The sequence below is a fragment of the Scaptodrosophila lebanonensis genome, unplaced genomic scaffold, assembly GCF_003285725.1.
Source record: "Scaptodrosophila lebanonensis strain 11010-0011.00,11010-0021.00 unplaced genomic scaffold, SlebRS2 tig00000171-arrow-arrow-pilon, whole genome shotgun sequence".
NCBI lineage: Eukaryota > Metazoa > Arthropoda > Insecta > Diptera > Drosophilidae > Scaptodrosophila > Scaptodrosophila lebanonensis.
Window position 1 is genome coordinate 889,185 of NW_022060603.1, and position 72,089 is coordinate 961,273.

General features: G+C 40.3%; 3 protein-coding genes and 1 pseudogene across 3 annotated transcripts; 1 reads left to right on the forward strand and 3 right to left on the reverse strand.

Annotated features, from left to right (window-relative positions):
• Positions 1-3,373: 3,373 nt before the first annotated feature.
• LOC115629918 lies at positions 3,374-4,504 on the reverse strand (annotated as a pseudogene).
• An 11,876-nt stretch (positions 4,505-16,380) lies between these two features.
• LOC115629919 lies at positions 16,381-29,717 on the reverse strand. Its single transcript, XM_030526523.1, has 3 exons — positions 29,136-29,717; positions 28,903-29,071; positions 16,381-16,625 (listed from the first exon to the last, which is right to left on the reverse strand). Exons 1-3 carry the CDS (start codon positions 29,715-29,717, stop codon positions 16,381-16,383), a joined length of 996 nt encoding a protein of 331 aa, XP_030382383.1.
• Positions 29,718-34,044: 4,327 nt separating this feature from the next.
• On the forward strand, positions 34,045-42,518 carry LOC115629920 (serine/arginine repetitive matrix protein 2). Its single transcript, XM_030526524.1, has 7 exons — positions 34,045-34,266; positions 34,613-34,706; positions 34,952-35,029; positions 35,204-35,394; positions 35,470-35,680; positions 35,843-35,933; positions 36,081-42,518. The coding sequence occupies exons 2-7, from the start codon at positions 34,702-34,704 to the stop codon at positions 42,360-42,362; spliced, it is 6,858 nt and encodes a 2,285-aa protein (XP_030382384.1). The 5' UTR covers positions 34,045-34,266; positions 34,613-34,701; the 3' UTR covers positions 42,363-42,518.
• Positions 42,519-46,679: 4,161 nt separating this feature from the next.
• Positions 46,680-47,076, reverse strand: LOC115629921 (transcription initiation factor IIA subunit 2-like). Its single transcript, XM_030526526.1, has 2 exons — positions 47,005-47,076; positions 46,680-46,931 (listed from the first exon to the last, which is right to left on the reverse strand). Exons 1-2 carry the CDS (start codon positions 47,074-47,076, stop codon positions 46,680-46,682), a joined length of 324 nt encoding a protein of 107 aa, XP_030382386.1.
• Between the last annotated feature and the right edge of the window lie 25,013 nt (positions 47,077-72,089).

The following is a 72,089-nucleotide window of genomic DNA, read 5'->3' on the forward strand; positions in this document are numbered from 1 at the left end:
TCAGTGTAACTAACAGTAGTAGAGGACAGACAGGAGCTCCTTTTGAAGTATCCAGAAGCCATATAGCCATAATTTGACATAAGACAATGATATTTGCTTTATTTCTATACGAATGTTATCACAATAAGATTCCACATCTGAAGTAATTGGTAAAATCCTCAATGAGCAGGCTTCACAATAACCTTCTTCGAACCCATGCAAATGCAAAAGCAAGGCGTCTGCTGAAACGGCGCATAAAAGGAGGATTTCTAATAAGAAGAAGAAGAAGGCTGAAGAGGTCACACGCTATTGACCTTGCCAATAGGTCTATATAAAATATAAATAATATGAAATGTAAATAAGACTAGACTCCTAGTTTAAGTTGTAATGGTATTTTGCTATAAGCCTAGTGTCAGTTATTCTAATATTAACAGTATAATTCGAGGGTATATATCAGGGGAAAAACAAAATAAAAATCTGAAGTAATGCATAATGAAGTATATGTGAGCATAATGTACATAAGTATTGTACTTATGTATTTATTTTGGGAAGTGCGATGGCCTAAAAGTATGCAACTGCAGGACATTGGCTTACATATAAACGGACAGCATGAAATATCAAAACATGACAAGATGGGGGCGATTCCACACACACAACACACACACACACACACACACACATGTGTTTGTAAGAAGCATGGCAACACTTTGCATCAAATAAAAAGCATGGCCAAAAGGCAGGCGTTGGCTGCTGGCTGCTGTCGCTGTGGCTGTGGCTGCTGCAGCCACCCAAAGTGGTTGAATTCAAAATCACAACAACAATTACAGTCGACAAAAAGGCGAAAATTTATTGAAGAGCAAACTCATTTGACTATAACTTATGATTGGATTATCGGTTTAGTATGGCATTTGACAGCAGCCCCAGTCAGTGAGTGTGTGTGTGTTCAGGGCATGATAAGACATATGTCTGTGCGCCTATATGCAGGCTGCAGTCTTTCTGCCTTCCTGCGCCTCTACATCTCTCTGTGTGTGTGTGTGTGTGTGTGCGAGAGTGTGGAAGTCATAAATGCGCCAACACACAAGCAGAAAGACACAGGCAAAGATGCTGACTGGCTGGCTGGCTGGTTGCTCTTTTTGGATGTTTTTCGCTCTGCCTGTCTGTCTGGCTGTCTGTATTTTAGTCTCGGCTTTCTGGGGATCTGCTTTCGGGGGTCGTTTTGGTTGCTTCATTTGGCTGGCGGCATGCAGCAAACGCGATTGCTTTATGTCTATGCTCCGACTGTCTGTGTATGAATATGTATATGTATGAGAATGTGTGTGTGTGTGTGTGTGTGTGTACGCCTGTTAGGGTCTGTTTTATTGCGCCATAAACACGCACTTAAGCACACACACACACACATACAAACACACACACATGCACACGTAACACAGCCCCACGCATTGCCAAAAGTTTGTGCAGCTTTTAGAAATGTGAAGCCAAGCGTAAAATTTTGATTTTTTCCCCTCAACAAACACAAACACTTTCACATAAAAGGGAGCAGCCGCACCACATAATTATAGTACACAGTATGTGTGTGTGTGTGTGAAATACCTAAAATATATTCATAATACTATAGTGCACAGGTATATGAAATATTAACAAAAAGTACACATGTTTTTAATTTAAAATAACAAATACAAACGAGAAAGTTTATAGTTTTCAATAAAAACACGATGGGAATATTGCAGTCCAACTAGCTTGGCAGTCAGAGCTTGTCACGAGCTGGACTGTGTCGGCGAAATTCTGGAGCATGTAGGAAGGGAATTCAGCTCGTGTTGCCTAGGAATTTGGGAAGCCTATGTAGCAAGTTTAGGTAGTATGGGTTCAGCCGTTTCTGGAATACAGGCGTTCATCTAGACTTTATACCTTATAGAGTAGAAAATGCTGCGTTCGTTCAAGCCTTGCAGAAACCCAATATATCCTTTCCAACCCTTCGGAGATTTCACTTTTATCTGATGGAGAGTTGTAATTGTACATCATTCTGAATAGGGACAGATAGCATTCTTTTGGGATATCCATACTGTAACTCTCTTAAACGCAGCGAGGAGGTTGATTGATGCTTTCACAAGTTAAAGAGAAACGACAATTGTTCTGCTAAATTCTGAAGTGTTTTTATTCTTTACTTCAGTTGCTAAACATAATTTAGTTGCAAATTTTTAAAAAAGTTGCCAAATATTTAAAAAAATACAACCCTCTAAAGATATTATACCGTAGCTAGTTTTGCAGTCCGTCTTCAATTATCACTGGACATGAAATATCTTGAACTTGCTATTCAGTTATCAGCAAGGAAATCACTCCATTAGCGCCCACATTGTGGAGAATTCAATTTTTGGATTTGAAATTGTTTTCAAAAAGTCCAGAAAGTTACCGTTCCATTGAAACTAAAATTGCTGGGGCTGAACGTTCTGTCTTGAAAAAAGTCCTTTGATAAATGTCCTGGTATTACTGCGATGCATCCAAGAGCATAGCGAGAGAATGTAAATCTTAAATCGTTTAAAAACCTTTGTGCTTACGGCTCACATCACATTGCTCGTTTCATTTCAGTATTTCTTGAGATTGGATTTCTTCAATCTGTTCCCAGGAAACTTCTCAGAAATCACTTCATATAATGAAAATAGGTGTAGAGCTCTATGATACGGTCTCTGAGCTAAGTTAATTGGATTATCTAGTGACTTGAAATAAAACAGCTCCACTGCTTAGAGAAAGTATACCGTTTTAACCAGCTTTCAGAAACAAATTTCCAGTTGCGCTCACAAAAAATGTTCTGGGAAACGTTGTATTGAAGAGCGTCCTGGATATTTAACAGGGAATTGCAACTCTGGAAGCAGTTTCTCCACGAGAATAGGAAACAGAGTTTTAAATGTGAACTGCCAGCATGCCATACAAGTACATGATATGATTTTGTTTTAAGAACACAACAACGATCTCACATTTTAAACTGATTTGTTGCCCTAAATAATTTTAAGATGGTAATTTTTTATGGCAAAACATTTCAAGCGTTTCTACCTGGTTAGGATTGGATTTATCAAAGTTAACCTTTATGACTCAGAGTTGCTCCTCGAAGATGCTAGAGTTGAGCAAACTTGCTTTTCAAATCCGAAAACGAAACCCATGTTGAAAGAATCTTTGTTTTTGTTTTAGAGAGCAACTCACAGTGATTTGAAGGGTTCAGGTCAGCTTTAACAAAAGGGGAAACTATTTAGAGATACTTTTGCGTTGCCTTTTCAAGTGCTGTGCATATCGTACTGTGTCTGCGTATCAGTTTTTGTGTTCTTTGCGGTAAGTAAACGTTTCGAAATCAGTCTAACAAAATATAAAGTGGCATAAGTCCCTGGTAAATCGAGTTTTCAGATAATCAGGCCTGGCTTTGCCCGCGTTTGCGCAACGCATTAGTCTTTGTTGCAGCCGCCTTTCGCTTCTCTTCTTCAAGCTGGTGCTCCATCTTAACCCAATCGTATTGGAAATCGAAGCTATAGCCACCATCACGAAACTCCTTGCTGCACTGTGAATAGAGTGTTAAGAAATGATGGCCAAAAGGAGCTACCCACCGGACTACCCACCGAAATAATTCACGAATGTATTCGTAGTTTGGCCTCTGGTCGAACTCGAGACTGCGGCAATACTGAAGGTAATCAAGAAACACTTCAGGCAGTCCAGCGCACAGATCATCGAGCTCGACACTTTCTTTCTTGAGCAACACCTTCTGCAGCATTTTAGCTTGATTGCTTGCCTTCATACCTTGCCACGGCAGACGTCCCTTGGCCAACTGAACGAGCACATAGCCCACTGTCTCCAAATCATCCCGACGCGACTGCTCCATGCGACGCATTGCATTGAGCGAGGCATATCGAACCGTGCCCGTCATTCGCGTCGTCTCGGTACAGGGTATGTGGCACCCATTTGGGTCCAAGTAGCGCATGGCCAGACCGAAATCGGCCAGAAATAGCCTCGATGCACGACCCGCAGAGCCCATCATCAAGTTCGAGGGCTTTATGTCGCGATGTATCAGGCCCTTGCGATGCACAAAGTGTATGCGATCCAGTATCTGATCGGCCAGCATCAGAACTGTCTTCATGCTGAAGCTCTTCTTCAACTTGCGCTGCAGATCGGTCAGCGATGGCCCCAGCAGCTCCATGGCCATTAAATGAAAGGATTGCTCTTTGCGATAGGCGTGTATGTCGGGGAAACCACAGCCCCCTCGAAGGGCTCGGTACATCTCATACTCATGCACCAAATGCTGGGGCCGACCTTCTACCTGTGGCTCCACCTTAACAGCTATTTCGCGTCCACTATACAGACTCTTGGCTAGAAAAACATCGCCGAAACAACCGTTTCCTATGGCACGAGCCAGCAGAAATGTTTGTGGAATGTGCCAGCGAACCAATTGGAGAACTCAGTACTACTCACCAATCTTATTAAGTATGTGATATTTGCGACCAATCACGACCTCGCCCTGTTCGTTTCTATGCGCCTCGAAAATGTCCATTGTAATACACTTATTGCGGAAAAAAAAAACTTGGATTGTTGTAAAAGTGAGCTGTGTTGAGTGATTGATGCGAGTGATGTGATGTGAGCGAATGGATTGAATTCTCAATGCCTAACCTATTTCACTTCAATTCGACTGACAACAAAACATTTCAATTGGAAAATGTAGATAAGTGTGTATTTGTGACTAGAATATGATCCCCAATACATTTATATAAATCAAAGAAAACCATGTCACAAATTATGGTTCAGAGTCGATGTAGATTCCAGGATTTATTATTTATTTACATTCCCAGAACCTGCGCTGAGCTACAAGCGTTATCGAACTATTGAATCTAAGGAACTTTCAAGGAACTTTTCCGTTGATCAGATGCAAAAATTATTATTTTAACGCATCATACGCTACTTGTATTTAATCAAAAATTTCCTACATCGTAAGTGGCTGTTACGGTACTTACAAGTATCGTTGCCTTACTGTTGTTCTAAGGATGGGTATGAGCTGTTTTTTTCATGGCAAGAAATCAAGGGTAATATTGAAGTAATTCTCGTACGGCATTCTTGCAAAGGAATATTAAAGATGTTTTAAACGGCACCGAACACATACGCGATGTACAAGTATTGGAATCATTGGAAATGCACGAATCGACAGATATAGTCTTAAATGATATTTTTTAAAATAAACATGCCAAAAAAAGTGATAGCATACAAAAAAAGAGAAAGCCATTTTTGTCCCGCAGCTTGATTCTGTAATATCCTTGATTTCGGAACAAAATAATGCAGCTTTCTTTAAAACTACTCTACACCCAAATCGAGCTAAAGATATTTGATTCGACATTCATTTAAGTACAACAGTCCCATTAATATATGTATATCAGTTTTTTAAGGATTTTGTATGTTGAGCGTATACACAGGCAGTTAGTTGCGAACAAAAAGGTGAAATCAAAATAAAAAATCATGGCTGATTTTCTAAAAAACGAAGAAAATAAATATTTTACAAGTAATTTCACAAATCTAAATGCACGTATAGGAATTACTTGGAAAAAAGTTGTACAGAAAATTGAGATACACAGACAGTTAGCTGCCAAAAAAAGGCGGAATTAAAAGAGTTAATCGTGGATGAGTTTTCTAAACACCTAAATTCCAAGCCCAAATGTAAATGTATGTATAGGAATAACTTATTAAATTGGAAAACATTTGTACAGAAAGTTTTAAAATGTAATGCTATAATTATACGATTCAACAATAAACGCTACCAGCTCAGTTTTAAATAATATTCACACTTTTTTCTCATAACATTCCCACGAAGGAATCTGTAAAAAGAGGGGGGGAAAGTAGTTGGTGGCTTACGATATTTTTATTCCTCAAAAATGTGACTATTTACAAAATGCTTTTATGTAGAAAACGTCGGCGCTCTTCCAGTTATGTATACTATATTAATGGATATATCTGGGGGCGTAGGAGTGGCAATGAGTGCTGTACCGTCAAGTGTCACGAAAATCTTTACATAAACCAATTATGTTTGCTTTTTTGCCGCTCAGATGAGGCAGACGAGACATCTTAAGTTCGTAGGTATATGTCTATGCATACATATAATGGATTTCCAAGACATTAACGAACCCACCAGCTCTAGACCTATCTAGGTGGCTGGCCTGAGCCATCGCTGAGATGCTGACTGACTGGCTGGCTGGCTGGCTGGCATTGGTAGTCCTCGTACGAGTATTCAACAAGTTTAGCTTCGTATGCGCCAGAATATGATTTTTCATTTTTTTTATAGCTAGCGTACGACTTGGCGCTAATCGAGTCAATCAACGTGGCTGCCTAGCCGACGCATAAGTGTTGTGTGTGTGTGTGTCTGCCAAATCGATTTTTAACGTTTTGTTTCAATAAACGAATTTCTTTTTTGAGCAATTTTGGAGTGGCGTCGTCGTCGTCGTCCTTGCTGCTTGCTCAATTTTTGTTGCTTATCTGGTTGTTGGTGGGGATTCCTTCCTATTTGTTTTCGCTGCTTTTTCATGGTATGGGCCTCTCTACACACATTATCCTGTCCTCGCTCATTATCCTGCTGTAAGTTAGTGGCTTGTATAACAGTTATGTAATGACTTACAGCGTTATCAGCTTAACAGCCACCCAACAGTGAGTCCTTCAAGGGAGCATACGCTGAGAGCACCACGAGAGCTACGCTCTTTGGCACTTCGCGTGCTCTTATGTATAACAGTTGACTGTTTCCTGTATCAGAGCAGTAGATGATGTGCTATAAATAGTATTCGTGCGGTAGGACATGTTCATGCATGCTGCCTGTTTTCCAAAATCTGTAATACCGCTGTTCGACTCGTTTGCAATGTTTTGATTTGAATTTTTAAATTCGTTATACTTTGTCTTGCTATCCTTTCGGACAGGACCAGTTATTTTAGCTTAGACACACACCACCCGTATAAGAGCTACGGCTAGATATGTTCCGTTTTATGACAGTCATAAATCACAGCGGCATTTGATTAGCGTCCATTCGCTGTAAAGCTATCATCAATTTCAATTTGCCAGTTCATTCCCAAGCTGTTGGACTCTCGCTCTCGCATCCCTCTCTCTCTCGCTCTCTCTCTCTCTCTCTCCATCTCTGTAGCGCCACTGTTTGTTGCATTGCTCTCAGTCCGGCGCAGTCGCAGTGCCATGCCTGCTGCTTGGCTCGTCTCCCCATGGCAGATGTATGTTATGGCTGCTCGTTATAGCAAATATTTATGGCATTTTTAGCGACATTTTCAAACGGACGGAAGTATTGTCGGAGTTGAGGTAAGGTCTCTGATATAATTTCATGGCACTCGATAATATCAGATGCCTAGTGCCCAAATATCGAAGAGGCGGCTTTATAATATGTAATCTACGCTCGCTCTCATGAGCTTCCATTCTCATGGGCAACGACGATGAAAATGCAGCCAGTCGTCTGCAGGACATGGAACTTGTGGTAGATGTGGGTCCTTGAGACGTGCCCGGACAACGCGTTCTATAATTTGTATTCATAATGGGCATGAAATGAAATTATCGACCACAGACGGATTTCAGACGTGGATTCAATTACCAAACACTCCAATTGGAGTCGTGGCTTATGCAACAGATACAGATATACACACATATAGCATATAGTACAGCATATACTATACTTGTAGTAGTACGCGCGTACATGTGCCACATAAATTTCAGTTTCTATGTAAATATCCGTATGTATTTACATAAATGGATGTGCATGCATCCATCCTTGTGTGGTTGGTTGTCTCTATATGGATGCTATGACATTTGCTTACGAAATGAACATCATTATCGAGATGCTTGGACCAACACACAACCACCCACCCAGCTACCTAGCCACACACCCATTTAGCCACACACGCTGGTTAATTAGCCCCAAACACACACGCATGTTTTACCTGATAGGACGTAAGCGCATTGTCATTGTGCGAATGTATTTGTGGGCGTGTGGCTACCGCACCTTACCAGTGGGTCCTCACCCCGCTCCCGCTCCCACACCCATCCCCACACCCATCCCCATCACCATTTCACTCCCAACTCATCGCATCACATCTCGTATTGCTTTGCCTCGTCGCATCGCATCGCATCGCGTCTCGGCTTTTATGTATGTATCGTAATTGGTCTGTATACAATTGTAATTATAAACCACTAATAAGATTCGAACACGGAACGATTTTCAAACAGTCATCAAATGTGAGGCATCCAAAGGGCTCCCCCGCCAACAGTCCCCGCCAACAGTCCTGGCTGGCAAAGGCGACGCGATTGTTTCGCATCGGCACATCAACAAGTTAATTTTGAATTGAGAGTGCGTGGCTCGGACATAGCCTATAGAGATGGGTGTGTCACAAAATATGTCACGAATTATGGAATTGCTGATCCAAGCGATTGATTAAATGAGCATACAATGCCATCGATCCGGAGATTTTTTGTTCAAAAATAAACGCAGTCGTGGATGTTTAATATTAACACCTAAATACTTGTCAATTCTTTATGTCATATTCCCTTTTCATAATATAGCCTCAATTTGTTATATAGCTGCTGACAAAATCATGGAATTGGTTAATTGTTGAAGAAATTAAATCAAAATGTTGTTGGTCGTGAGCACAAATTGTTTAATTTTATCTTCTTCTTCACTTATTTTCTATATAGCAGATGCAACAAGATAACAGCGCCTATAAGCCGAATTAGCTTGAAATGTTGTAAATTATTTTATAAAGATCTCACATTTTTTGCTGACGAGATGACAATTTGTTTACGCTTTAAAGAATTGCAATGGGAGGGAAGGCCCCAAACGTCTTTATTTTGAATCAAATAAGACTAAACTGCTAGCTTAAGCTGTATTTGTATTTTACTATAAGTTTAATTTTAGTTATTGTAAATAATAACAGTGTAACTAAAGTCTTTATTTTTTCCATTTCAATTCATTCACATTTCTTAAAAACATTATGAATTAACCAGTGAGGTAAGGATATCTTAATGTTAAGAGTACAGGCAGCTTAGCCTTTTCTACTTAATCAAACAAAAAAAAGAAGTAAAAATGGTTAACAACAATCGACAGTGCAAAGCGGGAAAAATTAAACCAAAAACCCATAACCCATAAAGCTTAATCACTTAACTAAAGCTTTTATAAAAAAATGGGGAAATAAATAAATAATTTTGTATCGGTACCGCATGTCCCATAATGCTTAAAGTATGGCTTCTTTACAAAGTGTTTGTTAATTCAGGAACTACAAGGGAAGATGCACCAACAACTTGACATTTTGTTGCTGGGATTTTCCAGAGCGAATGATCATTTCGAAACCGCTCTCTAGCAATAGGAATCCGACTGACCGCTAAATACTTGTAGTTTCAAAAAACAAAACGCATATCTAATGCGCAATTTTCACGTATAACAAATAACCCTCTCTATTTCAGGGTGGTGGCGGGGGGCAAGAGTGAGCGATTTTAGGAGCACATTTGGAGGAACGTGCCTGTTGTGTGGAATGGTTGGTCGCTGTAGTGACTATTTAATGCGATTACAACAGCAAGTGCGTGTGAGTCGCGACATGTGCCTCTCCAGCGATGGGTGTGAGTGTGTGTGTGTGTGTGGATACTAGTATTTGTATGCATGTTCTGAAACTAAACCCCACTTGCTAATTATATAAAGTGCATCGGTTCGGCGCGACGCTCCTACAGCTAATCAATCGTGGCGTCGACTCAAGAAACTTTAGCCCTTCAGTTCATGCACTCCAGGGGTGGGGAGGTAGTTGAAAATTAGCCATTAAGCAGATGCTGCTGCTATTGCTAAAAAGATGAACTGGGCAAGCAGTTGTGTCTATATATATATATATATATATATATATATATATATATATATATATATATATATATATATATATATATATGTGTGTGTGTGTGGGGTAGAGAGGGAGGAGGGGACAATCCTTGGCGGCTTGCAAAATGGAAATGAAATTGACAACTTTTTCTTTCCTTCATATATTTGTTTGTGGCTGACCACCAGTAGCCCAGGGACAGCTCATTCATATGTGAAATGGAAAAATATAATCCAAATAAGAGAATGCAAACCCACACACACACACACACACACAAACACCCACCCAGCTAAGAAGCAACGCCGTCGATGGAAGCGCTGACGGATGCGTTGCGTCCACAAAGTCGTCAAAATCTCGCAGTGAGAATCCAATTGAGAGAAGGTGAGAGACGAGGCATAAGCATCTGCGATGTTGCACAGTGCGCGGCACAGTGGTCATAGCTGTCTGTCTGTCCAGTTGAACGCAGGGCTGGAAATTAATCGTTACATGCACCGAGGGACAGATTGCAGGCTTAAGAGATCTGAAGCCAATGTAACGCAACTCCTTCTGCGGCACGACAGGACTCTGATCAACAGGGATCAATGAAGTCTGCGCGGTTCTTTCTTCTATTCGTCCTCATACGCGTACTTATACGGGCAGTCCTTTGAGCTTATCTTCGTTTATGATTTCATTTCTTTCGGTGTTTCGAAGCGCCGAACCGAACCGCCGCGCAGCCCTGGTTCGGTATGGCTTGAGGTGGGTGACAGGTGGGAGAGCAGAGACGGGGAGCTGGGCGGCTGACTGGCTGGCTGGCAGCTAGTGTGACAGCAACTGGCTGGTGTAGCCATTTTTGAAAATTTCTTAAAATTCAATAAATATTTATGAGTTGATAATACCGAACAGAAGACACAAGCACACATACACGCACCCACACACACACACACACACACATATATCCATATATATATATACACCAGCTTGACATACATTGCTGATATATTCAGAAACACATATAGCTGACATGGTCGCTTGGTTGAATTAAATGGATTACGGATGCGACGACGAAGAAGATGGGAAGGGGCGTGGCGGGACGGGGCGGGGCGGTGAGGGAACGGGAATGGGTATGATGATGCAAAGGAAGCGCTCGACGCCACACAAAATGCAAACACGCACAACCGGCAGAAAGACGGCCAGACAGACAGACAGATAGACAGACTGGAAAACTGACGGACTGACAGCGTTACTGACAGGGGCTGTCACGTGTTTGTCTCTGCGTTGTATAAGAGTATGCGTCTGTATATCATTTGATAAGTTGTACACAAATAATGCGCATAATTCATAATTTATTTTATATATTTATAAAATTAGTTTATAATCAGTTGAAGGACGAGCACGTTTCATACACACACACACACACATACACACAAAGATTCGATGCAAGACCTAGGAAACATGACCCAGTCCGTGGCTCAAAGACAAGAAATGGAAAAGTGCATTTTCAAATTACAATATACTTGTACTTGTAGATTTGAACTGCAAGTGGTGTGGCAATTAGGTCACATTTCAAACAGCGTTTGATTCGAAACCAGAAAGGCTAAGATAAGCTCTTTAAATTGGGGCATTTGTTTGCATTTCTTAGAAATTGAAAGAAAGTATAGTGGAACTTCAGAGACTTTAAAATTGAAGACAACAAGTATTCTTTGGTTTCTTGGGTAAGAAATGAATTAACTATAGTTCGTCTACATTTGAAGTCCTATCCATTTTTTGTCCGTCTAAAGACAACTTTTAAATAATCGATAAGTTTCTTAAAGCATCAAATGTAATTTATCAATTATAGTTCTATTACAATTCCACAATATCTTAATTAATTTATCCATCCACTTCTTAAATAGCTCCATCAAAATAAATGCATTATAATAAATCATATTCTGTAAAAATTTAAATCATATTATTTTTAAGCTAAGTTTAAGGCCTATTTCTTTTTTGTTCGCCTCAAAACAACCTTAAAATAATCATAAAGTTCCTAAAGCATCAAATCTCATTCATAAAAATATAGTTATATTGCAATTCCACAATATCTTCATTGATTTATCCATCCACTTCTTAATTAGCTCCATCAAAATAAATTTATTATAATAAATCATATTCTGTAAAAATTTAAATCATATTCTTTTCAGCTTGTTTATCTGTAATTTCAATTACCTTTAAGATAGTACAACTTAAATAGATAAAATAAAAAAGCCTTTTCATGCGCTTGGCAATCAATGGCAGGCTACAAATGAATATATCTATTCAATAAAAGACAGTTTTGAAAGTTCGAATGCCAACATAAGCTGCAGTATATGTATGTATAAGTCATTGTTGATTTTTAATGGCTTCAGTATACTTAATTGTTCGACTTGATGGATTTCATTTTCTATTCAATCGAATGGCATTTTTCTACTCATTAGAGAGACGCCTAAATGCGGACAACAAATTCCTTATGCGGCTCATCAATTCACATATGTATGTATGTTTGTATGTATGTATGTGGGAATATTGTAAATAAGTCATAGTTGGCTGCTGCTTCACTTGGCGGATTGTAGTCGTAGGAGTATGAAAAGGAAAAAAAGCAAATAACAAAAAAAAATAGAGAAATTCATCAAAGAAATTATTAGAAAAGTTTTGCCGCTACCGTCGTCGTCGTCGCCGCCGTCATTGCTGAGGGGTTGTGCCCTTAACTATAAGACGGGGGCAAACAGGATGCGATCAGACATAGGGGTCCCTCCCCTCAGTGCTTCCCGTACGCCCACCAACAACAACACCAACACCATCACATCAATAACGTCAAACACGTCGAACGCGACGAAACAGATGAACAAACTTTGCCAAACAACAGAGGCCAACTTATTTATAAAAACGAACGCAACGTAATGAAATTCTGTGCATATTCTGACGCACACACACACACCCATCCACCCATACCCACACACACACACACACACCTACACACATATACGTGTATATATATATATATATATATATATATATATAGAAAGAGACAAGCCAGGCCATTGCTTGGTTTTTATGCATAACTGTAAGTTCGTTTTCTGCGATTGTCTTTTTGCAGTGTATGGGAGTGTGTGTGTGTGAGTGTGTGTGTGAATAGTTCGTCGAGGCGCGCGACGCGTACGTGATGCTCATATTTTCATAGATTCAATAATTTATAAATTTGATGCTCATATACTGCCGCACACATCGGCCAACTGAATGCCAGCGAGTAAGTACATTGATCTGCGCTGATTTGCCCCGCCAAGTTCAACTTCTTTGGGGTCGCAGGATTGGACATGTACGAGCATGTATGTACGAGTATGTGGGTGTGTGCAAGTGGTTCTGGATGCGCGAGCGCGCGTGTGTGTGTATGTGTGGCTCAATTGTTAATTAAGGCCGAGCATCTCTTTTCAACTAACTCCGGGAGAACAGAACTATAGCTTGCTTTGCTTTCTGCTTTGACTGTCTTATACCTTTTCCCCAATCCGGCCTCTTTCTAAACTGCACATTCTTTTTTGTCTTGCCTTTTTCGAGACTCTAGAGAGCCTGTTTTCGCGGTTTAATGGAGCTCTGATTATATCCGAGATAAATGCGTGCATATACATAGATAATCGGCTGGACAGAGATTAAGTTTTCTAAATATCACTATTTTATTGCATAATATAATAACTTTTTGAATGTGAGGAGTGAACAAAGGCAGATCTCCATCGAGCCACCATTTTGGTTAGAAATAAAACACGACTCTATTGAATCATGAATCTAGTTTAGTATCCAATAATAGTATAACCGATGGGTAATCACTGTGACATATTTAATGTGAAATATTTAATGACAAAGCTTCCCAGAATACAGAGCAATGGTTGAACGAATAAAGTCCTTTGAGAATCAGACCATGGCTTGTAGAATACTATTGAGAAGACGCCTCTTCAACTCATTGCTTTCTTCTTGACTTTAAGCGAAGCTCTCAGCACTTAACTTCTATGGGTTAAGAAATTCGTGTGAATTATATATTGTCTTAATATTTTGTCTCTTGGTGAGGCCCCACTTTTTGAAGGTCTTACCAACCTACACGTTTGATTGGCATTACTTACGAATAAATTGTGGAATAAAAAGCCTGCAGTCAATTTTATTTTGAAAGCAGGAAATATCATCCGAATTGTAATATAAGATGAACCATTTAGAAAATCAAGTGATTACTTAATTTGAACTTCAGTTTTTCATACTAGATTAATACTCGTAGGCGAGTTTTCGGACAAATGCGAGTGGGCCAAGCAGAAATGTAATTTAAGTAGAAATCAAATTAATGGAGAACCTCTTACTTTGTTGTAGGCAGATCACAGGCCGCATATTCCGATTAACTTTTGTTTTATTAGTAATACTATTGAGCTACATGATATCCAGCCAGCAATCCTTCTACCCACCCAAAAAAAAATATAATAATAATAAATAAATAAATAAAAAAAACTTTAAAATATCGGCAAATTGTTTGGGGTCTGCATCAACCATTTCCTCACTGTTGTCAAGTGCCTACAAAGGGGCACAAACCTCCGGTCCTCACAGCCTACATGTGTGTGTCACACACACAACACACACACACACCCACACCCACACACGATTGCATGAATAAAATACAACACGCAACTCGTTGGGAGCAGGCGGCTTGTTGGGTCCAAAGTGGCGGGAACTAGCGGGGCGATCCCATTTTATGTGTACGAGTATGTTGGAGCGCGACTCGTCGTCGACACTTTCAGTTTTTTAACTCAATTTTCAATAAAAACAGTACACAAAACTTTTTTCTGTGCTGTTAACTTAATTTTGCTGCCGCTGCGCAGCTCGACGCTAAAAGCATTTCATTGTTGTCCAACTCTTTTTGTTGTTGTTGCTGCTACTGCTGCTGCTGCTCTGGCTGTTGCTGAAGCTGTTGGCGTTGCAAGTGTTGTGGGCGTGGCACAGCACCCGAAAAACCGAGCAACGCAGTTTTTACACGCACTGCAAGATTTTACTTACCAATACGAATCAACGCAAACACAGAGCGGGTGCCAGGAGAGATGGCGGGGTCAGGCATCAGGGATCGGGCGGGCAATATGCTTCGAAACAGAGTTGGTGTCAAATGTATGGCATCGACGGTTAAAAGCCAAATTTGACAAACTTGCTGACAAACACAACAATGATGAAGAAATTAAGATCTAAAATAGTAATTATACATGCGAGTATATAAATTTCTGTAAAATACTTACACCCAAATGTTCAAGAGTTTGCCAAAAAGTCTTAGGGTCTAGTGTATGTAATAAGCAGGGCGTGTCAGACAGACCCCTTTAATCAAAACCTTAGACGCGTTGGTTCTTTTGAAATGTATTCCATATTAGCTAAATAAGTATTAAGTAATACATAGAATAGGGAAGAAAAATGTAAAAAAATAAACAAATAACTGGATTCTTACACTCTAAGTAGTTTAATTTAGTTTATTTCTATCATACAAAAGTAATAATAAATAATAATACGTAATTGATTACTGCGTAATAGAGTTCATCGAAAAGAACAACAACAAACAACTAGGATTTGCAAGCGGGAGCACAAAATCTGCTAAACAGTTAGCTGCTCTCGCCGTTGCTCTCACCGCTGCTCTCTCCGCTGCTCACCCCGATGCGAATGCAATTACCGTTATTTAATCATTTTTCGTATGTTCGCTTGCTGTCTGCTAAGCGCAGAAACTTAGGTTATGTACAATAATATATGTATGTATGTATGTACATACATACTTATGTATATAGAATAAATAAATTTCCAGACTTACCCACACTTTCCAGCGATGAAAACACTTTCATTAACGCGCCTGCTGCTACAAATTTGGCATTTAAACACATGCATAAATACATATGTATGTATGTACATATGTATGTATGTATGCCTTTTTCATATTTCCACATAAAAAAAAGGCACAGCAAAAAAAATAAAATAATAATAAGCACTTAACCACTGCCCTCACACATCAGTATGAGGGGAAGAAAAAAGCACGAGAGACTTAATAAATGACTAATTAAATAATTAAAATAAATTAATTAGCATACTCAGTAACATTTTGGTATACTAAACACAATTTAAAAACAAAATTAAGAACAACGACACTCCAGCTTGAAAACGCGAACCGATTAGCCAGCACGATCGCTGCCTTCAAACTAATCCGTTTGCCGAAGCACTCGCTCTCTGCCAGGGCCGCTAGGTCTGCGCTCTTTCTTGGGTTCGGGTTCAAAGTCCAACGCTGATACATATGTACATACGTATGCATGCATATATATGTATGTATGTACATATGTGTTTCAGGAAACAAGTGGAGAAGCTAAAGTGGGGTGTTCGGACATTGAAATACTCTGCACATGTGTGTAGAATAATTATAAAAATGTTAAACAAATATTTCTATTGATTTTACCTCCATCTGGTAACTTGTTACTTATAATTGATTACTCTATATATGTATGTATGTATGTCATATTTTCTGGATGATATTGTTGAATTATAAGTTTTGCAGCCGCAGCTCAACTCAAAGTAGGCGAACATGCTTTTCATAGAACGCAATCACAACCGCTGGATATTTCTTGTTCATGATTTCGGCTGGCACCGCCTCCAAGGTTTGGCAGCCCTTCCAGCGGACAAGAAACCAAAGCTCATTCTTTCCGCACTTTTCCACACCTGTGATGCACTCGGGCACCAATCCGACGTCCCAACCGAAGATAACGTCTCCTTTGCGGCTTAGACGCACGCCCATTACAGATTCCTCTGCCATATCTATAAGTGGTGCAGGTTTTGGACTCCAATGGAACTCATATTAGAAGTGATTCCATTATTTTCTTTTACCTCAAAGCTCACGCACAATTTTTAGTGCAGTGGGAATTCACAATTTTGCAGCTCTACGGTAGATAACTGACTATCGATAACATTGTATCGCCTTTTTTATCATAGCAAAAAGGGGTACCACTTGAAAGTATTTATTATGACCTATACCCAAAGGGTAAACACCTAATTCTGTTTTTACACGGTAGATTGGTTCCAGTAAAAGTCGTGTAACAAACCGTGTAAAAAAAGAAATTGATCATATGGTTTTTCGAAATACATATGTATATAAGATTTTTAATTTAAATTAAAAAACAATTAGGTTTACTAGTGTAGTTTATATAGCTATATTCTTAAATAGACTGACAAGACTAGTCGACATTGTCTGTATGAGCGCAAGGATCTCAGCAAGTACCAGAGCTAGAATAATCAAAGTTGGTATCCAGGTTCCCCTAGTCCCTAGGCAGATCAAGTTTATGTTTTTATGACAATGAGTCAGATGGGTTCGAGTTGCTGTCGAAGATGAAAGAACTATTGGACATCGTATGTATCAAATAATTTGATAAACCAGTAATATGTTCTTCTGTTTGGACTCCCAGGTCTCCAAAACCATTTGGACTAACATTTCGTAATGTTTTCCTGCGGGTCTGGTTGTAATTTACAGACTCTCCCACAATGATGGGAAAAATACAACCCGCAAGTGGGCTAAATTCAAAATAATGTAAGTAATTGGTAGAAGGATGGATAAAACCGACATTTTTTAATCAATTCGGAAGAGAGTGAATAACGAGTCACTGACCATGGAGCGTCTACAGTAATGAACGTTAAAGAGAAAGATCGAAGACTACAAAAGGGAGGGGAGACCTCTGTCTCCCATCAGATAAACAGCTTAAAGCGGCCTCCTCTTTTCTACTCGAGCCCTCACAATAACACACATCCTTATACAAGTACTGGCTCGAGGTCATTTACTATTTTTTGTCAGTATTCTCATAACATATGGGTGGTTCCTTCATAAATTGTCGGCGACTAGGTTAAATGTGGGCAGGGAATAATAATAAGCCGGAACTAAAAGAAGAAATAGCCACGAGTATCATCAACTAATACAGAGAAAGTTGAAAGTGTGCGAAGGAGTGTGCTGGTGCTGGCATTAAAATAAATAAAGGAAGTGAGTCCTCGGATCATTAGTGTACAAACGTAACAACTATGTATCTGAAGTGTATAATAACAGGCCTAAATAATTCAAATAACCAATTACGAGGCAAATGCACTGCATAACGACAAGCCAGGCGAAGACAATTGTTTAATGATCGACCAGGCTTCGTTCACGAGCCCAAAAAAGTATGCCAGACACACACACACACACACACACACACGCACACCAACACTCGTTTAAGGAGAGGCATAACAAAAAAGAATGCGACGACGTGTGGCAAACGCATTAAAAGCAACTTAATAATTCAGATAGAAATCACCAATCACCGCAGCCGACATGTTGACAAACGACACCGAGGACGCCGACGACACCAACAACAACAGCAACAGTAACAGCAACAACAACAACAGCAGCAGCAGCAATAGCAATAACACCAGCAAAGACACTGCCTTCGCCGTCGACAAGAGATTTAAATTTTCAAAATCGAATGTTGCGATGGCGGCAAAAGCCACCACAAAGCAAAAGACACGCGCAACCACAGAGCACAGAGAACAGAGAACAGAACAGCACAGAACAGAACAGAACAGAGCTGAGCATAATGAAATCCATGATAAACAAGATAAAAGCAACAGCGTCGAGTGGCGGCAAAGGAGAAGATGATGATGATGACGCCGAGGATGTCGACAAAGTCGGTGGCTAAAATATTTATATCTATTTCAGTTTGTCGCTGTATACAATTTCTCATTGAGCGCGACGCCCTTTGCAAGGCGTATCGGTTTGCCATCAAACAACAATAATAGCAACAACAACAACAACAATAACAACAACTATATACCATGACGGTGGCAACTGCTATGTTGACAGCAACCACCCAGCCACCCAAACGGCAATGGCTCAACTCAGATCCAGTTCGAGTTGTACAAGTACGCCGGTACAGTGGGTCGGAATTGAGGGCTTCAGGCCAAGTCAAAGATATTCCATTGTCAAATAATGGACAAGCAAATATTGGTGGATATATTATGAGAATCATTTCAAAAGCTATCGCTTTCTATTCTATTGTATCTCAAATCTCATACATGGGTAGTACTGTAACAAAATAAACTAAGAAATAGGTTAGTTATAACTAATTGGAAAATGTTCAAGTATTGATTCCAGCCGCAAAGAAAACCTCACTCAAGTGAGTCCAATTACAAATTATATTTTAAGCATTAGTATTATTTCTACAGTTCGGTCCAAATGTGTTTCAGAATAAAGTAGAAATGTGAAAATCTTTATGGTTGACCAGTTATCCATATTAGCAATTCCTTGCTGCTCCTCAAATAGCGTTGGTTTTGAAATTATTAACCAGTTTTCCAGTTTCTGTGCCGTTTCTTGAAAAATCTGCACTACTGTGCAGCGTTGGCTTTTGGCTTTGTGTAGTTGCTATTATTATTGTTGCTGTTGTCGTCGACGCCGCCTTCGATGTCTTCGTTTACAATCAATGAAAGATTTATGACAACACACATATGCATATATATATATATACATATATATTTACACACACACACAGAAAGAGAGAGAGAGAGAGAGAGAGGGAATCAGAAGCAACAAAACGCACACATTTTCGGTTTGTCGCTGTGCCAGCTGCTTTTTTATTCCACTTTTCTTCTTTATGTCACATCATTATTTTTATTATGACGCCATGTTGCTGCCTTGGGCCGTCCGTTATTTGAGAGTGATTAGTGACCGAAATTGACAACAATAATAATCATTTTGTTATGCATTAATTTGTGTGTATGCGAGTGTCACATGTCCTCCTCATAATGAGCGATGGCTCGGCCAGGATAATCAATATTGTGGACACAGAGTATTTGTTTACCTATGACGCCATTCGCCTTTGCACATTTTGCAGAACATTTACGGGTAGCTCGAGCTTAGGAAGAACACTTTTTGTTGCTACGCTCGACTCGGACTAAAGGACCAGATTTTAAAAGCTGATAGAAAGGATATGCGATTCATAAATGGACAACAAGAAGTTGCCGCCACAGACTGACTTAGAATAAATCAAAGAAGGGCAATCTGATAAGCAAGCGCTCAAGAAGACTTGCAGACTTGCAGAAAAACAATTGAGGGCATTCAATATCTAGAAGCCGAGATAAAGAGCTATAGCCACATACGAGTGTACCTCTTACTATAACGTATTTATGCATATTCATAGTAGAAGGGAGGTGGAAAGAAATTGAATTAAATAATAATTTGATTCATAATCAGCAAAGATGTTGGGCTAACATTTCTATTATCATCTACCAACATTTAAATTAACTTAAATTCTAAAGTTGTTTTAATATAGAAACGTTACTAGTTTTTCAGCCGATTGTTAACCTAAGAAACGTCTGTAGGTAACTCCCCGGGCCGAAAGATTTTGTTACTACAAGTAGATAGGCAAGTGTGGAGAGGTTATCTGTTGATTTGGTTTTGTAGGGCATTATTATTAGAAAATATTATAAATTTTATAAATTTTATACAGTCGCATATATTACCTATCAGTTTTTTAGATTGGCGCTTGTTTTTGAAAGCTTTCTCTTCACACTATTTACAATCGTTCTAGGAATTTAGAAATAGTACCCACTATAAAATTAAAATCTCGCTAAAGGTTACTTTTCAGCAATGAAGCAAAATAGATCGCTATTATAAGGAAAACCAAAACAGTCGAAAGCAAGGTGAGAGATCTCAGCAGAAGTTAGAAAGTGATGGAAAAATGGTATTTAGAGGAAAGCAATTACGGCCAGCAAACGTTTGCTATCCATGAAGCTCAAACTTAAATTACTTACGCGTAATAAAGTTTTAGCAAAGATGAACTAGGAACTAGATAAATGGCAGTCTTTGCTCTTTACTTGTATGCATATCTGTGTGTGTGTGTGTGTGTGTGTGTGTGTGTGTGTGTGTCACACGCAGCACTCACTGCTTGAACTTCATAAATATGCCAAAGGACTCTATCAAAATAAGCCAATGGCAACAAACGGCGAAGTTGAAGCTGTAGCTGAAGCTGAAGCTGTTAATGCTGAGGCCAGGGCAAGTAAATTGAGACACGACGGACACGTGAGTTTGATAGATTGAAGCATGTATGGAGAAGCATATATACACACACACACACACAACTACAAACCAATACACATGCTGTGCGAGAGAGCTGTTGCTGGCCAACGTTGTCCTCGTCCTCGTCCTCATCCTCAGTGTCCTTCTTGCCGTTATCTTGTGCTTGTGTGCGTATTTCATTAACGTCGCCTTTGAAAATCCATTCATTTATCAAAAGCAAACTTCAAACACGCATACATGCATAGCTGCGTGCGTGCGTGCGTGTGTGTGTGTGTGTGTGCGACAGATACTGCAACAATTTAGCAACGTCTGCTACCCACTGCGGAGTGGGACAGAGCACAGCACAGGACAGTCAACCATAGTGGTGTAGTCGTAAAAACGAAGCACTACCAGCCAAAGGATCAATGAAGTATGCCTAAGAATCTGTCATTTATGACACATGACATACTTTATGAGCCTAGCGGCGGCAATAGCGACGGAATAATAAACATAAGCCAACAGCAACTTGGCCGAATTGCAATTGAAAGTTTGTCCGTCTGTCCATCTGCTGTCGGCCGTCGACATCTTCCTTAAGATGCTCAGAAAGCTTTTACAAGCTTTTACAATATTTTGTAACTCTTCAAAATCTGCTCGTAAATCTCATAGACTGGCTTTAGAGTTTATGCCCAGCTCTTGTTATACACGCGCCCATATTGTATACGAATATATGTAAGTATGTATATATATAAAGTATACTTAGAGGCATATAATATAGTACATGTAATCCTTTCTGAGCTCATAAGCCAATGCCTGTGAATTTATGACAATAGCAGCTACGAGTTCCTATTCCGCATACTCGCATACTGCTTTGCGGTCACATCAGGCGCTAATTTAGTCAAATGGTAAAAGTTTATTTCTTCGACACAATTGCCGCTGATGGATATCCATGCATATAGGAGCTCTTACGTATAATTTATAGGCGAACATTACATTTTAATTGGGCACCCATTATGCGGCCGAATGCTCAATTCCCAGTCCAGCTAGCTGGTTAGAGATCACATTGTCGCATTTCAGAGACTTCTGAACAGTAAGTATCAAGAACTTGCAGTCACGTTAAAGGGTTCAGTTCGCGCCCAACATGGGGCCAGCTCTCTCCAATTCTTATTTTTTTTACCTTGGTTCATTCGTTATATTGTGAGTCTACCAGTTCATCTAGCTGGGTAGAGATCACATTGTTGCGTTTCAAAGACCCATGAACAGTAAGTATAAAGAACTTGCAGTCACGTTAAAGGTTTCAGTGCGCGCCCAACATGGGGCCAGCTCTCTCCAATTCTTATTTTTTTTACCTTGGTTCATTCGTTATATTGTGAGTCTACCAGTTCAGCTAGCTGGTTAGAGATCACATTGTTGCGTTTCAAAGACCCATGAACAGTAAGTATCAAGAACTTGCAGTCACGTTAAAGGATTCAGTGCGCGCCCAACATGGGGCCAGCTCTCTCCAATTCTTATTTGTTTTTTTTACCTTTCTTTCGCCCATGCTGAGAACTGAGGCCTGTGTCATGTTTCTCGTTCTACGGCTTAATAAAATAAGCATAAACAGCGCCTCAATAATTGTAAACTACTGAAGCATTTAATATTTTGAGTGCATTTCCGCGTTGCGCGTCCAACCAGAAAACAAGGAGCAAGGAGAGGGAGAAAAAGTAACGACAACCAAATCGAAATGCACGGAAATGGAAAGTTGAGAAACCCAGGCCGGTGGGCAGGACACATTGACCAGCAGCTCGTTCATGAGTATGTGTTGCCTGGCCGTAAAGTTAATAAAGCGCCCTGGGGCAGTAAACAATTTGCATTGCGAAAAGTTGCAACAGTGGAACGAAGGAGCAGGACAGGATAATGTGGCGGGTAGAGTGCATGTAACGTCGTGGGGCCTCAACGAACTTGAAATTCTAATTGACATTTTATGCAACACAGGACGACGCTCACGCTCACGCCCACGCCCACGCACAGACACGTTCACGGACATCAGCTTCGCCGTCGCCGTTGTCGTTGCCGTTGTCGTTGCTATTGCTGTTGCTGTTGCTGCCGAACAGGTGTGAAATCGTTGACGAATTCTCACGAATACGTTTAATCCGCTTTCTGATTTTTGCAGCCAACTGTGCTGGCCGTTTGCAAGGCTTGTGTCATGTGTCCATGAGTCCTGCGACTGCGACTGCGGCTCCGGTTCGTTTTGCATTTTGCGGGCAATATCATGTTGGATTAAAAGCGCGCGCCCTTGCCCACGACCACGCCCCTTTGGGCTCTGCCTCTGCGGCAGCGCTTGCAAATTAATTTCGTGCACATGTCCTGCAGCCTTTTGCAAGTTTGTTCGCGTCCATGTCCTGAATGCCCATATCTCTGCGTCCATGTGTCCATTTGTGCGCATATCGAGTTACCGCTGCCTGTCCATCAAACGAGCAACCCTGACCGCAAATGTTAAAGCGGCATGACTTTATTTGATTGCCGCACAAGTTTCCTTTTAACCGCTCGACCGCCCGACTACTAACCATCAACCACCCGTCACCCGCCACCGCTGCCGCCACTGCCACCGCCTGCGTTTCATGTACAGTTGTTTTTAGCTTCGTTTCCGAAATTATACAAAAACAGTAGCTCCATTTTTAGCATAACACAATTGTGTTCTAAATTGAAATTAAACCCCTCTTTTTTTGTGTGGCCGATTTCCCACGTCGTGACGTCGTAGTTCTCGTACTTCTCGTACATCTCGTCGTTCTCGTCCTCGACGTACTCCCCTTTCCCGTTTTGTCTGGCCAATTGTTATGTTTTGACCTGCCCACAATGTGGGATCGCAAAAGGTTTCAATGTCTCTGTAATTCCATTATACATGGGTGGAGTGTGTTATCAGCTGGCTGCAAGAGTGCTTTTGATGGCTTTGGACCGGGTGTCTGATGATGTCATCTGGCTGGCATCATTTTAATATATTTTGTTCAAGCCAATTGGTGGCAGGTTAATTCTATGGTTCCTCAACTAATTAAGAGGCTCTCAAAGGACAAGGTATGTCCACAAAAGTGACCCTTACCCTTTCTCTTCTTTAGATGCAATAAGGGCTTGCACTATAGTTTAAAGATTTTGTTGCCTGAACTTTTCTGACACAATGCGCTCTATAGCTAAAAGCGTTTATTTTTTTCCGAACTTGTTATAGAATATTATTTCTCAGATTTTTATTTGTTCTTCCTCCTCACTTCTTACCTCATTTCAGGTATTGTTTTTCCTTGTACATTTAAAAACATTTGGACTGATGATGCGCCTAACAACGGTTAGCGAAGCTACACAACTTTTGCAAATCGACATGTCTGGACCTACCTTTCCGTATAAACAAACCTATCTAAGTTCAGACATGGTGCAATTTAAAAAGGGAAGACCGGTCTATGTTTCTACTCCCCACTTTTCAAACGTTACTTATAAGATATACTTATTAAGAAGACTAAAAAAAGGTGCACTGTTTGATCTGATTTCCTGACATTTCCACCAAAGTACTATTCCTAGTACTGCTCTTATATGACTAGCTTATGGCTGATTCGAAAGCCACGGGCATTGGATAGATTTTGGTCCGTTTGTGTACTTCCCCGCGTCTAGAATTGAAATATTTGAATGAATGGTCAATCGATGTTCGAGTGCATGACTTGCAATCAACTGATCAGATTATTATTATTATTATTTTCACAATTCGAGCATTTCACATCCACTTTCATGGCGCGGGCTTAGCTGACTAGCGGTTTATGGACTCCATAAACGAGACGCATAATCATAAAGTCCGCAACGCATTCGCAAATACCGATTATAATCTTTATTTTCTGCCCAAGCGCACCCAAGCACCAGCCATCAAATCAGAATCAGTATCTGAACAGGAAAAAAAAAAAATGAATAAAAGCGGAAGAGGGGCATGCTCAGGATTCGGTTACAAATTTAAAGCCGTTGACGACTGTTGACAGACATCTGACATGACGGAGCGGTCGCGTGTGTGCCCCTCTGTGTATGTGTATGTGTGTGTGTGTGTGTGTTGATCGTGCAACCTGATGATTTAATAAGTGCCAAATATGTATGTGTGCTTAAGGGCCCGCTGTTGAACGCCGGACAGCCGGCGGCTCTTTGAAGGCCTGAACGCCCGAAGGCATGAAGGGTTGCAAATTTAAGGACCAACAACAAGCAAATTTGTAAATACCTTGCGGGACAAAAACTAACCACCGGACGACTGAAGGCGAGATTGCATAATGGTTGTTGTTATTGCTGCTGTTGCTCTTGTTGTTGTTGTTGTAGTTGGTGGTGTTGTCAACACGATGACGATGTTGCCTATGGGGTGTCCATATCGCAGACTGAATGGGTGTGCGTGTGTGCAGCGTGTGTGTGATTGATGACAACTCGAATAAGCGATGATTGATGCTTATTTTACACTTTTCGTTACAACACACGGCGACACATGTTTATTTATATGTATGTGTGTGGACTCTCTATACCCTAACCAAGTGCCTTATGAACACAGTCTGCTGTTTGTGAAGCAGCGAAGCCGCTTATTGGGATCGATTGGGAAACAACAACTAGCCATTAGAGCCGCTAAAGATTCTTTTCATTTCCTGCCTAAAGAAAGACTAACATTTCAGATCCACATCTTAAAATCGAGGACTCCACGGATTATTTTAAATACTATATATATGTATCTGAACGCTAGAAATGTTGGTATTCTGAGCAGGGCTTTCGTTTTCAGAGCTCTCTGATTTAACATTTCGAAACACATTAAATTAGAGCTTATCTGTAACGAGAAATTATCTAGGCTTTACAAAAATGTAAATAAATTTGAAAAAAAATTTTTTTTTCTCTCCCCAACAGACATCTCTAGTGTCTAGTTTTAATAACATCACATCACTTTTTTTAAGTAGAGAATAAAATATAAAATTGAAAAATAGTTCGAGATTGTACTGCAATGTTTAAATTTCAAGAAATCAGTATATCTAATTGGTTCACCTCAATCCTCCACGGCAAATTAATTCCAATAGCCCGTTTTTAGTTATAAGAACTTTTGCAGAGCATAAAGGTTACGGCATGGGCTTGACTTTCAGGCATCCTCATTGCTCTTTCTACGCTTATATCGGGATTATTATGAGCACACGTCTCCAAGCGTCTCCAGACGACGACAATGCCAGCAGCAACAGCAACAGCCATAGCAACAACAACAACAACAACAACAACAGCAGGAGCAGGAGCAGCAACGCCGGCACAACTTCCATATTAGCGTTACCCGAGCCGCAATCATCAATGTCAACGTGCCCAGACACATGCGCCATGGCAGCCAGAACGGGTGGGAATCTCTGTTAGTGTATTAGTAATTGTTTGAATTTCCTTATGCGTGCACGTGTGTCTCTGGTGTGTGTGTGTGTGGATGTGGGTGTTTACTATGTGGGAAGGTGTTTTTGTGGTTTGGTTATTGATACGATGCAATACATCATCGACAACGGCGCCGGCGACACTGACTCCTCGCAAAAAAAGAACTTTGCATAACATGCCCGCAGCCAGGGCCAACCTTTCCCACATCTCTCCTCATCTCCCCATGGTCCTGTCCAACCACACCATAACCCCATAACACCTTAAAGAGCAGCAGCATTAGTAGCAGCATCAACAACAACAACAGCAGCAACAATACTAAAGACTAAAAGGCAAAGATTGTCAGCAAGCGCTAAAGTTCTGTTGCTCTTTCTTCAGCAGTTTGAGCAAAATAGAGATATTCGAGAAAATTTAGTAGCAGTACTTACTACTCAGGTGTTGATTTCGAATCTAATTGCATTATTTTCATGCTCAGTACCAACTTGTTGATCACACACGACGTCACACTGAGACCTAGCTCCGAATTAAGCAGCTCCATAGTTATTTGAGTAGGTACATATATGTATATAGTGCCTCACAAGCTCAATTCTTGTCAAAAGAACAAGTCGCCTTTGTTTCAACACAGGGACCGCAAATATTCATTATTTTGTTTTTTTTTTTTAACGAAAAAATCATTCACTTATACTAAGTAACTTTAAGAAAGCGAGGAGTTTACAGATATCCTTTTTTAATGTTTGCCTTGACTTACTGATATCTAAATTTTGTCCTTAATCCTTATAAAAAGACAAGCTGTACTTGAGTTTTAGTTTTGATCAAAAATATAAAACTCAAAGCATAGTCATTATTTTATAAGTTCTATTTTTTTTTGCTCATAAATAATGATTTTTGGTTCATTTTTAAAGTAACACTCAAAATCAATCATTAAATTATAGGCAAATGAATAAAATTATATTTATTTTGTAATTTTTTAATAGCACTTATAATGATTACAGTGCTTGTTGAAAAACCCACCAGATTATCAAATGTGATTGAAACTATTTTTATAGCAAAGAAGAATCAAGTTCCATAAAATGATGAAAATATATGATTTTTTTTTGTATTTTAGAAAACAATATTAAATTTTTATAAATGGAATAACCTTGTTTATGCATTAAAGCAAATCTGGAAGCAACGTTTATGACTCTTTCAACTTCCTCATCCAGACCACCGAGTTCAACAATGCAACTAAACCGACGAAAATAATATAAATTTAGAGCTAGTAATATCAAGCCGCCATACTTATATTCCAATTTTGGATATACAGGTTTATATGCAACATAAAACGTGTATCAAAGAAGACTGTCATTAGCGTTATGCAAGTACCGTAGAAATGGAACCTATTTAGTTAAGAGATAGAAGGGAGTAGATTGATGCAGTCGATTACTCACAATTGTGAGCAGGGTTGCATTTTATTTAAAAGCTAATAGTGATGGGGTCTGAGGCTAAAATGTTGGCAATTTGGGTTGTAAATCTGTAATCTGTAGTCAAGTACCATGGATTGTGTTTCGATAAATCGCGACAAAAAATCAATGAATCGATATCTTTTCCGCTTTTTATGTGAAATTTTAATATAGTTATAATTCTTGAGTCTGCGTAAAGTTTCCTTTTGCTTTTGAATTTCTTTAAAAATTAAGCTTTCGATGTTTTTGCACAAACATGGATGATCATCGATGTATCGAGTTCAAGCAAATTATCGAAAAAAATCGAGTAATCATTATCAAAACATCGACGGTGTTAAAAGAACCGATTTTTTGTGCAACCCTATTGCCAATCAACACTTTGTTTGGTAGTTCCCAGGCGGCCTTGGAGCGCAAGAAACAAATTGTGTATGTAACGATCTTTGTTGGAGCTTATACTCTGCTCTTCAGTCCCGCATTTACATGAAATTCGATTATTAAGGTGTAATCAAAATCGTTGAATAGTATGTTTAATGGGGAGGAAGAACTGTTCAACACTTTCCTTGCTCCACATTTATTCATTTATCAAAATACCACAAAAAGCTGTCTACGAATTCAAGGAAAGCAGCTGTAATGGACACACATTCATACATATGTATGTATGTATGTATGTATGTATGTATGGTAAATCGATTGTCAACATGAAGGTCTGTAATTGAGTGGGAGAGATATGGAGAGAGGGAGAGAAAAGACGAGCCTCTCAACAAACACATTCACGCGATGTTTCGTGAGAAAAACGCCTCGTGTAAATGCAAAACAAGTGCAAGTAAGGCGCCTACGCCTAAAATGATTGATTGATGGATGGATGTCAGCGGAGGGATTTGGATGTGGATATACGCATGTTTTAAAAATATGTTGAAGCAACAAAAAAATGTGAGTATGTATGGATTTTTATTCAATTTACAAATGTACGTTGGATTGCAAAAAAGCAAAAAAAAAAAAATAGATGAAAGGCCAAGCTTCGACTGCCTATGGACATGCACATGAGCCTCGGACCTGTAGATAATATTCAGCAACTGTTTGGCACATTTCGAGGTGACGAAGGACGTCATGCACGTGGACGGACTGCATCCTGGGCGCGTATGTAGAATATTTTGGCGGGCGCTGTGCGAGGCCGCGTCTGCGACTGGGACAGCGAGTCCGACTGTTCGAGACTTGCCAGCGGCCAGAGCTGTGGAGCAGAGCCCATGAGACATTAAGTAGAGTTGAGAATACCAGAAAAGAAGAAGACACGAGCCTACCTTTCTGTGCTGCCGACGAAAGCGCTGGCGACGCACCTGCGCCAACTTGCCGCTGGAGAGGATCGCGCGACTGCGTTGCTGCCAAGACTGCGAGAGAAACGCATTGAGCGTGTGTGTGGAGTGACAAAGGATAACAGATTTTGGGGCTCACCTGCATGTTGACATCGTACTTGATGCGCTGCAGCAGCGTTGTCGACTGCTGCAGCAGCTGCCGTTGCAGCCAATCCATGCCGCGCCACACGTCCGTTGCATCAGCGATCTCGGCCAAGTGGCAAAGGTGTAGGGGACAGCCGCAGCTGCGCGCTAGCGCTTCCAGGCCAAAAGCGTGCTCCACATCGTACAGCTGCACGCCTTCAGAGAGTCGCGTGGCCACCAGAAGCACCGCCTTGCCACGCAGAGCCTCGTGCCTCAGACAGCGTTGCAGGAGCTCAAAGGAGGCCTGCAGTTCGGCATAGCCGGCGGCCAGATTGAAGCAGTAGATGAGGGCATGGGTGCTGGCATAATAGTGCGGCCACAAACGTTGCATGTCCGCATTGCCACCAACCTCGGTCAGCGCCAGCTCCACATCCTGTGGCGCTCGTCGGCGACAACGATAGCAGCGCACCCCATTCGTCTGCTCCTGATCGTCAACATCGCGTGGCCGGCCACTCAGCAAGTGGCCCAACTCCGTTTTTCCGCTGCCCGAGCTGCCCAGAAGCAGCGCCTTATAGTGAGTTGGCCTTGTCGTGGGCATCGCGGCAAGTGTCGCGTTCGAGCAGCAGCGGCAACAGCAGAGGCAGCAGCGCAGCTTGCCACACAACAAACCCATTACCACATGACGACGTGCAGGACCCTCGTCCCAGGTGAGTTACTTAATGGTTCACAGTTTTGATTTTAATTCGGACTAAAGTAATATTTACTTTATTTTCACGGCGCTACAGCTCCTATTTGTTTATTTACATGCGGCACAGACAGCCAGCTGACTTGTTTCTTCAGTTACCTGTTGTCAGGGGCAACGTAAAAACTTGCCTGTGTTGTGGCCGCTTTGTTGTTGTCGTCCTGCATCGAGACTGTTGCTATGGAAAGCGTTGCGGGCTAACATTTCGAAAAAGCTTCGTCCTTCGCCTGCAATGTTCTGCCACTTGCGAACGATAGATGGCGCTCATTTGGACTTGGGACGAATACCCAGTGGAAATATGGGGACATTTCCGTAGCTATTGAAGCTTTGGAAAACTGTTTCTCAACCAAACATATCCCAATTACTATTATTTATTATTTCCCGCTTTTCGAAATCGCCCGAGGCTGGGCAATGATTCAACGAATATTTGGAGGATAAACATGGAGGTAGGACAGTATTTTAATCCATTCACTTCCTACATACATCTGATTGCTATTAGTCGCGAACTATTAAGCATATATACGCATATATACGTAAAAGTTTAAATATCTGTCTACACGTTCCTTTAAAAGCCTAAAAAAAACTCTTCGAAACTGCTCAACTTATAGTTAAGAACCAACTTGTCCTTAAATAAATTCTGGTTCCAAATAGAAACCCTATATAGAAGCCTCTCTTATTACCTGGTTTGATTACCTGGCCCAACAAAATAGAATGTCCTATTAAATGGGCTTTTAACTGAATGATGTTTTTCGCCGATTTATAGTCACTAAAGAATGTTTTGAAAAGTCTGTGAAGCATTCAAAATTTTAATGCTCGGAAATTTCTTTTTGTTCTGTCTCGAAAATATAGCTGTATAGATGGAAATCATAATAAGTTCAATCATAACTATAAGCCCAAAGGTATTTGAATTAGTTTTGGCTTTTATAAGTAATTGAAAAGTTTCATCTTCGATTATCAGTTTTGGTTAACTGTCTTAACAAAATAGAATGCCCTATTAAATGGGCTATAAGATGAGTGAGGTTTTTCGCCGATCTAAAGTCAGTAAAGAAGGTTTTGAAAAGTCCTTGAAGCATTCCAAATTTTAATGCTCGAAAACTTTGTTTTGTTTTGTATCGAGAATAGATCTGTATAGATGGAAAACATAATAAGTTCAATCACAAAAACCCATAGCTATTTGAATTAGTTTTGACTTTGTTGCTATTTACATTTATTTATTTATAAAGCTTATCCTAGCGTTACAAGTACCACTCACTTTTACTTTTAAGTTATTGCGCTAGTCATTACATATTTATTTCAAATTTAATTCAATTTAATTACAAATTTGATTCAGTTTTAATTTACATTGAGCATTAGAATTATTCTTTTCTTTACCTTTAATTATTATAAACGTTTTATTTTTTTATATATATTATTTATTTTATAAAAATGAATGTTTACCCCGTTAAACGAAAGATGAATTAGACTTGTTAAGCTTCCAGGTGTGTAGAGAAGCACATAAAATGCAGCTTCAAAGAGATGAGATGCATTATATTTTGAAATTTCCGATTGCTTAGATAAGCACAAAAAATTAAGCTTGAAAGCGATGAGTTGGAGAAGGTGTGAGAAAATGTTGTGAAAATTCGACTCAAGTCGACCGGCAAGTGCTTTTCTTAGAACTCCATTCGGCTGGTTCGTAATCGTTGCAACGTTAAGTACAGTTGGTACTGTCGTGGCTTCTGGACTGGCTGCACTGCATCCGACTCAGCCAGTCTGTCCGTCAGTCCATCAGTCCGACAGCCACTTAATTTGAAGAGTATACTGGCTACAAAGGCTTTGCTAAACGTTCGGCGAACCCCCAGCGTCTTTTGTGCGCATACTGCCGGGTAGATCAGGACAGGACAGGACAGGGCGGGACAGTGAGAAGATGGCTGGCTTGTCTGTAGCCTTGAGGCACAGTCGGAGTCGTCGGTGGGTTGGTTGGCGGGTTGGTTGCTGGGTTGGCTGCTGGGTTGGCTGGTTGGTCGCAAAGCCCTTTGTGCTTGCCATGAATATCAAAATGTTGTTGAGCTTACTTATGGGCGGCACCTGACATTAGTTTGCATGCCGCTGACGTTGCCTTAGCCGTCCGTTTTAATATGCGCATTAATGCGACACAAAGCGGCGCGAGAAGCAACAACAGCACCGCGTATGCAAATATACATACGAGTCCTTGTAGTTGGGAGCAAAGAGTTGTTTCTTCTGCCATTGTGCCCATGACTCTGCTGCTGCTGATTGCATGCACATGTCTCTAACATTCCATTTGAGCTTGCATATTTCTGTTTTTTATATGCAAGGATGGATGTGTATCTGTGTGTGTGTCCAAGTAAAATATTTGTTCATCCACAATGGAGAGCACGGCGACTAAATGAAGCCCCATAATCGTCTCTAGCTGGCCACCAGGTCTCTGAGCGCGGACTCAGGCAATCCAACGTTTCAAATCCGTTTGCTTGTGTCTCCGCTTTATTCGATTATACAAGTATGAGCGCAGCAGCATCATTTCGTTTGCTTTCCGGTTGTTTTCCTTCAACGTCTTCGTGCACTGATGTCGGAGTACATTGGGACAGATGGACACGGCGTTGGGTCAAAACGGGCATGCTCTTAATGCTCGTATTTATAGTGGATCGAGTCCAATACTTTCCGGAGAATTTCAGAAAGGGGAAAGCGCTTTCCATTCGTAAAATCACTTCTTATTGGGACGACTATACTTGTACTTTTAAAATCCTATATACTTTTATATATTTTTAATTTTTATTCCTTAGATTTTATTTCCTTAAATATATGTATTTTGCAAATATTTTAGAAGTAAACGATGTTTAAATGTAAATATTTTTCAATTTATAATTCCTACACAATTATATTCAAATATTTTATAAATAAGCTATGTTTAAATGTAAATATTTTAGTATTTATATTTCGTGCAATATGATATGTATTATGGAAATATTTTAAAAGTAAACGATGTTTAAATGTAAATAATTTTCAATTTATATTTCGTATGATTTTAGAAATAAGCGATATTTTGGTATTTATATTTCCTACAATATGATATGTATTATGCAAATATTTTAGAAGTAAACGATGTTTAAATGTAAATAATTTTCAATTTATATTTCCTACAATATTATATTCAAATATTTTAGAAATAAGCTATGTTTAAATGTAAATATTTTAGTATTTATATTTCGTGCAATATGATATGTATTATGGAAATATTTTAAAAGTAAACGATGTTTAAATGTAAATAATTTTCAATTTATATTTCCTACAATATTATATTCAAATATTTTAGAAATAAGCTATGTTTAAATGTAAATATTTTAGTATTTATATTTCCTACAATATGATATGTATTATGCAAATATTTTAGAAGTAAACGATGTTTAAATGTAAATAATTTTCAATTTATATTTCCTACAATATTATATTCAAATATTTTAGAAATAAGCTATGTTTAAATGTAAATATTTTAGTATTTATATTTCGTGCAATATGATATGTATTATGAAAATATTATAGAAATAAGCGATGTTTAAATGTAAATAATTTTCAATTTATATTTCGTATGATTTTAGAAATAAGCGATGTTTAGCTGTAAATATTTCGGTATTTATATTTCCTACAATATGATATGTATTATGCAAATATTTTAAAAGAAAACGATGTTTTTTTTAGGACTAGTCCATCTTCTGTATTCCATGGTGCTGAAACTCCGACTGGCTGGAGACTCGTTCCTGTTCTCGTCTCCTGACTGTGCCACAAGGCACGCAAGACGTAGAGGATGCTGCTGCTGTTGATGCTAACAGCGACGTCATATTTCCTTCTCTAGATGTTTTTTGTGCCACCAGCGCCAACACCAACGCCATCGTCATCGCCGTCTCCGTCTCCGCCATCCCACTTGTCGTGTCGTTCACCGTTTCTCGCCATTGAAACGGCCGACGGGACGTGAAAATTGGAGCGGGCTCGTCTCTGCTCGCTTCTTGCTCGCTTGGATTGCTTGTGGCTTTTGCTTGTTGCGCCGCAGAAGCTGAGCGGCGGGAATGGCGGCTCTGGCGGCACTGGTGGCATCTAGCCTCGGATTTCATTTCCGGCATGTTGCGGTTACGTTAAGTAACGGAGATTGCATCGCTAATGATGCAATTGTGTGTGGGCGGAAATGAAAGCGGTTTCGCGTGACGACTGCGACAAGAACTTCTGCGGCCAAGCCAAAGGCAAAGGCAAAGGCAGAAGGAAAGCCTAAGCTGCCTTCAGCCGTGCTCGTAATCAAAAGCCGATGAGGTTGAAGAAAACTATAAATTAAAACTATGTACCTGCTAATTGCATTATGGGACTGGGATGTGACTGCACGAGAGTAAATGCTGGGATTGTGTTGCTTCTCAAAAATAAGTATGTATGTATGTCTATAGTGCGCCTTGATAAATCAGATGCGTAATTGCTTAATTGGAATAAAATCAACATTTATGCGCAACAATATCCTTTTGACTGCAACTGACAACTCATTGCGTCAATGTGTGTCGTCATTAATGTCACTTGTCATCGAACAATAGAAATGAGCGTCTTTTTATCTTCCTTCACTCACTCACTCACGCATTCATTCATTCATTCATTCAATTGAGTCGTCGAATGCCAGCAGGCATCGAATTTCGCCTCAATGTCATATTCAGTCTAAATTTTCTGCTCGTCAGAAGCGCTTCGTATGGAATACACTTTTATTTAGGCTTGTGGGCTTTTTTCAGGCTGAAAACTAAACAGACGACCGTCGCGCTCCTTCGCCATCCACAGTTGAAGAGCAGCAATATTTACAAACATTTTGCCACCAATAATAATGGGGTAAGTTGAATCAAAGACTGCTTCAGGACTAACAGAGCCTTTGACAAATATTCAAACACACTCATACCTGTCCATGGCAAAGAGCATTACTAACTTAGAATTCGAGTGACTGACGCCTCCACATACTAGGTGGCTGGATACCTTAGAACAAATGCTCTTTTGGCCATATCTATGGGTTTGTGGGCCTGCTTCTCTGCTTACTCAGCTTCATTCTCTTTTAGACTTTCGCTATCTTCCTTCCACAGTAGCAACAACAACAATGCATGCCAGCCGTCGCAGTCGCAGCAGCAGCCACAACAGTTGTCCATCGAACACGTTTCCAGGTGAGTGTCTGCATTAAAACCCATTGAGCAGCAAACAGACGCATAGGTGCACTCTTTTTTTTTCATATATAGCATATACTTGAGGATGGGTGCATCGCATAGGGTCTGTCTGTTTAATTCTCAATGTTGGATAACTAAGCGAGTTAATCCACCATCCACTCTCTCTGCAAATAGAACCGTAACGAATGTGCAGTGCACTCCGCCACGCAATCCGTCGAATCAGCAAGGCCGTGACTTGGCCAGTACGCCGGAGCATATGCGTCCCGGCTTCAGTGGCTCATGTGTGCCACAATACGATCCCGCCGAGTTTGGACTGACCGGCAACGAACAGTGGCAGCATCCGCAAATGTTTCGGGACATGACATGTGAGTAGAGTACATAGAGTAGAGTTCAGGAGACACGAGACATGGCGGAACTATGCATTGCTTTCAAACTCCTAGATGAAACCGATGCTGCCACCATGGACAGTTTTCGTCAGGGTCAGCCGTGTCGACCGGGATATGGAGCTCCAGCCGCGCCCAATCTGAGCGATCTTCCCGAAGAGTGTTTGGAGGACGTCTCAACGCCTGGCTTTCAAATGAGCATGCCATCTCACATGTCTGGCACGTGTGACGAAAATCTGGCCGATGTCTCGCCACCCTCGATGTGCCCGTGCACCCCTCAACAACAACAACAACAACAGCTGCCGGACATGCCGCCATCGTCGTCAAGAAGGGCAGATTGTTATCTGGGGGATGAGTCCCCACCAGCCATGTATCAAACGGCTAGTCAGTGTGCTGAAGAGGCTGGAGTGACTGGAGAGGAGGCCTCCAGCTACGTGGATAGTGTTTATCGGGATATTATGCAGCGATTTGATGAATTGCGGGAGCGCATTGCTCGCGGCGATAAGATCTTGCCATCCGAAGTGAGCCAAGCCTCGTCTAATATGCGCGCCAACGCATTGCCAATTGACACGGACGAGCTGTGCAACGCCCAAAAGGTGACAACAACAACAGTGAATGGGGAGAGCGATTGCTTGCGTGAAACTATTGTGGAATCATCTGGGGTGCAGAATGGCGAGGTCCACACTTCTAGGCGCAAGGTAGTCACATGTCGGGACAACTGCGGCAATGTCACTAGTCACGTGGAAGAGACGAGCACTGTATCCAATCCGCCTCGTGATCAACAACAACTGGCCGATGTGGAGCCGCCTTCTTTTCTAAATGGCTCGGATATGGGTGCACAGTCCATGGATTGTACACCTGCCATGGGGGCGGGGCGTTCACGCGGTGATCCACCAAGACGTCTCAACTTTTCGGTGCCACAATGCTCGAATGCGGAAAATCTCAATGAAATAACAATGCCCTCATTTCAAGATGCTTCGTTGCCGCCGGCCATGAGCACACGCATCGCGCCGCAAGGACTGCCCAGCGAGTGTCTCGCAGATGTGAGTGCACCATCCTTCGGAAACACGGCAGACCTACAAGCGATGGAAAGGCGTAATGCCAGTGATAATGTGTGTAATCTGGCTGTACACTCAATGTGCCCTAATAATGGGAACGAAGAGTTTATTGATGATGTTACGATGCCCTCGATCTGCGGCTTAGATGTGGAAAATAGTTCGTCGTTCGGTCGCAATCGACCGCCAACTAGAGCACAGCAGAGATCATTTCCCGCCCAGAATAATTGCAGTAACATTGCGTCCCCATTGGCCAGTTCAAGTCGTCGGCCCATGATGGCCAGTGAGGCCATGTGTAACAAGACAATGCCCTCATTTGGGAAGCCATCGAGCATCCCGAGAAGGCAAGCCCGACCTAGCATGCCCAGTGAGTGCTTAGATAATGTGAGTGCGCCAACTTTTGGTCGCAGTATGTCACGCGGAGGAACCCCAAGCCGACAGTGTAGATCGCAGAATATCGCTGATATATCAGCGCCATCGTTTGGTAGCTCAGGACGTGGAACAATGACTCAGGAGTGCCTAGAAAATGTAACTATGCCCTCGTACAACAACATGACGGGCACTCCCAGGAACAGGGGTAGAAACGCTGCCTGCCAGCAAAGATCGATGCCATCTGAAAACCTCTGTGACGTGTCCACACCTTCGTTTGGCAGCAGTGGGCGGTCTGCAATGCCGTCCCAGTGTCTAGATGACGTGACAATGCCATCAATGGGACAAGTGTCTGGTGTTTCTCGACGGCAACCACAACGCAGTCTACCCAGTGAGTGCTTAGACGATGTCAGTGCGCCATCATTTGGGCGCAGCATGTCGAACCGCGGAGCTTTGGGGCGTCAACAAAGAACTCCACTTCCACAAAATAGATGCGATACATCATCACCCTCATATGCTAGACCCGGACCCACGTCTATGCCCTATGAGTGCTTGGAAGATGTAAGCATGCCTTCGTATAGAAATTCATCGGCAGGTTTTCGGACCACAGCTTCCAGAAATTTAAATAGACAAATGCCTTTGCAAAATAAATGCCCAACACCAAATGATAATGCAGGGCGAAGCGAATTCCTTGATAATGTAACCATGCCGTCTTTTGCAAACGTATCTGGCTCATCCAGAAGATGCTCGGCTATGCCTTATGTGTCGAGAAGTACATCCCCAAGTCGCCCGAATAGATCTTTACCGACCCAGAATATTTGCGACATCTCCGAGCCTTCCTTTGCAAGTTCCAGACGCGGTACAAGGGCTTCTGAATGCTTGGAAAACAACACCATGCCTTCGTTTGGGAACTCAGGCGGTGTTTCCAGGCCGCAATCATATCCTAGTGAATGCCTAAATAATGTGAGTGCGCCGTCTTTCGGACGCAGCCAGTCAAGGGGAGCTCCTCAAAGATACCAGAATAGATCGCTGCCTTCACAGAATATCTGTGACATATCTGCGCCCTCCTTCGGCAACTCCAGCCGCGGTCAAGTGGCTGCTGAGTTGCTAGATAATGTAACCATGCCCTCATACTGCAACGATGTATCAACCGCTTCAAGAGGTAGAGGCCCGACACAGCAGAAATCTGCAAATAGGCGGAACACTTGCGATCTACATAAGTTTGTGGAAAGCCTTACTAGGTCGTCGATTGATAATTGTTCTGGTGCCTCTGGAGGGCGTCGACAATCAAGTGCAGCTTCTGCATGTCCCAATAATGTTAGTGCACCATCCTTTGGCAGGAGTATGCCACGAGGATCTACATCACAACGCCGGGGGCGGTCGCTGCCTTCTCGTCCCGTATGCGAGCAGACACCGCCTTCGTTTGACAACAGCGTACGTTCGAGAATGCCAAATGAATGCCTGGAAGATGTGTCCATGCCCTCTTATCGCAGTATGTCGGCTTCACCAAGACAACGAGCACCTTCTAGAAATACAAGTAAGTGCTTAGAGAATGTGAGTACTCCATCCTACGCCCGCAGTATGCCTAGTAGAGGACCGTGTCAAAATATCGCTGATATATCAGCACCGTCCTTCGGCAGCTCCGGTCGTGGGACGATGCGTAATGAGTGTTCAGATGTATCCGGTGCTTCAAGAAGCCGAGCTAGGAGTCCTCGGCGTCAGCAGCGCAGAAATGGTCCATCCCAAAACATCTGTGATACATCAGCTCCCTCATTCGCTAGCTCCAAGCGTGCTGGAAATACTCCAGGTTGCTTCGATCGTGAAATGCCTTCATATGCCAACTCGACACTGCCTAACGAGCGCTTGGATGATGTTAGCGCCCCTTCTTTCGGACGCTGCGTTTCACAGAATACTAGCAGATTCCAAAGGCAAAGATCGTTGCCATCGCAGCAATTGTGCGATGAGTCTGCACCCTCGTTTGCATCTACCGGTCCAAAGTATAACCAAATGCCGAATGAGTGCTTAGACGATATGACGATGCCTTCATATGGAGGTGTGTCTGGCGCTTCTTATGGACAGACCCAAACGTCGCAACCTTCTGAATGTTTGGCTGATGTGAGCGCCCCATCTTTTGCGCGCAGTATGCCGCAGAATTCTGGCAGATCCAGAAAACAACAGTCATTCCCATCGCAGCAATTGTGCAATGAGTCTGCGCCTTCATTCGGATCCACCGGTCCTCAGTACAAACAAATGCCAAATGAGTGCCTAGAGGACATGACCATGCCTTCATATGGCGGTGTTTCTGCTTACGGACAGACCCAAATGTCCCAACCATTTGAATGTTTAGAAGATGTGAGCGCCCCATCTTTTGCGCGCAGTATGCCACAGAATTCTGGCAGGTCGAGAAGGCAGCAATTGTCCGATGAATCTGCACCTTCATATGGATCCACCAGCCCGCAGTACAATGATTTGCCCGACGAGTGTTTACAGGATGTGTCCATGCCTTCATATGGCGGTGTTTCTGGTGCTTCTTATGGACAGGCACAAATGTCCCAACCCTGTGAATGTTTGGAAAATGTCAGCGCTCCATCTTTCGCACGCAGTATGCCGCAGGATGCTGGCAGATCCAGAAGGCAGCAAACGCTGCCATCGCAGCAATTGGGCGATGAGTCTGCACCATCGTTTGCATCCACCGGTCCTCAGTACAATCAAATGCCGAATGAGTGCTTGGAGGATATGACCATGCCCTCATATGGCGGGGCTTCTGGCACTTCTGCTTATGGACAGACCCAAATGTCCCAACCTTCTGAATGCTTGGACGATGTGAGCGCCCCGGCTTTTGCACGCAGTATGCCGCAGGATGTTGCCAGATCCAGAAGGCAGCAAACGCTGCCATCCCAGCAATTGTGTAATGAGTCTGCACCTTCATTTGAATCCAGCGGTCCTCAGTACAATCAAATGCCCGACGAGTGCTTACAGGATGTGTCTATGCCTTCTTATGGTGGAGTTAGCGAATCGTATGGACGGGCTCAAGTGTCTTTTCCTAATGAATGCTTAGATGAGGAGAGTGCGCCCTCTTTTGGGTATAGCAACACACAAGAGCCTAACAGATCCCAAATGCAACGAACTCTGCCAACGCAACAGTTGTGCGATGAGTCGGCACCAACATTTGCATCTAACGCTCCTAATGAGTGCTTGGAAGATGTTTCCATGCCTTCGTTCGAAGACGTCTGCAGTTCCTCCACACGACAAGCCCCGAAACAACAAAGATATCAGAGCGAGAGTGGACGCAGTGCGGCGCAGCAGTCCTTTCCCAGAGAGCAACTGTGTGATGTATCGGCACCGCCCTTTGATACAACAAGGAGGACGATGAATGAGGACTGTCTCGTCACCACTAAAACGTCGAGCTATAGAAGCAAAAGCAACCTACGCCGACCGCGGTCGGAGCCCAGCCAACTGCATCAAAGCGATTTTCTGGAGGATACTAGTGCGCCTAGCTTCGCTCGGAACTGTTCACAATCCAAAAATGTGGCTACCAAGCAAAGCGATTATTTGTCAGATGTCTCCATGCCTCCACTACATTGCTCCCAAGCTAACAGATCCGCTAATACAACAACTTTGCGGCGTGGACAAAGTTTTCCGTGCATACCAAGTCAACAGAACATTGGGGACATTTCGGCGCCATCTTTTGGCGATACATCGGGAGCACATGGACAGTCCGAGCAGTTGGCTAATGTATCGATGCCTATGTTCAGCGCTTTTGATGATGAACCACGGTCCGTGGCGCGACGTGGTCCCAATGTATCGTACCCATCTGAGCGTCTAGACAACGTGAGCGCACCGCCACTTGATTGCGGTTCTCCCTGCACATGCGCTCCGGAGAACACAGAAGCCATGCCTTCATTTGGAGCTCAAAATATGGGATACGGAAGACCGGAGCAGTCAGCAACTGGACGGGGTCAAAATATGTCATACCCGTCGGAACGTCTTGCGGATGTTAGCGCTCCATCGTATGGGTACAGTAGTGGATTTGGTCGAGGGAACCCAGGCCAGCAGTACGGAGGTAGTCCCTGCCCTCCAAATAATATGCATAATTCTCGCAACGAGTATCTGGCTGACGTAAGCCAACCCTCGTTTGACAGCTCTCATGAGAATACGAATACGCGTTGCGTGTCACGCAGTCAACCATGGGACCAAGCCGCCAGCATGCCGCCAAGTACAAAAATCTCACATCCACCGAGCAGACATCAGCTGGGCATGCCAAGCGACGATTTAAATGAGATGTCCGCTCCGTCGTCTATGGCTAGAGGTCGAGATCAGCGCGGACTCTCGATGCCGAGTGAGAATCTGTGCGATGTTTCGGCACCATCATTTGGCACCACTCTGCCGAGTGTGGCTCATCGCTGTGTTTGTGATGAGCCCGAAAAGAATCCATCTTCGTTTTCCCGATCCCAAATGCCACCTTCCCGTCAATCGTGTGACCCTCGATCGGGCTTGAGCAACGAAAATTATTATTCACCGGAGGAATCGAACGAATGCTTGGACGATGTTACACCACCATCAATGTGTTGCTACCAGACCCCTCAGGCTCCACAGTATTCGGCTGGGCAGAAGGCCGCGGACATTGGTCCCCCGTGCTACTACTCCGCCCAGCCTCCAGCTCCTTGCAATTCACGCAATGATACAGCCATGCCTTCGGCAGAAGGACCATTCGCCAACCAAACTTCTCAAGGAGTGTGCATTGAAAATGCAACTGATCCGGCGCTTGATGGCAGCGCCGAGACCAAGACGCCTGCTTCTGTGCATCATGTGACATCAGAGCAGACAGTTACTCGGCGCATCGCCAAACAAGCATCCGATGGCAACATGCCCGACAACGGAGGAGCCCCTGGCAATGGCAACCTAGTAGGCGAAGTCGAAGAAATAACTGTGAAGACTTCCGTGACATCTGTAACGCGTGTATATACCACGCCGATTCCAGATAGTCAGCGCCTAGAGGACATGTCTAGTCCTCAATTCGAGAGCACAGGAGTAAGTGGGGCTTCGGGCGCACAATCGAGCAACCCATATCTTACAAATATAACCCCGCCGACCTTTGGTCCCTCATTCGAATCAACACAGCAGACTGGCTACAATAATAATGCTGGCGATAATACGACATTCCACGGTTTTAGCTCCATGGAGAATTATGCGCCCTTCGACGAGCTTGTGAACTCGTCTCAGCCAGAGCCACGGGCGCAACAACGCAACAACACCGCAACGCAACGCTCGCCTAGACAGAAGACGCGTAATCAGGATCCTTGCCAGCAGACGCGCGACCAGCGGACACATCAGCAGACCCGTCAACAGGGCCAGACACGTCAACAAGGCTGTCAGCAGCCCCATGATCAACCGCCTGCCAGCAGCAGTGGCTGCGACGGCATTGGAGCACCTAGAACGCCCGGACAGCCATGCGGCATGGTTAGCACCAGTTTTCCTTACGGTCGACCGCGCTGTCTGCCACGTGACCAGCAGCCGCCGCGATGAGCAATATAAATGGACCAAATACCAATACTTCGTTGCTACCAATAAGCCAAGTGAATTGCAGAAAAATCGTGCACGCGGTCGACATAGTTAAGGGACCTATTTGAGGAGTAGGCCTGGAAAAATCTTCAAAATTGTATGAGACGAATAAATTGAGTTTGGCAGATAATCTAAAATAAAGAAACTTTCTTTTCTGTGTCCAAAAGGCTGCATCTTGATACTACATATGATACAACCTATAGACATACGACCTCTACTTATACTGTAACTTCTTTTTTGTAATATGATACGTACTAGTTTTAAGAATCTTCGCATCGACTAGCTGGTTTTCTGATATTGACACTACTTTGAATTCGTGTACCACCCGCCTTAATAGTCTGCTACGTAATAGGCAACTTATCCAGTCTGTCTTGTAGTCGCGACAAAATTGTGATGACTTCAATAATTGGCGATGCATAAATCGCTTCCCTGCCAGGTCGTGGGTGCCTTGACACGAAACGAAGAACCAGCAAAGAACCGTGCCAATGACAAAGCCATATACCCTGCAAAAAATTCGAATCAGCTAACATTTATACGCAAAACAAACATGGAAATATAGTATATAGTATTCCTATATTTTTTAAAAATACGATTAATAAACCACTTTTCAGATTTGCCAACCTTGCCAATGACAAAGCCAAAAATTCGAAAACAGCTAACATGGAAATATAAAATATATATTATTCCTATACTTTTTAAAAACTATGTTTTCAGATTATGTATTTGATTGAATAAGGTGTCATTGAGTCTCTTTTTCAAAAGAAGTTTGAATTAAATAAGTAACAAGTTTACAAAAGCATATTATTTGATCAATATACACCTAATTCTGTTTTTACACGGTCTTCTTTTTACACGATTTTGATATCACACGGTGTGAAAATAAAAAATTGCATATATATTTATTTAGTGATAAGGAACCAAGCACATATTTGTGCATATGAACAATGTCCTTTACACGGTTGTTTCTGGAACCAAGCTACCGTGTAAAAACAGAATTAGGTGTACTACTAAGCGAGGTGTCGCCTTATGGGTTACAAACGTTAATGGCAAAATCAAACGCTTCGTTTCGAAGGGTATGAGAAGAAGAGGAAGATGGAGAAAAAATACATAATAAAATTGAAAACAAATAAGTTCAGGAATCAGGAAGCAACACAGGAAACGCGTTCATTGTTCAATTTTCTTGTTGTTGCTGCTGTTATTGCTGTTGCTCTCCTGCTGCTGTTATCCTACAGGACGAAGGGTAAACGCCAGTGCCAGAGTGCGAGCGATGTGAGCTATTTAAAAACAATTTATTTTTAGCAGCAGCGCCGATGGCGGTAACGAATGTACCTGCCGGTCGGGCTTTCGATGGTGGGAGGACATTGCAGCATGGGCATGCCTTGCCCTCCATATACATATGTATATAGAATAGTACATATATATGTATAGATATATATGTGTGTGCGTGTGTCGATTTCGGTTTGAAAAATCGAGGCGAATGCGCGTTGAGTTGCGTCGCGTCGCGTCTGTCAGGCCAAAAGTGTATGCAAAACAAGTGCAGATGCTTCAGATTGGTTTTCCAATTACTCAACATTTCAATGCAAATATCAGCACCAGAGCCAGAGCCGGAGCCGGAGAGTCAGAATAGCACAGAGCATCGAGCCAAATGGCAACCAAAGACGGCTGATGGTGGCGTAACGGTTAACGCCAACGCTAAAGACACCAGTGAGGAATTGGAAGGACCAAACAATACTCTACCATGGTCTAGACGGAGATTCTAATTGCTTAAATATCCAAATGCATTCTCAAAATTGTATTTTCTTTTTTACTATTCCATTATTTCCAATATACAGCCCAGATTAATATTGACAGTCATCGAAATTTGGAGTAATGGGCATAGCTTGCCGGGCTGGCTAATAAACCTTCCCTCAATGGGTCAGTGGTTCTCCACATTTTAGCTTTTAATTATATTTTGTCTTTTAATATTTAAGTATTTAAATTTGTTACTTTTATCTCATCATACTTCGTTCTCTTTTATTAAAATTAATACTTTGCAGAGTCCACCATTTTACATCCGCAGTATTTTCATTTAAAACAAAAACTAGAGTGTTCTTTTAAATGACTATCTTCTACCTCTTGTGACAGAATTTGCATTTTAAAATGAAAAAGGCTCTTATTTCTTTTCTTATTTTTGGCTATTGGTTGGGACTTGAAACACAAATATTAACTTGAACTGCAATGGCAAGTATGTATTTGAATTTGAATAGCATCATTATTCTTTTTTATTTTTTATTGCTATTTCTTCATCTCCATTTCTTTTTCGTTAGGTCTTTTAATGTCTCTGACTTCTCTCTGCTGTGAATCGGGGAAAAGCTGAGTCGGGTTCGATATTTTTTAATTTCATTTTTCAATCCTTAAAGTTTTAATTATTAAAAAGTATTGACGTTTTCAGAAGCTATATTTTTTAAAATCTTTTTTCAGAAGCCTGGTTTTAATATACTTATGACCTATGATCAGCCTAAGTGACCCTTTAGGGAGATTTGATTCACATTCTGTATATTTCAGCCCTGTACCTGAGAGTTAACAGACAAATTCGCTGATTCGATACAGCTGTCTCTCTGTATGAACGCAAAGATGAAGCAGAATCTTAAGTAATAACGTTTTTATTTGAATATAAGATGAAACCTACACGATGCCAGTTACTGTTACTGTTCGCTTAAGCGAGAATAGTTTTGATTTTGTCAGGCTGCGATTCAAAGTTCGCCCATTGTACGACGCCTACGTGCATGTAAAATTGTGCGAGTGCTGGAAACATCCGAATATACTTGTATGTATGTGCGAGTATGTGTGCATGGGGCTAGCTCCTGGACAGTAGCTTGGCAGCAGTGAAGTAGAGAAGCATCAGGAGTCGCAAAAGCAAAGCGAACCAAAAAAAAAAAAAGAAAGAAAAAAAAATGGCTCAAGCAGCAGCCACAGCAGAAGCAAAATATTTCTTCGATTTTTTGCCAAAGATAAAATTTCAATCACGTTTCTTCACTTTCGCTTAAAATAGCTTCGAGCGCAGCAGTGACTGCCGGAGCCAGAGCTGGAGCAGATGCCTGAGCCCAAGGTGTGGCGACCCCGCCACGCACATGTCCTAACTAGGACATGCACACACATGTGTTTAAGAGTGTGTGTGTGGTTATGTAAAACACCAATATAGGCTGTCCAATGCTGTGACTCCAGTTGCCTGCGTCTAATGAAGCTTTACGAATTGCAATGCCAAAAAAAGAAATAATTCTCGGGGTGCAACCCGGAGGCTGGGGATGGAAGAAATGTAAGTCCTGAATTTACTGTTGAAAGTGGTATTAAAGACGATTCCAATGGGCCAGCTGGACTACCATTTTCATGCCCTAATGAGCCATTGGGAGAGTTGTTGAGAAACTCTTGACTACATCTGGGAAAGGAACATGGAAAACATCATTTCGTGCCAGAAATTTAGGACAGAACTCTCTCTATAAATAGGCTTATCCATATTACCTTACTTTGGCTCATCTTCTAAAATTGTCAAATTTGCATAAAAGCTTGCTGGACTCTCAATAAAATTTTTCTTTATCTCTTTTTGTTCCTTAAATATTGTTATTAGCTCTTAATTAGAATTTAGTTTTCTCCTCTACTTACTATTTTTTGTCAGATCTATAACGTCGCTTATAACATTTGGATGTGAACTTATATTAAATTTTTATATTTTTTCTCTCCTCCTTTTCATTTTTGTTAGGTCTAACAATGTATCTGACTAATCTCTGCTGTGAATCGGGGCATAGCTGGCCGTTTGGCAAATAAAATTCCCCCACCGAGTCGGATTCGTCATTAGACATTTTTGTTATTTCTAAAGGCTTTGTTTTTCTTTAGTTTCATCTAGTATAAGTTCTGAATTGTGTTGATTTATTTTTCTCACATCCACAGCTCTTTTTGTCCATAAATAAATAAAAAAATATATATGTATATTATTATATTACGTACAGACGAGTCATCTGAGTCTACCTTCTATCTAAAAGGGTATGAAGAATCCCTGGAAGTCAAAAATTACTTATGTATTTCAGGTTCCTTTGAAACTACAGCGTTCATAAACGCCTGACTAACATCGCTGTTCTATTAGCCATAGCTTTAGGTCCTTTTCAATTTGTACAAATAATTAGAAATCGGATAACTTAATTATACACTACTTTTAAAATGCATAGTTCCGAACAAAGACATGAAAAGTGTTATACATCCTCATTGTAGAATGTTTGTCGCTGCGCATGCGCGTCCTTGATCATAAAATTAGGTATCCTTAGAAGGCTTGCCATCGCAAGCCACAATTTTGATTCTGTCGACGTTTACGACTTGCTTGCCCATGTGGAAGTCCACGTCGCTGAGGACGAAAGTCCAGACATCGTCGCAAAATTGATAGGTCTCCAGTCTGCCGGCCTTGAATTTGATTCGCGTTTTTGTCTCTTGGCCGATGACAGTATTGATGCTCTTATCGAATTGTTGCATCACTTTTAAAGCCAAATCCGCTGTAACTTCGCCAGCCTATAATTATGGTTTTACGCTTAAAAGTATTCTTGCATTGCACCTGTTGTGAGTGTACATTTCTAAAGCATACCTGCAAAAGATCGTCTAGAGTCTCCCGCAATGTGATGCCAAGAGTGCTGCAGCGATATAATTGATAAGTCATATTTATTTAGTTCTGAACAACTTTTCCCGGTGCTCGGTTCGCCACGGTTTTCCACGAAAGAGCACGTGTAGACTTGAGCTTCGACACCTTAATGGCGGTCGACAGATGCAGGGCTGCCAACTTTTTAGAGGGAAAAAAGCTGCATTTCGGTATTTTTGTATTCTTTCGGCATGAATGCATTAGGGATTTAAAAAAACATTGATGTATGAGCATCAACGATGTTTTTACCACGATGCAGCGATGTTTTCCGATCGTTTTTTTTTACTAACGATGCATCGTCGATCCATCGATGTTTGTCCAAACATCGAACATTGTGTATGTTTTGTTGGGCGGTCACATTTCTTTGTTGTTTGGTTTACGGAAGAAGGTATATTTGTATTATAAATTATTTGATGTTTTCATTAAAATGTGTATTTTGTAATATAAATTTTAGATTTTAATCATGCCTTTTAAGGCGTAGCTGCAACGCGTCATTGTTTTTAATCAGTTTCTTTCTGTAAGCCATACAAGTTCATCAGAAGTCAATATTAGGAGTACTTTATTGATTGACAACATTAAGTAAAATACTATGACAGTCTCTCTTGATATATAAACATTTTTTATTTCAAACCTCTCTGTTGATTTTCTCCCTAATATTAGCTTCTTTAATTTTTTAAAACAGCGATGCATACATGTTTTTTTTGCGATGCATCGACCATGCATCGATTTTTTATAAAGAGACATCGATGCACATCAACATTGTTGTTTTTCCTTCGACTTACTACATCCCTAGAATGCATTCGCACCTCTACAAATAACAACGCAATTTGTTCCTACAATATGATTTTAACAGACCGATTTGACGGGGAAAACCCGAATTGGCAGCCCTGTGCTGGTTTATAATCGAATCCGAGACATCGTTCAGTGCTGGAAAGCGTGTGAAAGGATTCACGGATGATTCAAAGAGTTGAGCTTGTTTTCAATTAAATTTGATTTCACTTGTAACTACCGAGTTTTAGACTGCGAGGTGTAATGTTTTCAGTAAAATGCGTACAATATTCTTAGTTCTAATGGTCACTGTTTTCGGCCACGTGCTACTTTCAAAGGTCTTTGAGCTTCGGCCATCAATAGGCTTTTTACTGTACCATTGAATTGTTTATCTGAAATCACGATACAAATGCTCAATGCTTTGAACTCAAAGAGGGTCCAGTACATCCAAGAGATGTCCTTGTGGAATGACATGCTAACATTGGCACTATTAAGCCGCCTACGGCCATCCACACGAACATTTCTGAGTACGGCACCGTACACACCTGCTTTAGCTTTTGAATACTCCGGTGTCCTTGTCCTGCTCGGCAGCAGCAAATGACAGGACCCGTGCCCAACGTCTTTCTCACATCAGTTGACCCCCATGCTCGCATTGGGCTGAATTTACGTTTTGTATTTAAGCATCACTCGAAGTTTGAAATTGCAACTGCAATTTTAATTTCTGTATTTTTTTGTTGTTGTTTGAGGAGCGCTTAGTCCTTTTTTTCATAATATTTTTCATGCATATTTCTAAAAGTGCTTTTCAGCCCAATTGAGGCTGCTCCTGGCCGCTACATTAGGAAAGTTGATGTGACGCTCTGAGCGGCTTATTGTTTTTGTGTGGAGCGTAAAGTGGAAAAATACCAACACACCATGCACTCGGAAAAATCTGAAATAATTCTCCGTGACTGAACCTGAACTGGGTTGCAATCATTCATTATAGCTGGCCGGACTGGCTTAAAACTTTCCCCCACCGGGTTGGAGATTTCCCTCTTTCTCCTTTTATTTTTCTTGTTCCATCTTTCTCTTTCCCTGTTTCTCTCTTCCCCTTTCTCTTCCTCTTCCTTTCTCTCCCTCTTTACCTCTGTCTCTTTCTACTCCTTACTTTTTCTAATTAGCTCCTAAGTAGAATTAATTTTCCTCTTCTACATACTATTTGTTTAGATTGTCAGGTCTATAATGTCTCTGACCACATATGGCTGTGAATCGGGGCATAGCTGGCCAACTGACAAATAAAATTCCCCCAACGTGTCGGGGGCATTTATAGACGTTATTGTACAGCTTTTTTGTAGGCTTTCTTATCTTTTAAGTTGAGACTTTCTTATATTAATCATATTTCAATTTTTAATTTTAAATCCTAATATATAAGGAACTAACCAGCTTCTCTTCTTACCAATTGAGCTCAGGAACAGCTTTTGAGCTTTTAGTGAGATATTTATTTTGACATATTTTTGTATATATCATTATTTTTTACTACTCATCTTAAGAGAATACGTGCATTTCCTCTTTTATAAAAAGTCGACCTTGAAAGTAAAAAAAAAAATTGTTTAATTAATTTTAATTGTTAGGTCTTGTATGCGATTTTTGAAGTTTTCTTTATGTTATAGTATATCGATTATTATTGATGTGAGAGCAGAAACGTTTAGACTAAGAGAAATTAAACAAGACTTTTAAATACCAAATGTGGCCAAGATATGTATCTTAATAAGCAAAAAAGTTGTACTACTTAAGGGAGATCGGTCTTATCAGTCATATTTAAATATAATATACTTGAATGGTTTGTAAAAAACGTTCACTGTATATGGAAAAGACAAGCATCGTACCAAGTTTGGTGTCTCCAGCTATAATTGTTGAAAAGTTCTCGGTGCTCGTTTTTATCGATGAGCCTCGTCTTATACCATAGGAACCTAAAAAAAGGCCTCTGCCTTCGCGCCCAGGCCCATCTTTATTTTAGTTTCTATTTACAAAAATGTCAGTCCCTGTTTAAATATTATATTTTGATGGCAATATTTAAATTAGGAAATGTTATGAGATCCAGAAATTGAAAAAGAGTTCCTAAACGAGTCGTCTAAAAATAAAAAAAATTATATCATCTATTGATGAATAATAACTCCTGTTTGCCAAAATCGAACAGCCTGTTTATTTGATGCGCTTTTCACTGAGCAGGGGAAAGGGCTGATTGTTTTTGTAGTGAAATTTATCTCTAAAATACAAGTAATTAAATTTTTCAGAGCTTAGATCGTGTTGCGATGCTGTTTTTTTGAGTGTACACGTAGACATTTGCAATCATTGGCTCGCACAAACAGTCACACCCCCGCAAATGCATACACCCATACAAATGTACATACATATATATGTATGTATGTGTAGCATGTAAGTATATAAACACGTAGAGGCCGCACTCATTGCAGTGGTCGGTGGCGATGGCAGCTGTGGTCGTCTGTTTGTTGCAGCCCAGCCCCGATCCGACCGTGTTAGGCCGCTGCTGCTGTTGTTGGCCGCGAGTTGCGGGCTCTGTTGGTCCCGGCCAGTTAATTGTAATGCTGAAAAATGCTGTCGAAGTTATGCGAGTGCGAAAATGTCCACGGGCATGCGATGCATGCTAGGCACGCGGACGGGAGGTCGACTGGCCGGCTGGGTGGGTGGCTGGTTCGCCCGTTCGCCCGTTCCCCCGATCGACTCCCAACCCTAGATGGGCTGCCATGCAACCACTTCATGGCCCTTCTAAGCCTTGTACACTGAGTGCTTGCGGCTTGTTTCAAATTGCAAAATTTTTTGCCTGGACAGCTTGTAAAATGTGCATTGGGTGGATTGTCGTGGTGGTGAAGGGGGTGAAGGAGGTGGAGACTGCAGCGGGGGCGGCGGCGGCGGGGTATTTGTTGCAAAAGCCGAGGCGTGCTCAGCGCATGAAGCGCTGCGGTTTTTACGCCCTGGTCGTGTGTTTTATAAACCACGTCGATGCATGTGTGCAGCTCTAAGCAGATGGCAATTGCTTTGACATAGACATTTCACTGCCAGATTTCCGAGATGAAACAAAAGTGCGGTCGCCGGGTGCGGGGGGCAAGTGCTGGGGGAGCAAATGCGAGAAATATGACGACCGTTCTACTTGTATGCCATGAGGCAATGGAAGGCCTCTGCATTTTCGATTAAGCCCAGTAACGGAGCGAAATGTTACTACATTTTAAGGAAATTCGCATCGAAACCAAGTACACCTAATTCTGTTTTTACACGGTAGATTAACTAATATACCGTGTAAAAACAGAATTAGGTGTACTTGGAACAACTGTGTAAAAAAAGACATTGATCATATGCAAAAATAAGTGGTTGGTTGGTTCCTTATCTCTTAAGAAATATATGTGAATGCAATTTTTAATTTTCAAACCGTGTGATATCAAAATCGTGTAAAAAAAATACCGTGTTAAAAAAGAATTTGGTATATTCATGTATGTATGTACATAGTTGTTTAAAATAGAGTGAGGTTATTTAACCAAATTGTTTTCGAACGAAGCGGTCGTAAGCACAAATGATTAGTGTAAAACAAGAGAGAACGCTACAGTCGAGCAAGCCCGACAGTGTAATACCCTGAAACTTCCGTCACTGAGTTATATGCGCCCATAGCAGCAGCAAAAAGAGGAAGAAGAAGAGCGAACTTGTTGCTGCAGTTTGGGGGGGGGGGGGGGGGGGTTTGTACTAGCGAGAATTTGTTTCGCTAATAACTTTTAATTAGAATTAGAATTGACAGAATTGAATAAAATTTTAAACAACAGTAGATAGTTATAAATAAATTATGTGTGCAAAGTTTGGTTTAGGTAGCATTTGAAATGTGGACGCTATTGACGAAATTCTGTAGCGGGGAAAGGGGGGGGGGGGGGGGGGGGGGGGGGGGGGGGGAAATTCCAAAAATAAAATAACCTCGTCCTTTCTCGGACCTAGGAGAATCTGGATGCCAACTTTGGTTATTCTAGCTTTTATAGTTTCTGAGATCCTTGCGTTCATCCAGACGGACGGACAGACGGACAGACGGACGGACGGACGGACATGTCTAGATCGATTTCTCTCTTCATGCTTATTCAGAATATATATACTTTATGGGGTCGAAGATGCTTCCTTCTGCATGTTACATACTTTGCACAAGCCTAATATACCCTTTTTACCCTTCGGGTACAGGGTATAAAAAGCATTGTTCGACCTAAAATTTGTTGACCATAGTATGTATGTATATCATATAGATATGTATGTATGTATGGACATATGTACATAGGTGCAATAGCGCGCTGGAAGAGGTTGATTACTCGTTTATCGACTAAGGAAATACTATGTTGCTCCCTCCGTTGTACTCGTGGGTGGCATTTGTGCTTCAAGTTTGAAATCAGTGTCGTCATCGCGTTTGAACTTTGTGGCAGACTGGAGTGAAATTATCGCACGTTCATAATTTACAATCCGAAGTTTTGAACTGGGGAAGGAAATTATTACTTACATCAAAGATTTGCATATATTGGCTAAGAGTGGGCGCGGGGGCGCTGGGGCATGAACAGAAACGAGGAATGTTCGGCGACGTGCAATTTGCCGGTGTAAAGCAAATTTGTCTTTGTACTGCCACACATACATACATACATACATACATACATACATACATACATACATACATACATACATATGTACATACATACATACACATACTATACTTACATGTAAGTAGCGCACGTATAGAGAGAAAGCGTTGCTGTTAGCGGCAAGAGAGAAAGAGGAGGAGGTGAAGGCTGAAGTAAAAGAATTCGAAGAGAAAACTTTTCTTTCAATGAAATGAAATAAAATTGCATTACAACGGCACAAAGGGGCGAGTTGTGGGCCCCGAGCTGACTCGATGGCCTGGATGGGTGAATGGTTGACTGGGCTGCGAGACGTGTGTGAAACTTTTGCCACGGCTCATTCCCACTTCCACTCCCAGTCCCACTCCCAGTCCCATTCCCAGTCCCAATCTCAGTATCAACACAACACCACCAGCAGCCCCAGAACACTCTGCTCCAGGAGCAGGAGGAATAACTTTCATCCTTCTTTGCCAGTCAAGTCAATGAACGGCATCGGAGGCTATGTCCACATCGTTGGTAGCTTCTTCACACATCAATTTGTTTAACCCGCACATGTGTCAAAGTTTTTTAACCCAATTTACACAATTAAGTTTATATCTTTCACCTGTAGTCGTGGCCGCCTTCGGCAAATGCTTGAATCGAATCAAGAGTAAAAGTGTAACCAAAACGGACTAAAATGTGGAGTGCTTGCCTTCCTACCAACCCAACCGTCCTCCTGTCTGCTTCTGGCTCTGTGTCTGGCCATTTGTAAGCGCGCCCATGTGTTGGGGGCGTGGCTGGTGCGCCTTAGGCACACAGCGGGAGCTCTCCAAGTTCGAGTGCTGGGCACTGCATGCACTGAATGCACTGATGCTGACAATTGACATTGAGTTGTAAGACATTTTGGCAACATTGTTGGCTATGCAAGCAGCCAGGATGCAATAAAAAGTTGACAAGAGCGTCAGAGTGACAACGAATAGAGTTGTTAAAGTGTTTCCTTGACAGTTGTCTGGTTTCGTCTCCATGCTACTGGCAATATTGTAGTTGCAATGTGTGCCATGCATACTAGATGCCTGATCAGACAATTCACAAGCAGCGAAATTGAAACTCATTGCCAACCAGTCAGCCAGAAAGCCAGTCAGTGAGTCAGTCTGTCAGTCAGTTTGAAACGTTGCACAGTAAATTAATAAATCGCTGACGGCTGTTCGATGCGATATATGTATATGGTTTTTATTGCTATTCAGGTATTTATTTATTGTACAGTCATTGTTGTATTTATGGAACGCCCAACAGGCTACAGGAGCTTCTTTTTTCCGACAGCACGCGAAACAATCTGTCAACTGTTCAGATATTGCGGTTCAGATACACATGTTCTATTACAAAGCTTGCATTTGTAATTGCTCCTAATCTTGTTCAATAAAGAGTTCAAATAGCATTGAATATATTAATTTTGTTTACTTATTTCAAAACAAAAATGTATTAAATAATTTATTCTTAAGACCAAAAAATGCTACTTGTTATTTGGGTTAAAAACTCTGCTCCACAGGAACACTTCCTGCAGCGGTATTTATAGTTTTCGAAGTCCTTAAAGTCTAGGCTTAAATTAGGGATACCTCCATATATGCTTTTTAAGATCCCCTCTGCATTTTTCTTCTTATCTGTGCGTCCTGACGACCCTCTTTTCTTGTAGAATTGCGCAAAAAAGCGACCTATTTGTTGGTCTGTTGTGCAGTTTTGATCAACAGGAGATTGCATTTTAAATATAATTTGAGCCCGAAAGTATGCAATCATAAATCGACGCAGCGCCTCCTGCCCTTTTTAGGTTTAAACTTTAAGCCCAAGCTGTAATTGCGACTCATTGTGAATGCGATCAGCTGTTATGTGGCCCCTGTGAATCTTTTTTTTCCCGGACTTGTGCAATTCCAGTTGAGTGAAATTGTTTTTCCAGTTTTCGCGGTTTTTCCACATTTGTTCGCTTTGTGTGATAGAAGTTGCCAAAATTGCGAGTACAATTTTCCATTCAAAAAGTTAGTCTAGATCGTCTACTACTTATGTATGTATATGCTAAGCCTTCACACTATAGCTCGAGCCCTTGCCAACGCCAGCAGTCCTATTACTAAAATAATCTTAAATGGCTATCCCCTATGGGTAGGATATGGATATTCCACACTTTTTAGATAGCGGAGCTTTGAAACTCAGACCAACCGTTCATACTTCAAGTGACTTGAATTTGAAGTATAATGATCGCAGAATGTTCCCAGAATCCACTAAAGTAAACCCCTATCGCGATTGTTTAAACAACTAATTGTGAAACTTATCAAAACTATTAATATGCTCTTGAAATACATAAATATAAGGAACATCAGAAAACTGTAAGCGGAGCATAAAATCTCTCTCTGCTTCAGTTCTCTAAAATCGGAGTTTCTTCCGATGGATGTCTTCATAAGAGCTATGAGCTCTAGACTTGTATGCATTCTGTGAGTCTGTATGTATGTGTGTATGGCAACCCGTTCTTAATATAGATATCATAGAAGCCATTGAACTTTTGACATATTGGAAGTCTTAAGATCACTTCCATAAGATGATCAGTTCTAGAAATAATGCTAAGGTGTGAATAGTACGTATACAGTGCGCGCATATTACGAATATTACGGAAAACCGAATGGGTTTTGTGTATATTTCGTCTTATATGAAAATTAAAAGCTTTGTTAATTTTAATTAAAAAATTGTCAAGTTTAAAAAAAAACACGATTTTTTGAAATATTAAGTCATGTACAGTATATCTGGTAACTATTCCCAGAATGCCAATTGTTAATCTATTGAGAGTGCTTCGAAAAGCTGCTACATCTGAACATTTTCGATACGTTTAGTTGGGGATAGGTTTTAGAATGCAACCATGTTAAGCTCAAGGCCTGGTGTTTATTAAAATGGGATTTTTAAGGTAGAAATACTTTTACATTAATTTTCATTATTTCCACGCCTTCCTAGGGAAACTTTGGTATGTTTGATTACAAATTTGTCATTTAATTATCAAAAAGCCATCACTAGCATCTCTTCTCGCTGGTAACTACGAATCGCATGACTTTTGTGAAGCACGCCATTTTCCAGGAACTAATTACTCGTGTTTTTCCCATACAAATACACTTATACATATATATATATATATATATGTATAGTACATATATACAATGCATGCCTCGATGTGTATGTGCATCGGTGCTACGAGGTTGCGTTAGAGGCACTGGCATTGAGTTTTAACGAAAGATAGCCTCTGCAGCCTTAGCAGTCGGTGGACAAAAGGGCTGGGTCTGCAGTTCTGCAGTTTCCTATCGTTTGCTTCTTTGGAATGGCCAAACAGACAACAAAGCGCATGGAACTCTGCTGCATTAAATCTATGCTTGTTTGCTTTGCCATATGTACGTGTACGTGTGTGCGTGTGTCAAGAACAAGGCAGGACGTTGGCCATGCAACTACCATGTGTCTGTGTGTATGTGTGTGTGTGTGTGTGTGTGCGGCGCGGCTTTGCGTTAGTGGAAAAAATAATTCTAACAGCAACTCAAACAAACAAGCTGGCAAACAAGCAAGCAAACAAGCCAACAGCCAACATGAGAAGCGGCAGGCAAAAAAAAAATCAACACACATACACATACTATATATCAACAAACAGAAAAAAAAAACAACAACAAAAGCACACACGCATACACACACGGATGCGAAACATTTGATGTTTGTGCTGTGCAAACTTTTGCACGAAAACTTAGGCCAAAAGACACCTGAGCGTGTTTTTCAACTGCTTCGCCGCCTGAAACGCCCAGAAAAAAAAAAAAATAGAAATCGCGACGCCATTTTGGGAATGCGCACTGCCTGTTCCAAAAATAAAAAAACCTTTAATCACACTGGCTAACAGCCGCCATCAATCAGGATTTTTTTTTGTGATGCTGCAGTTCTTAGCCTTTGAGGTTCATGAGCGCTGGAAAATTAATAGCAAGAGCACATGAGGACTTCGAGAGCCTTCTTTCACCCCAACGGACATGCAATAAAAGTCCAAAGACTATAGATGTAGTAGTGCCTCTGTCACTATCCACTCATCTGTCAACGTCTAACCATAGACTACGGCCCAAATTTTGGTCACTCTGTCAAAAGCACGAACTAATGCCATGTCTACCAAAATCTTTTGAACACATGGTATTTCCGTTTTATATTTCGGTACCGGACTGGTCATGCACCATTGAGCCGTGCGTTCGGGGTCACCAAATGAATTGAAGGAAAAAAAAACTCACTAGTTATACAAGAACTCAATGAAGCTCATAATCATAAGTCCATAGGCATTGTAAAAGCCACTTTGGATGTTGTGTGTTGCTTCGGAAATGTGGACCCGAAATATTGAAACTTCTATTTGCAAATACCGGACTCGAAGAAATTGTGAAACCAAACACAGTGCGTAGGTGTCCAGTTTATATGATTAGTTCGAAGTGAGAAGCAGGTGCTGACGTAGAACACATTGGTACAAAATAGCGGATAGATGCGTTCTTGTAGCAATTATAGAAATGTTTGGGGGTTACTTTAGCAGCTGTCCTGCTGTCTTACCTGCTTATCCTACTTTTCAGAAAGATATTTTATTGCAAATAAAAAGCATACCAGAAATTTGAGCTCCACGGTATTTTAATTTTTAATTTTCACACACAAAAAAAAGTGAAAACGAGAAATTCCTATGGATATATGAATACAAACAAATGGCTGAAATATGTGCAAAGTTCAAAAAAATTCAATTTATTTATTCATAATTTATGTATATATATTTAGAATATATTTAATGCGATTGTTTGCTACAAAACGAGTTGAAATGCCACATTTTCAGCAAATCTATTTCTTATCTGTCCTTTTCCTTTACAATTATCTTCCACTTTGCAAAGTTTTTAGGGTTTGCTTCAAAAACTGGAGCACTTTTGAAATTCGACCAGGGGTTTGTTATTTTAGAGATAAAGTGGATCTACAAGTACAGAGGAGACAAGACAGATTGCTGAACTAAATGGGAAAATGTTTGTGGAAACATTGGAAAAAGCCAACTAGAATAGTGTTTCGCATGGTTCCAAAAATATGTAGGGCAGTGTGAATTCGTCGCCGCCTTCCCCTCCCCCTGCTTGCCAACGTCGCGTACTCGCAGCCATCGCCAAAGATCGATCACGTGTGTGCAATGCGCTGACAGCCCGACATGCGGTGTTCGATGCCAAGTTTGGATGCAGACGGTCGGAGAGGGACGGCGACAAGCTAGGGGTGTGTCGGCGGCTTTGCTGGTGGGTGTCTGAAGCAGGACCTCTGCATTTACTCGCATGTGTATGTGTATGTGCATGTGTATGTGTATGTGAATATATGTATGTATATGAGTGCTTATTTTGTTTGCATTCATTCGATTCAAATATATTTTCAGCAATTTTTTCTTGTCATTTCATATGCTGCTACTTTCAATCGCAGTTGCTGTTGTTGCTGCTGCTGTCACTGCTTCCATTGTTGTTGTAGTCGTCACTTCTTTGTATGCACAACACAATGAGCACATACTCGTATGTGTGTGTCTACGCTTTCATTCAATAATTTCACCGACAACTGAGGTGTGCGCAAGGACACACACACAATGTGTGTGTGGCTGCGTGTGTATACAATATATGTTTGTTTGATACGGACACTCAAGTATATCTATGCCGTCGCCATCATCATCGTCATCATCATCGTTATCATCGTCATGATTGTCTGGTGATTGACCCACAAAGGTAAACACTGGCACTTGAGCTGTTGGTCGGGACGAGTTTTCCCATACGTTTTCCCGGAGAACTGAAGCAATCACTCGATTTGATTAACAAAGTGGCAACAGAAATGGAAAATGGTCATATTGTCATATATTCTGAAGAGCAGAGCGAAATTGTTGATATCAGTGTATCCCATAGACAAGCTTAGTAGCTAGAATGTCAATAATATGTGCATATCGGTGTGTAAAAGGATACGAACTCAAACAAAAAAGCTGCTCAGTAGCTGGTGTAGATATGAAGGCTCAAATCGAATTACTGAATATATGCACTACTTTGTGGTCATAGCAAGGATTAGTTTGCAGGATGATCAGACCTATTGCAGCTACTGCTATATAAAACTTTTATAATCTGATTATCACTTTCTGAATACCCATATTTGTTTAAAAATTCAAATGCTTATTAATTAAATAAACAACCCCTTTTATGGAAAGGCTCTGAACTGGGACAGAAGTGGCAAAAATTGGATGACTTTCTCTGGCATTGATTTATTGAACAATTTTGAAATCGCCGGAACTCCATGGCATTCATTTATGATTTATTAAACTGCAGTGACATTTTAAAATGAATTATAATCATGAGAAATCTGTAGCTAAGGTGAAGTAATATTCCATATCCTTTAACTGAGCTTTGGGAGTATTTTGTGTGTTTTGGCCACTTTCTAGAGAACATTTATTTAAAATGTAATTAGTTAATTTAACTTTTATTTAACTTCTTGTTTCATTATTTGTGGAATAGTTTCTATAGTTTCTTGAGACGCAGTTTAAATTTAACAAACGTCTGCTGATTTTCGGGGAAGCACGTACGTTAATTGTTTAAAATCACAAGTCTGGAATTATTTTGTGTTATTACTTGTGTTATCTTACGAACCAATTATGTTCTTATGTGGAAACTGCATTTGGGGCATAAAAACTTTAGCAAAACCACGGACGGATCGAAGGAAAGGGTGCACAATTGGAAGCTAAAAAGGTCGTGAAATCGCTAGCAAATAAAGTAAGTAGTACTTTGATTTTAAATACTTTCGTTGGAGTTTCTGTCCATTTACTTACTATTCATGCAGTTTTTTCATCGATCTCACTGTATCTCTGGTCTACTCGCTGACTCAAGCAAGTGCTCCAACACCAGCCCTCCCCCTTCCATCTACTCCCGTGGCCATGGCACATGGCACACAAAAAGTGCGAAAATTGTCGTACGTTGCGGTTTTTGAGGGCGACTTCTACCAAAAATTATTGCAATTTTGTGACTTGTGACTATATACGAGTAAGTGTGAGTGTATGTGTGTGTGTGAGTGCAAGCACATTTCGTATTTGTCTTAGTACTTTCATCGCAGGCAAGCAGCAGCATTCATAAAGTTGACTTACGCTTAAGTAAACAGCAAAAGTGTGAAATGATTTCATCTGAAGATGATGATTTTGCTTCGCATGCTTCATTGCGCCATTTATGTGAAGCTGTGTAACTATTGTGTGTGAATATGTGTGTGCTCGAGTGACATATGCATGCACACACATACTATATGAATGAATACAAAAATAAATACACTGATAAAAAAGTTGCATAGTACAGAATAATATTTTCATATTAAATTTAACGTTCTACTATTTTATATTCAAATCAAATATAAACATTGTAAATTTTACTAACAACATATTCAATTAGTGATTTTAATATGAATAATATTCAAAACAATGTGTAAAACTTCGTCATTAATGTGTGTCATATTCAATTCAATGTTGAAATATTAGTTTAAATGACTACATCCGTAAGTAAATTATAATATTTTTCTAAACTTTAATTTCAAGTTTTTTGTAGTCGATGTAAATATACTAGAAATATAATAAGTTATGTGTCAGTAAGTGATATTCAATCAGCTGCTCCCTCACTTTTAACATTAATATTGATCCAAACTATATATCCCCGTACTAAAAGGCATAAAAACATATCGAGAAAATTAATTCATAATAACAAAATAATTTTAAATTTACTTTCTGCTAAAAATGGTTCTATAGAAAAAAATATAAATATAGAAATAAAATATGCATCAAGGAAATGTCAATATTGAACACACATAAAAAAAAACAGTAGAGTAGACAAAAAAAAAGTGGATAACATATTTTATAATTATAAAAAATAAACCCTTGGCATGAATGAAGCCCACGTCACCACATCATCACTTGTGATTTAATATCGTCACACTTTAGCTTTAATATTTCAATATTAAATTTAAAATTTAAGTGTGCACACTTTATATTTACTAAACGATGTTGCAAAATCGATGGTAAAAATTGTTAAATCTACGTGTTAAATTTGAAATTGAAATTGTTATTTTTTATCAGTGTACATACGAGCATGTGCTGTGCATGCAATTATACATATGTACGTATGTATGTATATATGTATGTATGTATGTATGTATGTATGTATAAGCGCAACAACGTAATCGGTTTGATCTGATGGCAACCGCAGGCCACAGACGCTTAAGCTCTCGCTTCCGCCTTGCTATTTGATGAAAGCATTCAACCTTGCCATAATCATTGGAAATCGCCACCTATTCGTAACATTTCCACCCCATCTCCGCCACATCTCCGGTCCGTTGCACTTGTCAACCATTAATGTTAACTGTGTGCTTAGCTGCCCATAAAACTGAACTGGCGCTAATTGCAACCGCAATGCTGAGACCCTCAGGCAGGTATGGCAACTGCTTCAAAACCTTGTTGAAAAACCACTGCACATTGCATACACACACACACAACACACACACACACACATACATACGAGTATGTTCAATCTCAATCAATTATACGTAATATACTTGTATGTATGTTTGTAGGTACGAGCAGGCATACGGTTCGACAGTTTTTCATGGCAATTCAAGCATTATGCAATGCTGGGCATACAGATTGCAATTTTAGGCAAATTTCGAAAACTAATCAACCTTGGCTTGTATAAGGAAGCATGCATGCCTGGCTTCCTTCATAATTGGTGGCTTTGAGCAGGTGCCATCAGCTCCAAGGCTTCAATGCAATGCAATGCAATTGCATGCCAGCATAATACCGCGGCTTATGCAGCCAGCTATTAAGCAGATATTTGTACTTATGGAAGTCACAAGTTTCGAGAAATTAATTCCAACATGATTTGCCTTCGATTAAAAAAAAAAATTCAATAGTTAGTTACTGGGCCGCTTTTAGTTCATATTTGAGAGAAAATGAATTTTTAGCAAAGCACAAGTAATTTGTGTGCTGTAGAATTCAGGGATTATTTCTAGCTTGATTAAAATAATATTATTCCTGAAAACAAACTACCAATCAAATAATGTGTACGAGTCTGAATGAAAAATTAATTTAAAAAGTGCTTTGTGTTTTTCTTTTCATCCGCACAATCAGTGTTTTATTTATTTTATTTTTTCTGAAACTGGCACATTTTTGTAGTTTGGACGCTAGTTTTTATTTGCACTTAAAATTATCTTGATAGAGTTAAATTACTTAAGAGTGTGTTGGAGTCTCTCATCCCTATTCCACCGCTTCTTCTTCCTTTGTTTGTCAAGTTTATTTATACCATCAATATATAGCTGCAAGCAATTTTGTTTTGGCATATTTGAAAAAATATTGAAACCATACTTTCACTAGAATTTTTTTACAATCTGTCCAAATATTAAATTTTTTAAACTAAACTTGGATCGAAAAGATCCTTACTTATACATTATTTAAAGGCAACGGAAGGAGAGGTCGAGCGGATGGATCCTCAATACCTTTTCGAGTTGTTGTTACAGTAATTTTAAGGGAGGTGATTGAAAAGTGCTATTGTTGTTGATCCCTGTGATGTATTCAACTTGGCATTAATCGTAGATTGGGTCTAAATACACGTCCTGTCGTGTTGCAAGTGTGAGATGTCGGTGTCTCGGAGCTATAGTACTTGCGAAAAGTTCCAGTATTTGTCTGCTATATGGCTTATAAATTCCATGTGTCATTTTCTATCTCTTCATAAAGGACATAAATATGTAGCACGTGCCACCAGTCTTATATTTCTGTATATGGACAACTAGTCGTGGTATGTGTTCCTCAAGCATGTGCAAATTCATTAGAAGAGTGGTACGCTCCCAATTACAATAGAAAAGCAGACAAAGGTTTGCAAAACTATTTCACTTCAGTTTTTAGAACTCACAATCATGGTGTTTCTAAGGATTCCGCGCAGCTGGCAGTTGTTGCAATTAAATTCCTTCTTTGTAATGCTTCTTTTCATAAAGCTTCAATTTCATGCTTGTTTGTGTGCAATAAACAAATAATTTTAATTAAACTTTATATGCACTGCTTGGAAATTCCTTAAAGGTTTCTGATTAGCTGTGCCATCCTGTGGGCGGCTGTGTGTGTGTGTGTGTGTGTGTGTGCGATTGTGTGTGTGTGTGTGCAATGAATAGCAGACGTATAGAGAGAAAAAAGCTGTGCAATTTTCACACTTTGCACACGTGAACAAACAACAAAAATGCCGGAGCACCACTTTTGAGCGACGCCCAAAAGTATGCAGTGCCAGTGCTAGTCAGCGATAAGATCAAGTGCGCGCGCCTGTTTGCCTACTTGTTGAGCGCCAACTAACGAAGTTCCGTTAGCAGACTAAGCACACACACACACACACACAAGCGGAGAGACAGACAGACAGACAGTTAGACAGAAAGATGAACAGACAGACAGACAGACACCCGCATACAAAACGAGCGAGCGAGAGAGATAGATCGAGTGGGAGGGGGAGGGGGAGGGGGAGAATCTAGGTGACAGCGTACAAGAATAAGTGTGGAAGGACGCAAGGAGGTGGGACGGCGACGCGTGCTAAAAACTTTTCATAATTGACGACAGGCAAAAACTGTAGTTCGGCTGATGCTGTCATGCCTCACGGTTAGTGCGAGACTGTGAAGGGGTGCGAGACGGGTGGCTGCTACTGCTTCTGCTTCTGCTTCTGCTGCTGCTACTGATGATGATGGAGTACAAATATTTTACGTCATTAATTAGCGCAAGGCATGGCAATGTTCGCAACTATTATGTAACGCGATAACAACCGAAACTATTATGTGCGAACATTTTAATGATAATGATGACGTCGAGTGCCAGCGCGAGAACAACACTAACACTAACAGCAACAGTAACAATAACAATGATGATGGAGGAAAGACAATAGCGCGCTGTGGGCGTGGCACATTTTTAATGCGCTAATAATTAAATCATTTTCACACACATTTTTCGCACAGTTATCGCCTCACACAGACACACACACACACACATACAAGCACGCATACAAGTATATCAACAAACACATGAACACCAAATGCGCTTAGATAAGTTATCATTAGTTGGCAAAAGTTGCCACACATTCATATCCACACACACACACACACACACACACGTACATGCACATAAAACACTTAGAATAATGAGAATTTAAATCGTAATAAAGTGCGAAAAAAAGGTGAAGTAACAGTAAAATAAATGTTGTGCCATTGGGGAAGTGAAGTGTGAGCGAAGAAGGGAGCGCGGTGGAAAAGCCAACAAACAGACACAGACAGCCTCTGGAGTGGGATGGCGGGAGCAAGGAGTAGGGAGTGGGGAGTGGGGAGCGAGCAGTGAAAGTGTTGCCAACTGCACGACTATAAGGACGAGGACGACATGTCTGACTGACTCTATATGTGGGCTTGTGGGTGTGCGTGCGTGTGTGTGTGTGTGTGTGTGTGAATGATTGTATGATTGTGTGGCTTGTATGTTTGTGCAAGCGTGCGTGCGTTAATAAAATGTAATTTTGAAGCGTATAAAAGCGAATTTTTGTGTAAAGTCAGCGACAGCAGACAACAGACAGCAGCCAACAAGCGTCTGCCATCAACTGATCCCCAACTATGCGAGCCGTACTTACTACAAGTATATGTATGTACATATATGGGGATTAAAACAAATATGAGCACATACGCGTACGAGTAAGTATGGAGTGAAAGGAGTGAACATTATAGTTGTAGGCAGCACATTGAAGATAAAATACACTATTTATGAATCATTATCTCTATTTTATTTGATAAACAAATATGATAGTGGCTTAGGTATCGAAAATACACGCTAATACTTAAGCAGGTGTTCAGTCAACAGCTTGGGTTTGAAGGTAAAAAATGCCAATAGTTTGGGATTTGTGCTTATTACTTTTACTTTGAAACGTCAATGAAATTTACTACAAGTATATGTGCAATGATTTATTTAGATTAAAGATAATTCCGATAACAGCACACGTAATACTCCTATATTCTAAGGCCTGTGTGCTTGGACTGCACTTTGAAGGAAAGTCCAATCTTTAAAGCGGAAATGAGCCGAAAATGTACAAAACAAATATATTTTTTATACAGCAATATTTACTGACTGATTTTTAAAAATGTGAGATTATAATGAAGCAGACCATTTCATCAGCATTCGTTTCATTCGTCCCATCTTCGTCTAAAGCTGATTTCTTTTAAGAATTATGTGTCGTCCTTAATTTAAAACATAGTCTTTTGAATTTTAAAGCAGCATTTGTATCAACATGCTCTCAAGTACCCCAATTAAGCTTTGTGTATGGATTTGTCTTCGAAACATTTTAGCTAACTATAGTCTCCTAGCGCGATAGAATTGAGTTTGGTAATTTCTTCAAAATTTTAAATTAATTTAGCTTGGAAGTAATTTAAAATGTAGCTTAAATGCTACTCTTTGAAAGATGAACTGCGCATTAATGAATAGAGATTCACATTCATTGCTATTGTTTTCTAAAATAAATAACTAATTATGTTTTTCCCTTAGTTTTATTTTCAAAATGGGACTTCTATATTAGTTTTATGCTCATTGTCTGTAGCTCTTCTTCCGGCTTTTTAAATAGCAATTTGTAGTTTTATTCTGCCACGAAGTGTTGCAAGTGTTGAAGAATATTTATGATACACTTGAGGCAAGTGTATGTGGACATAGACGGGCATATGTATCCACACACACACACACACACATACACACACACAGACTCCGAGCTGACAGACGCAGAGACATAAATGCTTATTAGCAGCGCATTATGAGCATTCATATGTCTATACTGTATGTATATATGTATGTACATACATGTTCAGTGTATTTGTTGTTCAATGCTCAATGTTGCCCCGCAACGGCAAGATGCATTAACTGCACACACATACACACCAACACACACACCAACACACACACCAACACCCATACTCACACACATTCAGTTGCAGGCAATGCCAGGGAGCAGCAGTCACTTGCATTTGTATGAGTGGTTGCAGAGCTCGTTGGCTTGGCTTTCCTGTTAGCCGCGCAAATTGTATGCTAGCATTCACACACATGAATATATAGAGTAGATACATGTATAATCTATACATACATATGCCCCTATTTAAACGAGTGTACGTATGTTCTGTGCTGCTGAGCCATTATTTCAAGTTATAGCACTCCAGCAGCGCCGTTCGTGCCACTGCCATTCCATTGACAAATCCGCCACTTGTCAAGCCACAATCGCACATGGTAATTGAACCAAGTTTGCTGCACTTTAGATTCAGACACAGCTCCAGAATGATGTAAGCTTACAAGCTTCGCCAGAGCCATCAATCGCGAATGTTTTGCATTTATTTCTATTTGCCTTTGTTTGTTGAAAGCAACACGCATACTTACGAGCATACGAATATGGAGGAGCATCGCAACTGAATGAAGTGCGCCAAGGCTTTGAGATTTAGTTGCAGATTTATTTTTGATTTCGACATCCACACGTGTACGTATGTGGAAGATAATTATTTGAATGATGCTGATGGGGAAGGGGATGGTTATCGTTTGCTTTATTGTAAAAAAAAACTAAGCGACTTCTGCATATATGGCAAATCGTGTGCACCGGAAACAAGCACAAAAAAGCATTCCTTTTCAATTTGTTTACTAGAAAGTGTACTAAAAACAGACTATCCAACATGGCAGAGTTCAGGTTCAAGGCTGTCGGCTCACTTAGGGGCGTGTTCTTAAATTACTTTTTAAGTACAACAACAAACAAAAATGCAATGTTTTCATAACTCTTGAAGTAATATGTCCTTGCCAGAGCAAATATGTGCGTATCTTGATTTGAAATGCAGCCTTGAAGACCAGAATGCTATTTAATTAAATCCATATTATTTCCTCATTAAGTGATCCAAGGGGAGTCCAACCTATTAAGAGTAAAAGAAAAGAAGGTCCTATCGCTTCAAGTTCCTTCAATACAGTAAGAAAGGACTTACGAGCTGATAACAATGTACAATTAACTAAAGAGAATCAATCAAATGTTGTAAGTCCTTTCTGTCCTTTCCCCTAACATAATTTTTAAGCTTTCATGTACATAAATAGTTCTTTAACCGAATACACGATCAATTATGCTGATTAGATGATTAGCAGTCTTGGAATTGTCCTTTGGGACTCAAATTCATTCAAATGCGGGCTGTAATTAACGAAAGCCCTAAATTGAGTAATTAGATTTGTAATTCAAAATGTTTCATTGCCTGAATTACGTTCGACTCGTGTTGTTGTAATTGCATTTTGAATGATTTCTCTGGGAGCAAATAGCTTCAATTTTCCATTAATGTTAATACTTTTTTGCTTCTAAAAATTAAATTAAAGAATTTGCGAAAGGCTAAACAGTCTTACATACACTAGTTAAATCCAGATCGGTCTAATGCGAATTATTTAATATGATTCATCAGAGATTATCAGAGATTACGGTACTGTACAGTTATCGTAAAGGTTTTTATATGGCGATTTGGCAGTAGAAGGCAGAATTAATGTAAAATATACATTGCGACAGTCTGATCGTAGAATACTAACGAAGTTATCCAAAAGGATCTTTTTTAAGTTTACTTCTCTAGGAAGAGAATGCGCCGAATGAATTAATACAAAACTCAAATTATATATATTTCAAAACTAATTATTTGATCGATTTGAAGAGTTGGAAACAAACAAACAATTCATATTAGTTGTTGGTAAAGATTTGGCAAACATACAAGTAGTACAAAATGATTAGAGGCTTTATTCCGTACTTTTAAAGGGCCGCCAGTCTCGTCAATTTAACAAACAGTTGCTTAAACATCAGCCTTGTACGCTTCTATATAATAGGGCAATAGTACGACCTGAAATGCTCATGAAATGCCCAGCTCTTGGACCCAGGAAAGCATCTGGTATTGGCAAAAAAGTACAACATCTCAAGCAGCTAGAGTTGTTGATTAAAGATCTGAGTTTGCACCTTAAGTGCTTCCCTTGTATACCAAAGATGCATCCTCAATTGTGCCTGGGTATTCAGATGGAAATTGAATTTTAAAGCACACTCACACACACACACACACACACACACACACACTGGTTAATGCTTTCCTCATTCTCATCGACTGCTTCATTGAGGCATCTGCCCGTTATTAAGCAAAGCCAAAGGCAGCTTTTATATGCAACTTTTTCTTGCATTCGCCGGAAATCACTTTTCCAACGACAAATATGCACTCACACCTACACACACACACCACTTAAAAGGCAAGCTGCTCTGTCTGGGCTTCTTAAGGTACGTTCAGAGGAACAAACATTTTTGGGATATGCTTGTACAATTTTGTGAGTTGATAATATTTTACGAAAAATAATGCATTACATACAGGGTACGCCATCTTTTATGTCGGTATGCAAACATTGAATATCCTTGAAAATAAACAACCGATTTTCAAGTATGAGATATTTTTATTTAATTTGGTTCTGTACCATTTCTTGAACTGAGGTTTTCAACACTGGTCTACTCAAGTCAATCGGTTCACTAATGACAAAGTTATTCAATATCTACATACCGACATCAAAGATGGCGCACCCTGTACATACATACAACAGTCTCTGTTGGTAGACGAGCCGAGACTTTTTATTTACAAGTATTTATTTAATAAATCAACAAGTAGTGATGTCGATTATTTATGCTGATATTATTGTTATTATTATTATAATACAAATAAATGTTTGCCATCAGAATACTGGATATAAAATCTGAGGATACCAGATAGTGTGCCCGCACCTACATACCTACATATGTGTATGTTTGATCAAATTACTGTTGTGTCTGACCGCATCCTTAAATCACATCGCTGTCAATTTTTTCGTCGTTTGCAAATGCAACGCCCACTTATCGAAAAAGGCGCACGCAAAGTAAACAAAAGATTCTTTATTAGAGTGTTCCTTTATTTTAATGCTACATTTCACACTCTTCCTCGTAGGAAGGGTCGAAGCGGCATTCCCCTTTTTCTACACTCTTTGGCCTTTGTTTCTCTGCACCTAATGGGTAGCAGAATATGTTGGCCCTATCGAAATGTTTGTAGCACACAGTTGGAGACAAAATACATATCATACTATAGATATCATAGATAATTCGCATTTAAATTATCGAAACTTACTGATAGGAAATGCTTCACGTAAAATATACGCTACAATGTAAGGCCCAATCAAAGTTAACTTTCTACATTCTAAGAAATTTCAACTTTTCTGACTGTATCAGAATTAAATATTCAAGCCTCCCTACTGACAAACGATTTGTTAGAAAACAGTTTATTTTATGGAATTATTTAATTTTATTAGGAATATGTTAACCTCAGACAAGATTCGTTCTACCGTAGGGTATTCTATGAACGAGCATTTCATTGCCTTTTCACAGTGTTTTTCATTTTCCCATTGCCGTGAGTCAATGGCGCTCAGTTCACAGTGGTTCAAAAGCAGTTTTTTCCAACTAACTTGTCAACTTCTATGCAAAAGTCTAACATCTTAAATGAACTTATAAATTAGCTTTAGCTGTTCGGCCTTACCTGTTACTGTTGAGAAGAAGACGCCTAATATTATTGAAAGAAAGATCAATTTTAGCATTTGAAAAATGTTGATACTACATATTAGAAAAAATATCAACATGTTTAAATTAAGTGAAATAATAGGAGTTCTTTGGCTAAGCGTAACTTAATACACAAATATTTTTACCAAGAATTGATTTATATTTTTCGGTTCCAAGATAGATTTTGTACCAAGTACAGGATTTATTTTATTTGTTTCTCCTTTCTTGGGTATAGGCGAACGGGCTTGCTGGACTTTAACATTTGCTCTTGCTTTTCTCGCATTATATGTGTGCCTTGAAACGAAATTAGATTTATTAGAGAAGCTCATTTTGTAACGTAGAAACTATTGGATGATTTCGAAGCTACTCGTAATAATAACGATTGTCGCTGAAAAGATCGATAGCTACTGAAGAAAACCAGGGACCGCAAATAATGATTATTTTGTTTTTTTTTTTTTAAACGAAAAAATCATACACTTATAGTAACTTTTGGAAAGCGAGGAATTTACTGACATCCTTTTTAAGGATTATCTATGTATTTTCACCATGATTTATAAATTTTAATTTGTATTCATTCGCTCACAATTTAATGATTAATTTTGAGTTCTACTTTAAAAATTAACCAATAATCATTATTGATGAGCAAAAAAATAAAACTTATAAAATAATGATTATTCTTTGAGTTTTATTTTTTTGATAAAAAAAAAACTCAAGCTGAAATTTTGTCTGTTTCATAAGGATTAAGGACAAAATTTATATGTATCATTAGTCAAGGGGAACATTTTTAAGTAGGATTTTTGATTTTTATGCGAAAGCTAATAACTTTGGGCCACTGTGGGGCTGTGGCATGTGCGGAAGTAGGCAGATCTATTGTAGTCGCTTTTGTTTCAGCTTGCGGCGAGGGCCGCTGTTCAGCGCTGCTCCGTTTTGCTCGGCCTGCCCGGCACCCGACCACCACCCTTCCACTCGGGGGAAGGCACTCATGGGTGGGGACTGGTTGTTGTTGTTGCTTTAGTTGTTGCTTTAGTTGCTATGTTGTTGGTTGGCTGCTGGTTTGCTCAGTTGTTTGCTGCTCTTGTTGGTTGACTGCAGTTTCATGACATTTGTTGTTCCCTGGCTCTCGCCTTTCGTCTTGCACTGTTTTCCAAGTAGAGTTGAAAACCCTAACGGAACGAAAAATAGAGGGAGACGGGGAGAAATGGAGAGCGAAATAGCGTTAAGTTTTCATTATTAAAATGCCAAGGCAAAGGCAAAGTAATGCACAGCAGATGACATGACTGAATGGATGAATGAGTGAATGGGTGAATGGGTGAGTGACTGAATGAATGAAAAGTCGGTGCAGCGGGTTCTTAATCAAGCATTGACGCCTCCTGCGACAAACTTCAAATGGTCAAAAGAACAATGAGGGGAGCCGAGCTCTTTGAATTGTTTTTACTCGAACTAGACAAAGTCGAAATTGCAGTGCTTGAAGCTCCAGCTCCTGCTCCTGCTCCTGCTCTGTTCAAATGAGAGAATATTAATGAGTTTATTTCGCAATACACGCACAATTGATATTATTAGGGCTTCCTGCGAAAATTACCAAAAAGCCTTACTATGTCGAAATGAATTAATTTTATTTTAAAGTATGTTCAAGGCCCTACGTTTGCCACAAGCGTTTATTAAATGGGTTGTTGTCCTTTAGTTAAATAAAGAAATGTAGAGATTGACGGCGCCGGAAAGTGTTACTTGTCACAACCGCCTGAGATTCCAAGCTTCGCAAATCCCGATTGTGTTATGAGCAAAAGATATATTGCATTTGGAAGCATTTGAAGTATGATGCAAGCCATCAAACTATTTTATTATGTCTGATATCCAAAATATTTCCAACTGTCTTTCAAATAATAGCAATTTGATAAGTTAAAACACCATTAATTTATTGAACTTCGAAACCCCTTTTTTGTTTCAAATTCTACTCGAGCTTTTCTTCCTTTTCTGCCTTGATTGTCTTGTCTGGTTTTAAATTGTTCAATCCTTGAAAAGCTATATGATTTAGGCTTAATATGAATTTTCTTACTTGTTCAGAGACATTTATATTTGTAAGGAAAGGAAATAAAGTAGGACGGTCCTTTAAATTATTCAAGATACCAAATTAATCTGAAAGTTCTCTAGAAAGAAACCGAAACAAATTGGGAAAAATTAATCCAAAAAATATGTACTTCGATTGCGATTGCTGTTTTTCCTTATAAATTGAATTTTTACGCGCGATTTTGATTTTTTGAGAAAGAGTTTTAAGTAAATAGAAGCAACTACAAAGATGAAAAGACACCTAAATTTTTTTCAAATATACCCTGCTGATGGGAGAAACATAAACAAAATGAGCAGTCCAGTACCGAATTAGATTTATTAAAGAATATCAAATACTTGTAAGTATTTAATGAATATTAAAGTTCACAGAATCTGTTTTATTTTATGGCTTTCGCATTTCAAAGGATTATTCGTTATTTTTGTTGTTGGTAAAATAAGCATGGAATACTGAAATGTATACATATTTGAACAGACAGGTATTTTTATTCTCTGGATATTAACAAGTGTGGTGTTAATCGTTGCTGCTGCTGTTGAAAAATATTGAAATTATACATACCCTTTTATTTGTTTACGAAGCGTTCACGGATTAGAAAGACACCCCGCACAAGTTTTAAGCGAAAACAACCACAATTTGTATGTGTTCTTTAAATGCTCATTTTGTATGAGTTCTTATTTTCAATAATCGATCAGTGTAGTCACCTGATGATTCAGTTACTGTTTTACTTTTATTTATTGTTTTATTCTTCTTTTTTTTGTCAACAAACATTAAAGCTTACATTTCGAGGGCTTTGTACAAATTAAAAAGTGTAAATGCAATCATCATATATACACATATAATTATAATTTCCTGGCCACAGTCAGAGATGGAAATTTGTATTGTTAGAGACCTTAGCGGGACCTGGCATAGCTCAACTACCTAGAAGGAATCCCACAATGTAAGTTCGTT

Excerpts from the sequence above, each read along its gene's own strand:
- LOC115629919 (XM_030526523.1), bottom strand. The coding sequence starts at position 29,717 with ATGCCCACGACAAGGCCAACTCACTATAAGGCGCTGCTTCTGGGCAGC. Across the intron at positions 29,072-29,135 it reads AGTACGATGTCAACATGCAG|TCTTGGCAGCAACGCAGTCG; the intron begins GTGAGCCCCAAA and ends TTTCTCTCGCAG. Across the intron at positions 16,626-28,902 it reads CTCCACAGCTCTGGCCGCTG|ATATGGCAGAGGAATCTGTA; the intron begins GCAAGTCTCGAA and ends CACCACTTATAG.
- LOC115629920 (XM_030526524.1), top strand. Across the intron at positions 35,681-35,842 it reads TCGCCACCCTCGATGTGCCC|CTACGTGGATAGTGTTTATC; the intron begins GTGCACCCCTCA and ends GGAGGCCTCCAG. Across the intron at positions 35,934-36,080 it reads ATAAGATCTTGCCATCCGAA|AATGGCGAGGTCCACACTTC; the intron begins GTGAGCCAAGCC and ends TCTGGGGTGCAG.
- LOC115629921 (XM_030526526.1), bottom strand. The coding sequence starts at position 47,076 with ATGACTTATCAATTATATCGCTGCAGCACTCTTGGCATCACATTGCGG. Across the intron at positions 46,932-47,004 it reads CTCTAGACGATCTTTTGCAG|GCTGGCGAAGTTACAGCGGA; the intron begins GTATGCTTTAGA and ends CCATAATTATAG.